The 62,621-nt window shown below is 40.5% G+C and overlaps 4 protein-coding genes across 4 annotated transcripts; 2 read left to right on the forward strand and 2 right to left on the reverse strand.

The window, feature by feature from the left end:
• Positions 1 to 1,686: 1,686 nt before the first annotated feature.
• On the reverse strand, positions 1,687 to 11,487 carry LOC137294154 (sphingolipid delta(4)-desaturase DES1-like). Its single transcript, XM_067825136.1, has 3 exons — positions 11,273 to 11,487; positions 6,704 to 7,446; positions 1,687 to 3,730 (listed from the first exon to the last, which is right to left on the reverse strand). Exons 1-3 carry the CDS (start codon positions 11,352 to 11,354, stop codon positions 3,461 to 3,463), a joined length of 1,095 nt encoding a protein of 364 aa, XP_067681237.1. The 5' UTR covers positions 11,355 to 11,487; the 3' UTR covers positions 1,687 to 3,460.
• An 8,318-nt stretch (positions 11,488 to 19,805) lies between these two features.
• On the forward strand, positions 19,806 to 26,210 carry LOC137293572 (transcriptional repressor protein YY1-like). The gene is made up of 8 exons (XM_067824204.1): positions 19,806 to 20,350; positions 21,680 to 21,830; positions 22,899 to 22,985; positions 23,563 to 23,620; positions 24,039 to 24,197; positions 24,453 to 24,622; positions 25,030 to 25,062; positions 25,463 to 26,210. Exons 1-8 carry the CDS (start codon positions 19,897 to 19,899, stop codon positions 25,509 to 25,511), a joined length of 1,161 nt encoding a protein of 386 aa, XP_067680305.1. The 5' UTR covers positions 19,806 to 19,896; the 3' UTR covers positions 25,512 to 26,210.
• A 1,751-nt stretch (positions 26,211 to 27,961) lies between these two features.
• LOC137294150 (RNA polymerase II-associated factor 1 homolog) lies at positions 27,962 to 43,510 on the reverse strand. The gene is made up of 13 exons (XM_067825130.1): positions 43,340 to 43,510; positions 41,652 to 41,744; positions 41,058 to 41,179; positions 40,860 to 40,926; positions 40,543 to 40,644; positions 39,632 to 39,737; positions 39,308 to 39,376; positions 39,104 to 39,207; positions 38,537 to 38,653; positions 36,137 to 36,262; positions 35,726 to 35,828; positions 34,920 to 35,010; positions 27,962 to 30,371 (listed from the first exon to the last, which is right to left on the reverse strand). Exons 1-13 carry the CDS (start codon positions 43,405 to 43,407, stop codon positions 30,004 to 30,006), a joined length of 1,536 nt encoding a protein of 511 aa, XP_067681231.1. The 5' UTR covers positions 43,408 to 43,510; the 3' UTR covers positions 27,962 to 30,003.
• Positions 43,511 to 43,662: 152 nt separating this feature from the next.
• On the forward strand, positions 43,663 to 56,274 carry LOC137294728 (mediator of RNA polymerase II transcription subunit 29-like). The gene is made up of 4 exons (XM_067825816.1): positions 43,663 to 43,882; positions 44,876 to 44,934; positions 51,182 to 51,266; positions 54,354 to 56,274. The coding sequence occupies exons 1-4, from the start codon at positions 43,724 to 43,726 to the stop codon at positions 54,558 to 54,560; spliced, it is 510 nt and encodes a 169-aa protein (XP_067681917.1). The 5' UTR covers positions 43,663 to 43,723; the 3' UTR covers positions 54,561 to 56,274.
• The last annotated feature ends 6,347 nt before the right edge of the window (positions 56,275 to 62,621 follow it).

A 62,621-nucleotide genomic window follows, 5' to 3' on the forward strand; every position in this document is an offset into this window, starting at 1 on the left:
TCAAATGCTGCATGAAGCTATAAAAATTCAAAACGGTTGTGTGCTGTCCATTTCAGACGTGACTGAATATTCGAATATTTGTATTGTATGTTTCACGAATAAGCAAAATGCTGAAGATCGCTGGATCATCTGGTCCAGACTGGATTATTTACAAACCACTGCCATATACTTGAATAACGCCGTGGTGTTCAACAAGAAGCTAACAGAGACAGGGCTTCAAAGATAATATAATGAGTTCTGCCGATACTTCACAGAACCTAACTGCACAGTGACAGGGACAGTGTGTGTGTGTTTTGAGAAAGACATGCATCCAGAAACACCAAACAGACTAGTCACACATTAGAAAGTTCCAGAACTGGATCACCATGGATGACGATCCTACAAAATCACCTGGCACTATCAACATCTGCAGAACTCGGTGATGAGATGTCTGTTGGTATACAGGCCTATTGGGGATGTCATTAACACATCAACACTGATAAGTCCTCAATGCAGGGTGATGAACAAGAGGCACTGGGAACATCAGCCCTGTACAGCATCTGTGCTGTTTTCCTAACCTGTAGGCAGCGTTTGCCATTAATTTTGTAACTGCCCTCAAAACACTGCATGTGTCAAAAGCACCAGGTGTTTTCTTTAGTGGGTGAGTATATTTTATACAACTCCATGTAAACCAACACCAAACATTCTGGTTGTTATTTTATTATCCACCTGTCTTTACAACGATGAAACATTCTTGGGTATTTTGTTGATAAATACAAGTAACAACCCTTGACAAATTCAAATAGCATTACGAATATCAAAATTAGCCAAAAAAACATACAAATTTGTCAATGTGAAAGGTACATGTATCTGGTTTTGTTGTCAATTGCCAGCATGCAATGAACGATTCAAAGCAAACGATGCAACAGAAACATCAATTGAATGACTGAACACATCAAAGTATGACCTGACACTAAAGCAAATATGACCAAATGTCTTGGCAACACTGAAACTGACGACATATCTTGGGTGAAACAATAAAAGAATAATTTTCTTGTAGAGGACACCAACCATTTGATATTTTGAGTGTGTGTGTAGTTTGAGGAAGAGGGAGGATGGGGGAGTAATACTGCAACAAAATAATTCTGCTTACTTGTGGAATAGAAATCAGGAATTTGGCATTACAAGCTACAGCTTTAACCACATCTCCCCATGGTGGCACTTATGTCAAATGGCTGGTTCCTTAAGCTGTGAACATGGAAGACAATACAAAGTATGCTTGGATGATGACAAGAAAAGTCTTCTCCAATGAGCTGAAATAGGAAGATGTCAAGGTACAATATATACACCACATTGGTAGGAAAGTATAATTCTTTCCTTTAAGGTATACAAGTCCATACAAATCATACAAAACTTCAGCTATAACAAATAACATCACAAGCTACCCAAATGATTCAAAGAACAAATTCAGGTAAAAATCGGAGGGCTCACAAAAGCTGTGGAAAGGCTACATTTGCTTTTCTTGCACACTGAAATTTGAGACAATCGCATCAATGTAAAGAAAAAAAAATGCATTGCACAAAAAATGTCCATGCTAACAATATATGGGACACACATCCATCAACCCTACACTAATGTCACATCTTCTATCATCTCACATCAATACTTTCAGAAGATGCCTTTAGGAAAGGCCTTAGAATATCAGTGTTTTTCTTGTTAGATACTTGACGACATTCCATCTGGAAACACAATTCCTTCATAATGAACAGTTGAGGTATGACATACACAAACACCTAATCCTGACAGTCACGACCAGAAGAAGTTGCTGAGGAAACATTCTAACCAAAGTGCCTCAACGATACCATGTGTAGGAAAATAGCATGAAATATTATAATTTCTCTGTGAACTATCGAGTAGTGTAGTTACATAATATTAATAAATCTAAAGTACTTCAAATCTTTACACCCCAAAATGTGTTGCTTTACTTTCCAGTGATGATCAAGTAAAGACACAATCTGATTTTTCTATAGTACATGCATTACTTCCTTCCTGCTTACATAGAACAAAGTTATCTCAAAATCGGAACCCAACTGTAGTACAACAATGAGAACTACAAACAGTTATTTACTAGTGAGATGGATGGTGATACCGATGTTGGCAGGTCCCATGATGGTTTTGGAACATGGCAGGTTAGTAGCACTACCCTGTCTGACTAGGACACTAGCTATGTGAGATTGTAAAACACCCACCCCTGACTGATGAACATCCCCAAACTTTAAATAATCAAATTCTAAAAACAAGTTTTCAATACATGCACATAATATTCTTTTCTTGTTTAGTTAAGTTAAAAAATCTCAGACAAACAAATCTGATTAAAGGCTTTAGAATTCAGTAAGTAGTGAATTATATATTGCAATACAGTAAACAAGGAAGCGATCCCACCACTAAGTAAAGCATACCATAGCATACAGTATTTCTCTAAAACAAACTCACTAAAGAAGTAAAAGACAACTGTTAAACTCCATCTTCCATAATAAACAGCTTTCAGTCTCTGGAACAGATCATCTCATCTACAAATTACTTCAGCCTTTTTCACTTAGTGCTGTTTCAACACTGAGCTAGTATCTGTCACAGGTTTCATTCTCCATCTCCATATACACAAACAATGAGCCTGTCTCTCTCACACCTGTTTGTACTTTTTCGAACACGAACAGCAAAAGAAACGCAAGTTTTAAAAAAATGAACAGAAGTTTTTGTATTCCAGGGCCAGGAGGCCCAGAGTACAGTGTAAGAAAGGTAAAAGAATTAAGGTTGTATCACTTTTAGCATGCCATAACGTTATGGTACATAATACAAAAATGAATCTCATTAAGTAACCGTTCACGTTTACGCCTTCTATTCATAATTCAATAACTTGAACAAACAAACAAAAAAGTTGCGTTTCTTTGGCTTTTAAGTATGTTTGTTTGTCACAACCATGCAAAGGTTCCAAGCAGGAAATAGTGCAGTTCATGGACTGGACACTAATTGCAATCACTACAGAATAAGCCAGAACAGCTAACTAAGATCTATCTGTTAATAGCAGTCAGTAAAAATTGTTTAAGGAAAATGTGGAGCAAATGTTAAATTGCAAAAACAGAAAAAAATATCAGAAAGATTTCTCATGTTCAAATTCTCACCATGATTCACAATGCATTGCAATGCCTTATTTCAAACCAGACTTGGAAGAAGTTTAAATCCACTAAAAATAGTGAGATAAAAAGAGCTTACTCAGTTTACACTGACGGTAAAAAAAGTTAAAAATATAACTTTTAATCAACTTTGTTCAAACGAGATATTAATGTAGCCATAATAATCATCTGGTGAACCGGAGAAATATACGAAGCATACTTGATGTAAATATCAAACAAAATTACCATGGCAACATGTTATAATTACATACCAACATAGTAACATAGTTATTATTAACTAGAATGAAATATTAAGAACTCTTAAGAACTGTTCTGGAAACACTTCTGTGTTCTAGTCCATTCTGAACATGGCCATTTGTAGGTTTAATGTCTCCATTGTTGTTCGATTCAAAATTTGTTTCAACAGACTTTCCGTTGGTGGATGGTTTGTCTGACTTTGGATTCCTCTTGATTCTGGAGTAGGGACCAATCTCAGGGTCAGTGATGAAGTCATAGATGACCTTCACCCATGAGGTATGGCAGGGCAGATTGTCATAATATTCAGGGGCAATCTTTTTAACCTGAAAGAGAGCAAAAGGTTGTAAGTTTATGCAGAACATGTAAGATCCTCTGACAAAAATGAGTTATTTGGGAAGAAAACGAATAGGATCGAATGTCTAAGATGAATATCATCACGTCTGGTTGAATCATAACTAAGAGCAACATACTGTTCTTATAGCTGGATATAATTTAGTTGATAATGTTGTTTGATAAGAGAAATATTTACCTTCCAGTGTGTGCAGGCTTTCACCATTGGTCAGACAAAGTCTGCTCTACCTTTACTATATGCAACATGGATATCAGATCCTAATGTTTATTACTGAACTTCAAGGTATCATTTAAGATACAGATATCAATAATGATATACTTGAATTAACTATTGTCATAATAAACACTATCATCATCCTGATGATTGATTGATATATTTAAACCTCTAATCACGTCTAAACCAAATCGTCTCTAGTTAAATTTCCAGCACACAATGTAAATACTCCTCTCTGAATTTCTGTGAAGCAAGAAACCACATAGGATAAGAAGGGAAAATATGAGCAGGGCTCACTACTGCCCCAACCTCAGCTGAACAATTAGAACACTCATATTCTGGCAACACTTATCAGAAAAAGACATATTACAAAAGATCTCAGTGTTGTTCCTGATTTCCTATCAAAGTCATACTGGTGGACATTTTGACCTAACTGTGATTGTCTTATGTGATTCTTCAAAGGCATTTAGAAGTTGGTATAGTAATACAGGACAAATTTTATGGATAGCAACTTCTTGGGTTTATTTTCCCGACATTTCGGGGCTTTTCCTAGCCCCCTCATCAGGTTGAGCTGAACTGAACAATAAGTCTAACTGTTCAGCTCAACCTGATGAGGAGGCTAGGATAAGCCACGAAAATAGACCCAAGAAGTTGATATCCATAAAATGTGTTCTGTATGTGATTGTCTTGCCCAATATTTTTTTTAAGTTATTGACCTTCTTTAAGTTACTGGTTGAACAAACATTTCTAAATATAAATTTTGTAATTCTTCGAAAAACTAAGTATCCCTTAAACTTTGCACTGGCCATTCCCATATCACAAAGAAGGTTACCCCCCACCTGAATCTGAAAAAGATTTAACCAAAAGAATTCAGGTTATTGGTTAAAAACAAATGTCTACAGAGGATGGATGACTGGATGCATGGATAGAATTTCTTGACATAACTATATAACCCATTTTACTACCAGGTTACGATAAAGAGAGAAGTTATTACCAGTAGGTGAAAACTTTATGCAAACACAATTCCACAAAACACAAACAATCTGGTATGACCAGCTGCAAATGTTATTTTTGGTTAAAATAGTGATACTACTAAATATTTCCAATTTTATCCATTTCTGATAATGGTCAAGTTTTCTGTGTTCAGAGGTAGATGTCAGGGAAGTACAACACACATTTCAGGCCATGAAAAATAAATTCAATAGAGTTCTTTTTATTCAGAAACATGTTTGCTTTAATATTAACAAGCTGAATGACTTTCATATTCAATGGGCAACGTATCACACAGTTTTGAATAGCCAGGTCAACAGCTTACTCTACTCATCGCACTGCCTTGCCAATGTATACAATATGTATACATTGTATACACAGTAGTCCTCAGTCAGTTTTGACAGCTTTGACTGACAGTCTGTATGCCATGAAACACTTCATAAATAAAATGTATGACCTGATTTCCCTTGACTTTCACTTCTTATATATAAAATGTCAACGCTAGATAATGGTCGGTCTTGACAAATCACTGGCAATAGAGGACAAGGTGAGCATGGTTTTATGCCACTTTTAGCAATATTGCAGCAATATCCTAACACGACACGAGAAAGGGTTTCACGCATTGTACTCATGGGTGGAAAAAGGGAGTAAATGCTTGAACCACTAGACTACTCCACTGTATGAACGGAGAAAACGTATCACTGGGTAAAGGGGAAAGGTACAGATGATGATAACATATGAATCACAGAAGATCACCAACAACAGGTGCTTGCTTTCACCCAAAATATTGGCTCACTAGACCCTGGAGTAGTAAACTTAAGAATTGATCATTGTAGAAAGTAACTAACACTACAACTTTTCCATAAACCAAAACCACAAGGATACGTCCTCTTTCAAAAACAAGGAACCTACCTGCTAAAATTCCTACCCCAAGGAAGTGAGTGAGTTTTGTTATACTCCACACTCAGCAATATTCCAGCTATATTGCAGTGGTCTGTAAATAGTCAAGTCTGGACCAGACGATCCAGTGATTAACAGCATGAGAATCGATCTCCACAATCGAAAACCAAAGACATGTGTCAACCAACTCAGCGAGCCTGACCACCTGATCTTGTTAGTCACCTCTTCAGACATGCACAGTTGCTTTTCGTGGCAAGCATGGATTGCTGAAGATCTATTCTACCCCGGTCCTGCATCAAAGTAATAAGTATCACAATAATCAACCTTGCCACAAAACAAATCCTGTTTGACATCATCAGTATTTGTAAATACTGGCGTCATTCCCGCAAGCAGGATGGCTTCTCATACCCATCTCGTGGCCATGTTTACGACTGGGTCCAGTCAAAGAGCAAACAGGCACGGATATGAAAACAGTCTCGTTCTATTATCAAGGAAAGATAACTCTGAACTTCCAAACATGGCTCTAAGAATATCCTACATCCCGTGGTCACTTTGGCAAATATGATTTAGTGTTGAAAGTTGTTCATCCATTAACTCAAAGTTTGTGTTTAAATTGTGCTTTGCATAGTTTAGCAGAGTTTCTAAGTTCAATGGTTCCCCCATTCTCATGTTCTGAAAAGTGTTTTACTACGTGTGATGTGTTTGGTTTGCCACGATTCTTGGATATATTGGCGTACGAGAGGGGTATGGGTCTTCTTGTAGGTCACAGAATGAGATGAGTGGTTACCAATGACATCATCAGTAGTCAGTGAAATTGAAATCGTAAATAAGTTATATTCACCTCTGGCAGGTTACATCCGGGTATGCTGGGGAAGTCATGGTGTTCATTGTGATAGCCAACGTTAAAGGTGAGATAGTTGAGGCAGCCGTAGTAGGAGTACGTCTCGTATCCCTTGATGAACATGTAGTGTTCCGAGATGAAATGTCCTGCTAGAGGATGCAAGCCGGTGGCCATGAAGGTCCCCGCCACAAAATACACCAGAGATTTCACTCCGAAGAAATACGCAATTGCAGCATTGAAAGAAAACTGTATGACAATATTAATAACTTCTAAAGCTGTCAATGGCTTTGGGTACATGAAGAGAGGGCGGAGTGCATAGAACCAGGGCTGTAACACAACCCATATGAACTTGGTGAGGGTGTTGGTGAAGAACTGTCCCTCCAATTTGCATGGGATGTCAACATCACGCATGTCATCCCCCTGATATCTGTGGTGTTCCAGATGGTATTTCTTGAAGGAGATGGACATTGGCACACCGATAGGAAGATTGGCCCAAAATCCTAGAATTCTGTTCGCAAGAGGTCGGCTATGCCCAAATGCCAAATTGTGGGAAATTTCATGGACAGCAAGTGTCAATGAGTGGTTGATGGTGCCACCAAAGCAGTAGGCCAATAACAGTACAGTTACCCACGATGCATCTTGAATGTAGTACGCTGCTAGAATCTGCACCAGGACCATCAATGACACAATGTACTTCAGGTTTGGATTAGGGCCCATCAACTTCTTCACCTGGGGATACTTGGCTGAAAACAGAAACAGACGAAAATTTTAACTCATAATAATTCTTAGTTTCAATGAGTGCTGGTCAGTTTCTTCAACACGTGAAACTGATTAGGTTTTGAGAAATTACAAAGAAACATAGATCTTATTTTCAAAATGACATCTGAATGTTGAGATAGGAATATCAACTTGTCTGTGTTCCTGAATGAGATCAATGTCATCAATTGACTTGATAGGGAACACCAAGATGTGAGGACTTTGAAACATGAAAAAGATTTTTAATTACAGTTTTTAGCAAAGATTTCAGGAGCCATGAATTAAGAACTATGGAAACAGATGAGATTATGCAACACACGGGTTAGGTAACAGTAGACCCAGATAAAAATACAACCATGTTCAATGTTCCAAGACGCAATTTACTCAGAGCATGGTGAATGACCTTGACCTGGATAACAGCAGAGGATCATGCTATAGGCAGGCCTTACACTGCTCTGTCCTAACATGATGTTGTCATTCCACATGCACTTATCATGTCAAATTATTCAAGATAAAGACAACGAAATGTCCCAGTGCCATAAATCTCCATCAAAGTCACTGCTGATCAGATACTGATACCCAGCAACCAACATTCATCTTAGTAGAATTGTTAGTGTTCTGTCCATACCACTAAGCAGACATGCATCTCTAACACAGCTCTCTGGGATTGCTTTTATACATTAGATCTGACATACAACACATCCTGGTTGCTCACAACTACTAAAATGGGTTAACACTGCACTGGTTTGCCCGAAGTATATTTCTTTAGTCCAATTTGACAACACTTGAATGTAGCCTGAGACTATTTTATCACTGCTTGCATGTTGTACACTAACACACACAAACAGAGGTAGCAAAAACATGGAAACATACAACCCATTCAATCAATAACAAAGAAACCATCCAGTAACCATAGCAACCATTTCAATCAATACATGTCCATCATAAGGTTGTGTTATGTACCTGTTTCTCTGGAAATCAATCGCTCATAAATACACTTCTTGATTGAAAAGGGACAGATATGTCACTGACGGCTGCATCACAAATACAAATGTCAAAACAGGGAACAGACATTTCACTGACAGCACACATGTCAAGACAGGGAAACAGGGACATATATGTCACTCTCAGCAGTATCACACATGTCAGAACGGGACAGATATGTCACTGACAGCAATATCACACATGCCAAAATAGGGGACATTTATGTCACTGACAGCAATATCACACATGTCAAAAATGGGGACAGATATTTTACCAACAGTAATATCACATGTCAAAATAGGGGACAGATATTTTACGGACAGCAGTATCACACGTTTAAATAGGGGACAGATATTTCACTGACAGCAGTATCACTCAGGTCAAACAGGAAACAGACATTTCACTGACAGTATCTGATATGCAGGGACTGGGAAAGAGAACTTTGACAATGGGCCATTTACATGATTATTAGCCATTTTCTGAATTTAGAATGGGCCCTGCCCTTGTGTCAATAGTAAACTTCAAAAGTTTAATGGGCCATTTTTCATTCTAATGTGCAAAATGGTCCATGGCCCCTGTCTTTCCTAATCTCAGGATATGTCAAAACAGGAGACAGACATTTCACTGACAGCAGTGTCATACATGTCACAACAGGGGACAGACATTTCACTGACAGCAGTGTCACACATGTCACAACAGGGGACAGACATTTCACTGACAGCAGCATCACACATGTCACAACAGGGGACAGACACTTCACTGACAGCAGTGTCATACATGTCACAACAGGGGACAGATATTTCACTGACAGCAGTGTCATACATGTCACAACAGGGGACAGACATTTCACTGACAGCAGTGTCATACATGTCACAACAGGGGACAGACATTTCACTGACAGCAATGTCATACATGTCACAACTGGGGACAAACATGTTTAGAATCCAATCAATACTAGGGAATTTGATTTGTAAGGCCGAAGTGTACATTTTGCAACGTCCAATGTTAAATCAAGGCCATGTATGATCAATAACATGTCTACCTAGCCTCACATCGTGTTATTCTAATCTAACATACTGGTTGCTGTATGAAATATCTGTGTAATGAGTTTCTCAGCTTGCTACTGATTACCATTATTCTGCCCACCTGTTGCAGTTCTGTATAAACCTGAACATGGCAATTCAATATTCTCAACGCTACCTCAACTTACCAACACTGTTTGTGATTTACCAGCTGCAATTGTCATAAAGTTTGTCAGATTTGAAGAGGTTTTGTTTATATATCTCCATCAGTATTGTTTGTTCAGTTTTTAGGGTAATTATCACCATAAAAAAATCTGTGTGTGAAATTTCTGAAATAACGCCAACTGTTACTGTTGACATGATTTCTTCCAAGCCCAGACTTCCATACATAATTGCAAGAATAAAATAGACAATTTTGACATTAACTATGAGTTTCTTCATTACTTCAGTCTAATTTAGCTACACTTTTGTCAGATGTTTAGCAAAATGGAAACAGAGCAGTATTCTATGTAAGACACCATAGTTTAACTCTTTCAACATACACCCAAAATGTTCAAACATACATCAAATTACACCCAAAATGTTCAAACATACATCAAATTACACCCAAAATGTTCAAATGGGTAATTGATGTGGATTTTATGCTGCTCTTAGCATAACTGCAAGTATTCCATTACAGTAGAAAGCATAAATAGGCACTTAGACAAACACTTAGCCTCTGAATACATGTAAGTTTGATAGTAACAAAAAAAACATTTACACTGAAAAGAAGCTCCCTGTCTGAAAGAAATTCAGAAACAGGGAATTTCAGACTTGCTTCATTAGGGCCTTCGAATTGCTGGGAGGGTAGGTTGTGAAAATAATGTGGTTCAGGCACTGTGAGACAGACTTGAGTGTACCATACAAGGGTCAAAACAGAATTCTAATGATCTGCAACAACATCATCACTGGGCTGCAATACTGAAGTAATGCTTTCTCACACAATGTGTACAATGCATAGAGGTCAAAATGTGATGACTGAACATTCATCTATTTTTCAAAAACCTGTTAGCAGTCATAAAGTATTGATTTGACACTCCACACGAGACGAGCATTGACACCTGCAACATTTCAAATGACATTATACATTGCGTGTATGTTGTTGATACAATGAAATATTGCTTTATTATGATCAGTTATTCAGATGGTTTGGTCCCTCAAAATGATTTTAAAAAGAACACTTCAACAGACTTTACATTTTCTGGAAATACGTATCATATCGTCAAAATAGTTTAAAGTATTTAATTATCACATATACCCAAAATAATTCCAAACAATTTGAAGATAAACACTTGAGTAGGCCATCAGAGACACAAATTGAGAATGCGGGCGTGCTGACGAAAACTGGTCATAAGGCAAAGGCTAGATCTGGATAAGTTTAACTTATCAAAAATACAAAATGAGTCAGTAGAACAGAATATGCGGGGTAGTTTGTTCTTTTATCGTACGATATAACAAATACTTGATTTGGTGTTCACTGCGACCTCATGCGCTACTGCAGTGCGACATCCCACCCATAACAGGTTTGACGTGTAACAACTGAGTGTTCGAAGCGTCTTTCAATCACGCTTTGTCCTCATCTTTTAAGGAATGCCTTCAGTTTAAATTGTCTTGAGAGACTAAAACTACATTTACCAAGGGCATACGGTTACATAAGAAATATATATATATTCCTTTCTGGTTAGAATAAATTCACTGACATAGCTGAAGATCACAAGACATGCGCTTATGAAACCAGTCACAAGTGATGGAGGGATCGGCATCTCACCTAAAATTTCCTTCCGGCGAGTTGCATGAGGCTCCTCTGTATATGACCATTCGTAATCTGTCCTCGATACTTGAGCACCCATGATTGTGCTCCGTGTGTGTGCACGACTTGTCTACAACCTTCCCACTAACGCAAGTGTAAGATATATGTTCGCCGAGCTCAGCCCCGTTCTTGTTATACTTCCCAGTAAGCCTGGCTGAGGGGATTTAATCATTACTTCCCTTGATCCGTAACCGTAACCCTGTCCAGTCGATATAGACTTTACCGACTACGCTTATTCAGGTTTATCGTACCATACAATTTGCAAGGGTATGAATATTTATTACTACCACGTGATCAGTTCGGGCGGGATCGGACAACTCCGAAAACGAGGAAATAGCCAATGAAATGCTTCCAGAACTGCGTTTTTGAGATTGTTTCTGTGTTCATAAACACAACCACGTCAAACAAGTTTAGAACATGAGGCTGCAAACTTTCCTGATTCTCAAGTTGTAAATGGGCCTAGTAGACAAAGGACATGTTAAACTTTCAATAATCAGTCAATCAATCAATCCAAGTTCGATTCTTAGCGTGGAATTTAAAATGAATACCTATTACAATATGGCAAGGAAATCTTACGAACATTTGCCACACATACAAAACACATAAAGGACTGAGAAAGATGTGATCACATTTATATTTTACATTTATATTTATATTATAAACGTGCAGGGAGGACGCAAAGAAGCGACATGCAAAGTTGGTCTTTCGGTTTTGTTAAAAGGTATTCCTGTACGAGTTAGTGCATGCGTTCATCATAATGGATAACCTTGAATAATATATATGTGTATGTCAAATTTATGTTCACCTTTGTACCTACCAACAGTCAGAACTGTAATCCACCTGATTTCATAAGTCTTAGAACTGATCTCCAGCAACCAATGCTCGTTGTAAGAAGCATCTACCAGGATCGGTTGGACAGATTCGGCAATGGTTGCGCAAGAAACTCGAATGCCGTTAAATCTACGTTGTTAAAAACAAGTCTACCAAGTAACTTTTAGCGATCTTACAATGCCCTCAGCTTATATATCAGACATGAAACTTCATTGGGCTTCATTTGCTATCCGACTCTAAAAAGGAGATTTGAAGGTTGATTCTATAATCCTTGAACGACCTAGCAATAATGAGATCTGATTTGGATAAACGAACGAGATTAAGGATTACTGGAGAGTAACAGGATTATAAGGATTTACAGGGCCTTGATTTTCGAAGCTCTCATAGCGCTAAGACAGTCTTAAGACAATTTAAAATCGTGTATTTAAATGTAACACACGACTATCTTAGAGCTTCGAAAATCTAGGCCCACGTCATATGACGTCACGCATGTGTACATATGTACAGCAGAATGTACATGTAGTAATGTTAAATTAATATTTGGTAATTTGGAGAAAAGATCTCGGATGCATGTTTCCGCGTGTCCTCGTGGCGGCGGGTGATTTTGTACAAACTGTCCGGAATATCACCGTTAAGATTACTGCCTGCTTCAACTGTACGAAAAACTCAGCCCTTAGTATTTTCATGTTAAAACGTTTGACAAAACACATTATTAATCCCGTCGTAAGAGGTAACGTTAGTAGTGTCTGGTCGTGCGCGCTGACACAATGACGTGTCACGGTGTTCATGTAGTTCGGGTTTCACAGTAACCACTTGCTGCTTTGTCTGGTGCAGATCCTATTATGTACCATTGTTGTTCATGCAGATGGAATAGAGCACCTACTTTAGAATAGTGCACATATGCAGATGACCTGTTACGTCGGGCACACTAGGGTTTATTGTTTGATTATGTATATACTTGATGGGGGTATATGCTATCTAGGTCGGACATAGTCTGGCTCACGGTCCCTGAAACACATTGTCTTGCACTAAGCCCTCCCAGCAATGCTAAAGCCCTAAATGAAACAAGTCTAGATTTCCTCCTAAAAAAACCAGCTCACTATGCCTCCTTTTCAATGTAAATGGGTTTAGTTTTGAACAAACGATATAATATATCAGTGGCGGAGGGGTGGATACGACTCTTTGAGAAAGATGGCGTGCAAGCTCTTGAGGAAGGAGGTGTGTGAACGTGTGTTGGACGTGCGGTTGATGTGTGGTGTGTGTGTGCGTCCGTGCGGGCGCGCGCGCACTTAATTTTTAAGAGAGTTTCAGAGAGTTTCGGCCATTATTAAACTTAAAGGATAAAGGAGCAGGGGCAGAAAACACACACATACACCACACCCCCACCCCACACGCCTATGTACAGATTCAGGGACTACGCGTAGTACAGCTCGGGTTGTCATGTTTTCATGGAGCGCTCAGATCACACGCAATTTTGAGAGCATATGATCATATATATAAAACATAACTAATTCGCACATGTAATAAATATACTAGTATCTCTTGGGATAACATTAGCATTGTTCCAAGACTGCAGTGAAAGCTAAACCTATGTTTGAAAAGTACCTCTACTGTAGTTTCGAGTGTACATAGGCGTGCAATCTGTTATTTATACCTTTTATAGAAATTTTCATTTAAACTATTGATTGTTACCTTAGAGACGTGTCGGTGCCAGGGTCAATACTTTAACACTGACATTAATTTGCTGGATATATGCATCAGCTAATATATACCTTGTTGACATGGCTGACGTTCTGCTTATCCGGTGGAAGAAAGATCACAAGTCATTCCGGCCATGGGAATGTTCATGACACACACACACACACACACACACACACACACACACACACACACACACACACACACACACACACACACACACACACACACACACACACACACACACACACACACACACACACACACACACACACACACACACACACACACACACACACACACACACACACACACACACACACACACACACACACACACACACACACACACACACACACCAAATATTCCATTTTTAGCTTTTCATAAGATATCCGCTTACAAGCGATAAGCATCACGAATCATCAATGAGTTTTAATCACTTTGTTTTGAATACTGTATTTGTGATGTGACATGCATCACAAGCAACGTGCATATTTCGTTAAAAAGTGCACTTTTCAGTTTGGTGCATTACTATTAGTAACACAGCTAGTTTGATCAACACCGCCGATATTTCGGGTTTCTTTTTCTAATGGCGGTAACTAGATATATGTAGGAAGTCTTTTAATCTTCGACCGGGGCGTGGCACTGCCATCCCAAGTAGTTTATTGATGAAATACTATGGCTCGGCTGACCAACTGTGAACAAGCAAAACGAATTAACTCTCTGTCGTTAATTGAGGGAGAGAAACCTAACAAACACGATGCTGCTTCATCTACCGGAGCAGCAAGCCCACCAGCTGTTACAGCTGTAACGAACAGGGGCAATGCACAGTCGTGGATGCATAATATACAGCACAGCTGCAGGCCGCTTGTCAGATGACGGCAGTAAAGAGATCCTACATAGACTGGGGCACCGTCTTTCAGTCAACTCAGGGTGTCAGTTGGAGACATTTATTGACGCATCCAATTTAACAACTTAATTTGTACAAAGTGCAAAAACGAAGTTAAGGTTTTTAACACATTACTTATGTGTTTAGGGTTAAACGTGTTGAGAAATGTGTTTATATTCTAAACACATGAAGCATTCGAGCCTAATAATCTAAACACGTTTAGATTTTAAACACATTTGGTGCTGGTGATGTGCAATACTAGATATAGGACATGTATCAGTAAAAAGTAGACAAATTCTGAGTCTTTGAATACATATGATTTTGATTGTAACAAATACACCTATTTAAACTGAAAAGGGGCCACAGGGAGACCAGAAAGTGAACTTTGAGAAATTTCGACTTGATTCATTTAGAACTTAAGCATTGCAGGGAGGGCTAGGCGATGGAGAGAAAACTATGTGGTTCACAGACTGTGAGACAGACTACGAAAACAGCATCCTTCAAGTATATATATTGTCAGTGACGGGGTAATATAGTTGATAAAGGTTAAATAGTAATGGACACAAATATCAGAAATGTCGTACTATGACTCATTAAACAAGGCGACAAAGACCTACCTACATTCATGAGAAAACTCTGCAAAAAGCAGACTCGGTTATCCAGATGAGACAAACATGTATTTATTTCAGCAGTATTAAAACTATGTTGTTTGTAAACAAATTGAGTCTGGACCCGAAAGTTCAGTGATTGCCACAACATTTGTTTATGAATCACCATGAAATAGCTCGGATACCAGGTGTTCGAGAAAATGTCAGCGTATCATACCGAAACATGACTCCCATTAACCTGTTCAGACAATTACCTACTTTTCAGCCAATCCGAATTTTTTCCTTTGAAAGTGAAAATAGGCACCACAAAGAGCTCTGGTTACACAGAATTCCCGGTCCTTGTTTCCTTAGAGAATGGTATTTACAAATGAATTTTAATTTTAAACTTTAATAACACCGTATTTCTATATTTTATGTCGAGGTTTGGGCAGCATACCGTAACTAAGTAACAACTTACCTTAACCGAAAAAACACATACCGCCCCTGTTTGATGACGCCGTAAAATGATTGAGAATGCATCTAGCTCACTGGTTACACCTCTTATGTGTTTTTTGCGCTTATTCAATGTAGTTCTGTGATTGATATAATGCCGATTCGCTAAAAGCTTCGTTCTGAGATTTCCACGATTTCTAGGTTCCCGTTCGTCATACAGAGCTGACTCTACGACGGAGCACGCTGTGCAACGTGTTTGCAAGGATTAGAAAGAGCGTAGTGTTGCAATATATGTATCAAATCGTACTGATTAAATTTTATGCATCCAGTTAATGATTTAAGCTACATCCAGTTAATGATTTAAGCTAAAACGTCTGTACGTGTTATCGCATTAAGCTACGGAAGCCCGTAAACAGGAACCGAGACTCTTCTGTAATCAAAGTTTTGACTTGCTTGCCTCACCGGTGGCACCCGTCATAAACATTTACCATCTCGCCGGTTTTCTGCGGGAACAATGGTCAGTCTACCTTGAAAGCCCGAAAGGTTGACGTGTGTGTTGTGTGATATCAGTTATTAAATCATTGAAGGAAACTGTCCTTTTTGTGTTTTCTTGCAGTCAAAACATGATCTTATAGAAAAAAACCAAACACATAAAAAAATACATGCTTGACATTATTTCGACACCTGTCCACAAAATTATTTCTGACAACCAGTATAGCAACACCTGACAAATTGTAATCATATCATCTCTGACAAGCGATGTTTATAGAAATTGTCATGACAATCTGTACCCACAGTGATCTCTTGGTAACCTGTCTATTCATCTCTGACAACAAATACATTCATAGCTAACAACGTGCAAGCGGCACACATTCACCTCATGTCGACCTGTTAATATTCATTTATGACAGTTAGCACAATGCTCCTCTTTGACATGAGGTATAATAATATCTATAATAGACAACAACTGCCTTCAAAAATCGACCAGGGAACTGTCGGGTTATTATTGGTGTTTCGCACCACATACGTGTGTTCATACAGCAGGCTGGAGAGGTCATGCTTGCAGACTTGCATTGCGCATGTCATCGTATCCTGTTTGCCTTGGTTTTATTGGTTCATGGTGTCCTGATTGTAGACCGTCGCCACATGGCAGGTACATTGGTCGTGCAGCAAGCAGCAAGCAACTAGTAATACAAACTTAATATCATGTCGGGATCACCGGAACGATCCTGATATTTGACCGCCATCCCTGAACTTTTATGAACATCTTAACCCGTCCGGTCTCCAACTGTTTAAGTAAATATATTGTTGTCAGATCAGAAATGGAAGTACCAGCTTGAAAGATAGATGCTGTAATGTACCATCTGTCACTAGATCACAACGCCTCAAAGACTGACTGAGTTAGATTTAAGCCACAATTAGCAATACTTCAGCAATAACACAGAGGGGTACACCAGAAGTGGCCTTCACACATTGTACCTAAATGGGGAATCAAACCCAGGCCTTCGGCGTGACGAGCGCACGCTTTAACCACTACGCTACGCCACCGCCTCCTCAACGCCTGACATGAAGCATGTGCAGTGCGATTACAAAAGCACTGATTGTTAGTCGTCCATACAGGAACAATCCAAGAATCATCATCGCAGCTGCAATACACAAAGCACTATCGGTTTGTTAATCATGTCACTTTCGGGTTGTTAAACATGTTTTGTTAAACATGTTTTGTTGTTTAACAAGGAAGACATTCGCTCCTTCACAAATTATATATACACATGCATCAGACTGCCCTTGGCAAACCGAGGGAATTTCATAACTTGTAGTCTGACCGTTGCAAACACAAGTGTGAGTCTTGGGACATGTTGTCAATCACGTGCTGATATAACTACAGATTTTGTTTTCCGGCGGTGCGAGCTTATAATGGATACCGCAGTTGCTGGGAATCTCCAATCCTTTTACGATTGCTTCCATTGCTTTTGAAATATTTTTCTGAAATTGTGAATATCCCGCAAGAACATGATTTTTCTTTTGTAGATATATGCGGAAACAGAACTGTTGGCTTCCCGCTTATTAATGATTATGTATGTGTTGTGTAGTCCTTTCATTTGAAACCCAGAGTCATTATATCTGAGATGAGAGGCATTGTATACTCATGTAGGAGATTTGCTCTCATACTGAACACTTATTTCATACGTACGGTACATGGGTATTTCTACACTGTAGACTAACGAATATAGGTCCAGAAACTTATCCTTCGTGCGAGGTTATTGACCTCAACAGAAGGCCGATTGATTCTCGCCTAGATCGATTCGCATTATGCCAGTCACTGGATTGTGTGGTTCAGAGTGAATACTATACGAACATCATAATATAGCAGAAAAATGAATAATTATGGCGTACAAAAACAGTACTGTCAATTATCCTGATTTGAAACATCCCCGGTACCACAGGAATACTGTCTGAATACAAAGGGCATTCAAAACGTAGTCAGCCTAACTATATTCTCGATGTTCTATCTTTGAAAAGCTTCCATTCTATTTTGAAGGAATCATTAGCAAAGCCATGTCCCAAGTTTTCCGTATGAGGGACATGCGATTAATTAGATATTGGTCATCACAACGCGTTTAGGCATAATATTTCTTAAAGAATTCCGCAAATGAAATACAATCTGTCATTTGCTACTTCTTGAATAGCGGTATGCGGGGGTGGGGTGGGGTGCGGATATCAAGGTTTTTACCAATTGGGGATCGTGAAGCTTGAACATAACAAAACCATAGCTTGATGTTGGCAGATAACATGTACAAAAAATTGACATCTACATTTGTAGGTGAGTCTGAATAACTGAACGTCATTTCTAAATAATTCTTAGTTCTGTATGACTCGTTTTTTAATTTGTCACATCCGAAATTAAAGGGAGGTTTGAGCATTTTCGTGCAAAGTACGTGCAACTCGTTTGTCTCGTCGAGAGACGCGTTAGATAGTGGGAGTGTGTATGTGTGCGTGCGTGCGTGCGCGGGAACTTACATACACTTACGTAGGTACGTATTCGTATGTGGCGTTGCCACCACTGATAAAGTAAAAGACACGAAATGAATGAGAGTTTCATGAGACATATAGACCATACACTGATATATGTATGCCGGCATGCAAATACGCCGTATGTATTCACCTTCCTATGTACCTATCTACCGAAGTAGGTTGAACGTAATTATGTTATTTAATCATTTCACTCAAGTGATGTAATGTTTCAGATAAACAAAGAGTTGTGAGTTTGGTTTTCCGCGGCTTATAGTAATTTTCCCACACCAGACAGTCACAGTGACCCATCAGTCTGCTTCTGTCTACAAACTCAGTGATACTGTGGTTGCGTACTTAAGCGAGTGAGTGAGTTAGGTTTTACGCAGCTTGTAGCAATATTCCAGCAATATCACGGCGGGAGACACCAGAAATGGGCTTCACACATTATACCCATGTGGGGAATAGTAGCTGGGTCTTCGCTGTGACGAGCGAACTTTATAACAACAAGGCTATCCGACCGACCGTAAATAAACAAGGACCAATCGACATTAAAACTTCAGTTAGTAAATTCTCTGCAGTTGAAGACAACTGAAGTCTACACAGTGTAGAATTTATGGTAGTGTCATAAGTAACGACCATAATAATTATTTACACATTCTACTATTAATCTTTGCAGTTTCATATAACTTACGAAGGTAACTCTTAGATCCCCCGTGGGTGAACTGGAATGGCTATCCAAAAGATATATTTCAAATACAGCTTCGAATTCATCTGTTGGGGAACATCAGGTTTGAACCATGTTCGTAAAATGTTCTTTTCTGTCGACATTTGTCATAAACGATCCGCGATTTATTTACAAAGAGTTTGGATACAGAAGTTTCATCTGCATCTCGTATATACGTAGTTAAATGTACACACAATTTAGAAAAAGCATGCCTGGCGACTTGTTTTCATACGTTTGTGACTATTCGCATAAAGTTGTCAGAAAAACATATTTCCCGGTCCACTTATCACATCGCCAAAACGCAGTCACGGAAACACCCGACAGGTGCCCGAAATGTTGCTTCGTTGTCAGCCATCACAAGCCTGCCATTGAAGGGGAAACCAAGATGGCGTCCGTGATAGGCTCTGAAGTGGAAATACAACATGAAGTGGAAGTCGAAGCTATTCCAGTGGATATGCAAATAGCAGAAACAATTGAAACAACAGGAGAAGTGTCAGTTCAACCTATGATAGCTCTACAACCACTGCCAGAGTCAGCTCATGAGGAAATAGTGTTACAAACGCGAGAAGAGGTTGTCGGTGAAGCGAACCTCGTGTATGCGGACGGCATTCCTGTTCCAGCTCCTGAAATTGAAATATCTACAGAGGAAACGACAACTTCGCGTAAGGGAAAGGGTGGGAAAAAGAAAGGAGGCAAATCAAGAGGCTTGGTTAGTTCGGGAGTGCTTGGATCAAGCGAATTCAGTCTCGGGGACTCCACATCTGCAAAGAAATGGGAACAAAAGCAAGTGCAGATCAAAACCCTGGAAGGAGAGTTTTCCGTCACTATGTGGGCCACGGGTAGGTGAATTATGCTTTCTGTAATTCGCATGGCTGTTTGGTGTATGGTATCTTCCTTCGGTGTTGATATATGACTAGCACTCTTTCCCTCAGCTGTCATCGGAGAAAGTTCCACAAAAAAGACAGTAATGGGCAAGTGACGTAAGACAACCTTCCTGGAGTGCTGCATTTTGCATCTCATTTCCAAAGAGACCCTAAACTTTTGCTGTAGTCGGTTATTCTCAATTAAATTGTTGGAAATTCATGTTTGTTTTGAAAGTGTCGTCGGCCATCATGTTTTTCATGGGCGCCGCCATATTTCGTTAGAACATGGCGGAATTTAGCAATGGCGACGGTCAGCCATCTTTGTTCAGACCTGCCAAAGGGAGCTCCGACGAAGATTTTCAAAATGTCATATTTAAAGAATATTTTTCGCAGAACATCACATGCAGGCCTTTTTAACATCAAATAAACAATCGACGTATTTGAACATCTGAACGTATTGTGGCCGCTTACAATATTTATTGAGCAAAATGTCGATTTGACCTTGAAACAACCTTGAAGCACTCCAGAATGAATGCGCACTCGCTCTTTGTTTGGCCTTTAGTCGTGTGATACAGGCAATGACTAATGCAAACATTCTGTAAACTTGATCATGTCTCATGTGATAGGGTTTTAACTGTTTCTTGGCAGTTGGAGAAATAAAACGATTAAAATTTCTTCCTTCTCAGGTACATTTGCGTCATTGATCAAAATAATATCCGTCTTTCCAATCTGATTTTGACAAATCGTTAACGAAGTTCACATTTCTTTTCATTACAGGATTTTTGTCATGTTGAATGTATGAATTATAGTGATTGCCTCCGTGTTTACAGATGAAGAACTTCAGTTTATTCTAATTGTAAAATTCATGGTCTGGCGTCAAAAGTTTTATACGAGGGCAGAAGGTTTAAGTGCTATTAATAGATACGAATACGACACAACCAGTTTCGGATGTACATTTGTTGCATCGTACAGAATGGGTAAATCTCATAACACGAGTGCTATGTTAAATGATTGTTAATGTCATATGGAAAGAAACATACATTTGAAGTATTGTAAAAATAACATGAATAAAAAACATTGAAGATTATTTTAGTGCTTGACATCATGTGTTTCCTGTTGCCCATCAGTTTTATGTTAATAGTAGGATAGCCTACATGATAATATATACATCAGTTTTATGTTTACAATATAGATATTTTTACCTATCTGTCATTTTTTAAAGTAATTTGTGCATCCTTGTCATGTCTGGATCAATGTACTTAAATGCCTAAAGTCTGTGAATCCAGTGATTTTATGCTTTTTCAGGTGCAGACGATCAGGGAAAATTAGATGATGATTCAGTCACTGGGGATTCTGATGCAGATTTTACAGAATACATGACAGGAAAGAAACTGCCACCAGGAGGAATACCAGGACTTGACCTCAGTGACCCCAAACAGCTAGCAGAATTTGCCAGGTACTGCCTTTGTCAGCTCCCATGGTTTGTGTCATGATATCAAGCTAACACAATCTTGAAGAAGTGTGTTGTTGCTGGACAGGTGGAAGTTTTTTTCTGCAAATTCCTGTTGATATTTGAAACTTTTTGCTTTTGATGCTTTTTGGTGTTTGTACTGTACCCAGTTTATTTTCTATTAATTAAGGAAAAATGCCTTGACAATGTTTACATAATGACGGGTAGACACATTTTCTTCCTATAGTAGTAGCATTTTCTTTCACAACTAAAACTACCAGTTGTCTTAGGTAGGATGTGCTGTTACAATAACTGTTCTAGCAAAGCTGAATGCACCACTTGTTGATTTTTTCATTGTTATCATGTTTATGAAATCAATTTGCAATTGTACCAAGGCTATGATTTTAATGGAATGCAGCTTCTGTGCAAAGTGTAACATGTTTCTTGATGAGTGTTTTCAGTCCATGTTCACTGATGCTTTCCTTGTTTTAATTGAGTACTTTCTTCTTGTTCCTTGATAAGAACAGTATTTTATCTGTAGCTGACAAGTATTCCTATGTAGTTTATCATGGTAGTGACAGATTGAAGCAACCCTTAAAGTATGATGTGTAAATCAGGGTTATGATTTTCTTCTGCCAGATATTTTTTTTTTGTCCTCAACTTTGTCTCGAGATGCATGTATTTGTCTGCTTGGTGCTGTATCATGAAGTGTAAGATAATTTCACATGGAATGAAGAAAAAGATTCAGTGCACAGTCTGTATGGAAGGGATTAAATGTGTCTATACTCTATTATTAGTGTCTTAAATCCTGAAAATTGAATGACTACAACCCAAGCATACTGCTTCACTGACTGATGGTTTCGCATAGGTTACATTGGAAAGAGATGAGCACAGACCTTGTTGTTAGCTTTGATTTACAAGGGAAACATCTGAAGTATATGTATGTTGTTTGCTGTTCCGACCACGAGACTGCTGCTGTAAGGTTGGTTAGCTGGTCAGTGTAATGCTGGCAAGTTGATGAAGCCTGCAGCCATCTTTCACCTACTTATGCTGTAATGATGTCCACTATTGCAGGAGCAAGAGCACGTTTTCCCCACAGTCCAACTTGCTGCCTGATTACTCTCAAGGCCTTGAGTGTAACTATGAACAGTTAGCCCACAGGTATTTGCTCCTATATCTTCCCTTTATAACAGCTGATAAGTTGATAACTAACACCCTCCTACAGCACTCCCAATTTGGAAACCATAACTCTCACATCAAATGTTGAATATCACCAAATGTTAACAAAATTACTCCCAGTTGCTATATGTACACTGTTGAAATTTGTGGAAAGAAATTTCCCTCTGCACTTTTAAAGTTCCTATTCAAATCTCACCTTCATGGAATAATGTTCAAGTATTATCTGCTCTTATGTTTTGAACGGGTTGCACAGATCATTGTGTAAATCAGAAAAGGTTGGTCAGGTCTGCTGTGTTAGCACAGACTGAATCACAAGTTATAATCTCCCTCACCGCCTGTTAACGCAGTAGCTTTTCTGGCGCTTATAGTATGAGTAGTTTAGTATACACTTAAATACACATGTATGTTGGCATTACTCAGTGGTACAGTAGCAGTATTAAGATTTGGATGCCAAATCTTACACTTCATGATATAGACTTGGGTTATCTATGTCATTGGTGTTGGTATTTTTTGACAGTGTTTTGTGATCAGATCAGTGAGCTAGGATTCCATGTTTCAGAATCAAGCCCAGGAAACCTTCTGACGATGTGCCAAGAACGGTTCCTTGTCCTCATAAGGTAAAGGTGATATTGATGTGTGTGAATCACCATAGGACAGGTGTCTACAAGACATATAGTTGTTGTCTTTTTAGAATCCTCAAAAGTTAAAAGCAAATCTTTTCTTGATTCCAATCTGTTGTAGAGTTTGAATTGATAGAGTAGAATAAAATATTTGGCATTGACCTTTGTTTTTTGCCAATTGGTGTAATGCGCGGCATCACTCTGTAAGCCAATGATTTGCTTGTGATTGATCTACTGTAGCCTCAAATTTCATCAGTTGGCAGCATCCACCTAATGTTTAATATGGTGTTTTTCTCAGTGTATATATCAGTAGTATAAAGTTTTCTGATATATTGTTAATATAATTTCATCATTGACATAAAGAATGATATGTCTAGATGCATACTTTACAATATCATTGTATGTTTTGTGGCAGGGCTGTAATAAAATGTTTCGGGATAACTCTGCCATGAGGAAACACCTACACACGCATGGTCCCCGAGTGCATGTCTGTGCTGAGTGTGGCAAAGCATTTGTTGAGAGCTCAAAACTCAAACGACATCAGCTTGTACACACAGGAGAAAAGCCTTTTCAGGTAAGATTTTACTTACAAATACAACTAAAAATACTCGTGTGATTTAGATGGGAACTTTCACTGTTTTAGATGTCAGTTGATGTTTAATGTCGTTATTAATGAATGGTCTATTGGTGGTTTCCCTGAATTAAAGAACTATTTGGAATTTTTAGTAATTTAAATACCTGGTGCATTCAGGAATACAATCTGCTCGCTGTCTTTTAAATATTTAAGTTGGTCTAAGGGATATATTTAATTACTGTTTACATGTTTCAGTGTACGTTTGAGGGGTGTGGCAAACGGTTCTCTCTTGACTTCAATCTTCGAACTCACGTGAGAATACACACAGGTGACCGACCATATGTGTGCCCATTTGACGGATGTAATAAAAAGTTTGCCCAGTCCACCAACCTCAAGTCTCACATATTGACTCATGCAAAAGCAAAGTAAGTTGTGGTCATATCAATGTGGCTTTGAACTTTACACTTTTACACTTAACTTATTCCCTGTTAGGTTAGGTCTGCATTATGTATCTTGCCTTCCTTGTTGACATCATTAATTGAAAGTATTAAGAACATGCATATACATGCATGGTACTGATCAGTGCCAGTTTTGAATTGCTCATGACAGAAATAACCTTTTCACTTATATTTCACAAATAAAACATATTGAGTATATACTTAATTCTGATTAGTGGTTAGATCTTGATGGTATTTTATTTTAGTAAAGGCAAATTTGTACAGGAAATAAGGTTTAATCTTGGAAACATTGTGCTAATAATTTCTTTCATTCCACAGGAGATGAAGTTTTGTAAATTGTTGTTCATTTAGTTAATCTGTATATTGTATTGTAGGAATCAGCCTGCCTACCAGATGCCGGGGGTCCAGTAAGTAATATTTACACATCTCTTCACCTACTTCTGCTTATTTGGGGATACCCAAACTGTCAGTTTCAAGCTTGAGTATATATAGGATGTCAACACATAGGTGGAACATTGCGGGTTTCTACATTAAATAACACCAGCTACATACACAGTCCTTTCTTTATGTTGCATAACTCAAGTTTACAGTAAGAGATGCTTTTGAATACAAATTTCTACTTGATCTAAATCTGAGTCATTGTCAAGACATCTGTCTAACTTTTGTTAGTCAACTAGCCTAATGTAAGTAAAGTGTAATGAGGACAATCAATCCATTATGCTAGTCCTGAATGACTAGTAGCATTTATGGCTTGATATTCTGAACTCATTCAGTTGTTTGTCAATAAGGTTTTTTTTTCTTTTTCAGAGAAGAAGAGGTTGAAACTATTTATCAAGTGAACTTACTGGATCTATGATATGTGGCATTTAGACCAGTATGCTGGTTCAGTGAGAATACAGATTGTCAAGTGGTGAACAATTATGTGGAGGGTGTTTCCCCAAACACAGGGGAGATAACTCACGTTATGTGTAAATGTGTCTTGTTCTTTACCTTGATGTAAGGAGCATAGTTTGAACACAAGTTCAGAACTTCCATGTTGGAATTTGTCGGTGCACCAGTGTTGAAGTTGAAAAGCAAGCAAGTTGTTACTTTATCCCAGTGGGATCATGGTTTTACCTTACCAGAAAATTGTCTGGAAATGAAGACAATCTACAAATTCAAAACATGTTCCTATGATGGAAATGAAATGGAGAAAAAGACTCAAAGTAATGCTCTGAATTTTCACGGAAATTAGTATGGGGATGGTTTTTCAAACACAAGTACAGATAAAAGGCTACACATGCCACTGCCAATGGTTGCAGTGATTACTTGAGCCCTGTCTTATGTTTCTCAGCCAGTTGGTCAACAGGTAGAGTTTATCACAACTTGGGTTCTGGAAGACTGACGGTGTCATCTTCACCTGAAGTTGGCTCGAACTGCCAACATTTATGTAAATAACAGATTCATGAATATATTGAGTATACTTGTTTTGGCTTAATGCTTGGCATCTGTGTAATTTGTTCATTTTCAAAAAAATGTAACGTAATAGTATGTAAATAAAATGTTACAAAATATAGGCCACGTGTTGTCTTTGATATGATGCAGTTTAAGATCGTTGAAGGAAGGTTGGGATTCCCACTCAGGTTGGTGTACAGTCCACAATGCTTGTCTAATAGGTATCATTGATACTTCTGTACACAGTACTAGATTGTGATATTGTGTAATCATCTTTGATGTTTCCAGTATACAATCCGGTAAATCTCCAATATTCTCTGGATGTCTGTGTCTGATCATTTTATTTCGTTTTTTGACTGGCTTTTTATCCAGTCGTGTGTCTATGTTTGGAAGTTGAGTGTACCAATGACAACTCACTTTAGCTTCTTAAACTGTCTAACAACTAACCGATTAAACTTGGTGTCACAAATGATGCGGATTACTCTGAAAGAGGTAGGAGTTCTTGCATGTTTTTTAAGTTTCATATCTGTCAGTTTGTCTGATTTTCCCCAGAATTGTGAGTCACACTGCTAACAAACGTTCGGCATTTACATTGGCAAGCTCATCTGGTTTCTTTAAGAATCAGAGGAGCCAGCAAAGGGAGGTAATATATGTATGGGGCCATCTGACGTATACCCTGGAGATATCGAGGGATGTGGTATAAACAGTGGGAATCAACTGAATCAACCCACATGTGAGCAAGAGCATCTGGCCCCAGTTTCTCAAAAGAAACTTATGTTTTTACTCAAATTGTGAACTGAGTTTTAAATGCTGGATTTATAACTCAACTGTACTTTTAAACTACAAAAGCCCAAACCCTTGAGTAGTCTAATCTATCCACCAGTCAACTTGTCTACTATTTTTCAGATTAATATTGATTTCATTTCATTTTGGAACTTGCATTTTCTTGTAAAACTCAGACTTAACTTTGTTCCAGGAAATCGGGGCTTGGTGTTATAGAGGCATTCATAGTGATTTTAGGTCTTCAATTTGGTAATCATGGTTCTGAAAAGTCTTCAGCTGGAAAAAGGTAGGCAAAATGAGTGTAAATCAAAGAAACTGCGTTAAGTAATTTTGGGTATCATGTTGCTAGTGGTATTATGGGATTATCTCTGGTCCACATTGTGAGACATATTGTATCAAGAGATGTCCACTGTAATGGTTTGTTTCCACAAAGTGGACATTTTGTTGTACTTATGACAGGTTTGTCTCATCCACATTCTAATGACATGTCTTTGCACTGCATCATGGAGTTGGCTCAGGCTGTTTAAAGGTTGTTCCTTCATGTATATTTAATCACAAGCCTTTAGGTTGTAATGACAAGGTAAGGTGTTTGTACACATGGAAAAGTTACTTGTTCTGGATACATTTACACAAACAAATGAATAATGGTAGGTGTAAATCTGGGAGGCAATATCAAAGTGATGCTAATCTTCATCATTTACTACGTACCACAAAGTAACACATTTTACTCTGTGCAAAGAGATTATCAATCACAATCAAAGATACAATATTTCTGACATAATTATTAGTTATTATTGAGGTCACTTTCATTCAAATATTAAAGAAAGACAGACTCCACGGGTGATACCAGAGTTCACCCATTTTTGAGTTTAGACCAAGCTGGTTTTTTTCAGGTTCACTTCTCTTCTCATTTTCCTTCTGTGAGAATGCCTCTAAAGTGACAAAGCTTAGCAATGACATCAAATGATTTCGTCAGTGGAGTCAAAAGGGGAGTCATGTGACCTTTTGTGTGTCTTTCCCATGTTCACATGACCACTGTATCAGTTGTTTATATGGTGTAGGCAGAAATACATGAGGTGTAAGGCATTATATTCAGATTATGTGTTTTATTTTGAAATAAGTAATTGTTACATTTTCACAATGTTTTGATAAGGTCATGTATGATGATGGAGGTTTGTATAAAACAAAATTAATCATCTAGTGTTGTTTACTGTTGCACTCAGCACTATTCCAGCTGTATGTTGGCTGTAATTAATTGAGTTGTGGCCAGACAATTCAGTGATCAACAGCATGAGTATCAATACACACAACTGGGATACAATGACCGACGCCAATCAGAGCTTCTGAGAGTTGAGAGCTTCTAGTACATATGTGCAATGTTTGAAAAAACAAATTCATTACCATTTCACAGTTGTGGCATGAAGTAAATACATGAATGAAAAATGATACTCAGAACCAATATACACTACACAAAACAAGTTAGAGAGCACACAGAGTTGTAATACCCACTATAGCCCATGACAGAAGTGGCTGTTGTTTATTGCTCTTTGAGTAATGCAGATGGCATCATATGCTATGCACTACTTGGTAATGACAGTCACACAACATCCTACTCAAAGTTTACGGAAAAAATATAATCAGAGTCAGAAAAATGCACGATTTGGAGAATATGATTACCAAAGACACCCATCATAAAAAACTTTAAGACAATGTCAATTCCAAAACCTATTTAACTGGTCGAAATCAAGTCTGTAAACTAAACTTTAATGGACATAGTAAGAAGAATATCTGTCTTACTGATGGTGTCTCTGGCTTATGAGTAACCTTCATAGCTGCACACTTGTTTCCAGGGGGAAACAGGATGTAAATGAGATGTAAATGAGGTGTTTTCAGTGAAACTTAAAAATGATTCCAGGAAAATGACTTAGTACAAAATTCCGAACAATCTGATAATACTGTCAGAGAAAAAATACAGACAATTTCCGCTGACAATAACCTGATAACCCTACATTAGCTTCTGTATGATTGATTCTGTTCTAGAGCTGTCTCGTATGTACAGGCACATGTGATCCTCTGGCTGCTAAATCCAGAACTCAAATACCTGCACCTGTACCCTTACCAATATTTTTTTTTCCCTTGAATCTCATTTGAGACTAGGTATAAATAGGGCTGGGACGATACACCAAGTCACGATATGATACATATCGCAATATATCACCTGCGACACAATATGTATCATGGTACATACACCGAGAATGACACAGTTTTAAGATTTAAAATGATTTATTTCAAGGAATTTGTTCATAACAATAACACTGATGTAATAATCAAGTAAGTAATTTCATCATACTTGCAGCTTTTTCTCTAGATGAATACTTGTTTAAGGTAATATTGTTTTGAAAAAAAGTTCTATATCGTTTTGTAACGATACACTAGTTGACAATACGATAGCTGTATCAAACTTATACGTGTCGAGATGTATCAGTGCATCGTCCCAGCCTTAGTCATAAAACTGTTTTGTTTGCTGTAAAATATACAATATTCCAGCTACGTGACAATGGCGTTCTGATGATCCAGTCTGAACCAGACCTTACTCGACTTTGTGGTCAACAATCCATGTCACTGCAATAAAGACTCACTACTAACTGAGTCAGCAAGCCTGAAAACCCAATCTGTTATAACCAGCAAGTGTTGTAGGGGACCACTTCAAACCCCAAATACACATAGGCTTTAAACATACATTAATAAATTTAGATCTGCATCCCCCATATGCAGGTGAACCTTGTTAATCCAGCAGGACCATACTAAGTGAAATTGTCTAGAAACTGAAATTCCAGATAATGGAATCATGACTATTGAGTAATGTAAATATATACAAATGTTTCCAATTAGGTGGTTCAGGTCTAATGCTGTTTCTGGATTAACAGGTTCTTAATTACAAGGTTTCACTGTAGGGATATCACCCTAAACACAAGTACTTGGTCACTGGTTTAAAGCTGAAAACAATCACCATCCATAGCACTAGTTCTGCAGCTCTTGGCCTGCTTATACAAAGCAGAAACCCGTCTCCTAGGCTGCCATCTGGTATGAGATGGTCACTGGTTGATACTCCTCCCTGGCAATGTCGGTCATCAATCACTGTCTGACCCTGACCCGCTGGATGACCCAAAGATCTCTGCCTCATCCTTCTTCCCTGTCACCTCCCGCTCACTATCACTGCTGCTGCTTCCCCCACTGCCACGCCCACTGCCGCTACTCGAGCTGCTGCTGCTGCGACTACCACTGCCACTACGGCTTCTGCTGCGACTGCTACGGCTTCCGCTCCGACTGCGGCTCCTACTTCTTGATCGACTGTGACTGCGATTTCGACTACCGCTGCGACTTCGACTGCGGGACTTGCTCCTGCTGCGGCTCCTGCTCCTTCTGCTTCCCCCGGACTGGACGCTGCCACGGTCATCATCACTCTTGTTGCCCTCATCATCGCTGCCTCTAGCACTCCCTACAACATATAGCAGTTTCAGAGTGACAACTTGCAAATATTCAATGTTCTTGGTTTGCTTCTTAACACATCAATCAACAATGTTCCGCCTCTGTGACAGCAAGCAGTAAATAATGAGTTCACAAAACAAGGTGGACATAAATAGATTGGTCATTGCCAACAAACTTGGCACAACTGTGGCAAACCTTTCCGCCAATCAATGTTAACTCTGATAATGGTAAGGATTACAATGAAAAACATTAAATCTCCAAAAATCAAACACGGCCCTAGGGAAAGCTCATGACACTATTGAAGCGTTATCAGCTCCTGAAACACTGATCAAGTTTGGAAAAATTACTTAGTACGTACACTTGTTGAAATTTGGAAACCGGTGTAATGCCTTGATCATTCCTTTAAAATGACAGGCTGGAATTATACTCGTTCATCAAATTACCTGCCTGCACTATCTTTGTAAAACCATGCAGATCAAAGTAAAAAATCAATTAATCTTGTGCTTGGAAGGCCAATAATCTTTTGGTACCATCCAATTTGGTACTCATGAAGAGCACAACATATGTTACATTATGTAATTGCAACCCCTCTTCATGTACAAATATCTTCATTACGAGTACAGGGTCATAATCACTCATGTTAGTCTGTTTAAGACATGTGCATGGACTTTCCACCATTATACTCCGCAGAGCGTCATCCACATGTCATGTGATAAAATGAGTGAGTGAACGCCTTCGGGGAACTGTTAGTTGCCGAGCAACGACAAGAGGCCAAAACTGATGAATGCCAGAGATGTCCTCCGTGGCTATGTCTCATAGATAATGGTTGGCAAACACCATGTTTGACTTCCAAAAGCAGCCCTCCATTATAGTTGATAGCGAGCAATTCCCATGTGGCGTTAGTGTAGAGGCCAAGGCTCTGACTTTGAGTGTGCTGGAGGCTCACTGGGGTTCCAATCCTGCTGCTTTATAGGCTGCTTTAAATCCCATCGTAGACCCAGATGAGCTGTCTGCTGATGATTTGAATCAAAGCTCGTGCGGTTGAAGTCTAGAGCATGAATTACTGACATTCGTGCAGCTGTAGCCAAGGCAAGTAAAAACAGCGTCTTCTCAGTTAGCAGTTCAAATGAGGTCCAATCAAGCGGCTTGACACATCACTTGTGTGATGTTGAAGTACGATGTTTAGATCCCATGCTGGAGCTCTAAATCTACCCTGTGGATCTTCCAACTTGAAGGGGCGTAGTAAGGCAAGTAGCTCAGGTACTTTAGTCAACTTGTTTCCTGTTTCCATGGTGACGACTGAGCTGAAAGCTGCCAAGTATGTAGATAATGTAGAGCCTTTCAGACCTCTGGAATGTCGTAGGTGACATAAATATTCTGTTATCAGCAGATATGTTGCCTTCATCGCCGTGAAGCCTTTCTTCTTGACGTATGTCTCAAACCACTACCACTTGTCATCATAAAGTAACTGCTTTCGCTGTTCTTGCCGAGTATCCTGTGTTTTAAAACAGATTTTGATACGTTCCACACGTGAAGTCAGAACGCAGGTGGGCTGCCGTGTGCCTGTTTCGTGTCAGGGTGGACGAGAAGATTTTTCCAACCTGGTAGTTGTAGTGCTGGTTGTCCTAACTCCTCTATGAGTGCTGGAAACCAGTGTCTTGTTGGCCAGTAAGGCATGACCAAAGTCAGTTGTAGCCTCTTGGTCTGTATTATTTTCTCGATGACTTTTGGTAGCAGCAGTGGAGGGGGAAACCTCCCATGGGATGCTGAGAGCATCTTTTGCTCAAGCTAACGGATCCGGTACTGGTGATACAAACATTGTTGTCTGTTTGTTGAACCTTGTTGCAAATAAGTCTATTTGCGGCGATCCGAATGTCTGGCTGATTAGTTGAAATGCCTCCCGATACAGCATCCACTCTGTTCCACTCTTTCATCTCCAGTTGGTTGATATGAAGAGCTTGCTCTTCTTTGGTCCACATCCCTGCTGCTACTTCGTTGTCTATATGGGCTCCCCACCCTTGTACAGATGCTTCTACGTAGAGATAGTTGTTGAATGCCGGCTCTAACATGTAAGTTCCTGCAGTGACATTCGATCGGCAAGTCCACCAAAGTGAAAAAGGCTTCAGACGGTCTGGGAGTGGAATCTGACCTCTGTTGTTGAGATGAAGATTCAAGAATCGTTGTAACGGATGCAGCTGTAGTCTTCCTTGTCTGGTCGTATCTTGTGCTGACGTGAGGAGACCCAGTAGACACTCCCATTGTCGAAATGTCAACAGAGTACAGCTTGCTTTATCATCTTGAATCTTGACCCACGGTCCTCTGGGACGACAATCTGATTCAATGTTGTGATGAAACGAATCCCAAGGAACTTGAGATCTCTCTGAGGTTCCAATTCTGACTTCATGTGGTTTACTAACCACCCCAGTTGTGTTAATAGCCTGATGGTGACGTCTAAATGTAGTCTGAGTTGTCTTTTCTCTTCATGCACTTATATGCCGTAGTTCAAATAAAAGGCGTTGCGTAGCCCCCCTCAGGTGTACATAGTTGATGATGGATTTGGTTACCGTGTAAATAGCCACAGGGCCGAAGATATTCCAAATGGTAGGACCCTCCACTGGTAGTGCTGACTGTTGAAAAGGAAACGCAGATATTTCCTGGACTCTCGGTGTATTGGGATGTGGCAGGTATGCATCTTGCAAGTCGATGCCGGCAAGATAATCTTCTGGACGGATGAGGAGTCTTGGTTGAGGAAGATGTACCATCTTGAGACGCTCTGGTTTCTGAATGAACTTCCTGTTGAATTCCTCCATGTTGTAAATGAGTCGAAATTTCTCTCTGGAATTCTTCTTGGGCAACCAGAAGATTGTAGAGCAGAAGCCGGGCATCAGACTCTGTGGCTGTGTAACTTCTACTACTCGTTTCTTCAACAGCATTGCTATGGCGTCTGTAAACTTGTCTAGTTGATGCGCTGCATAGATGATGGGAGTTGTTGGGTTTAGTGAGCGGCAGAGTAGTTCCCAGTGGGATCTTGTAGCCATCAGAATTTTCATGATGTTCTCGTCTTTGAGGATTCTCCAATTTTCCCAGTAAAGTTGAAGACGTCCACCTACTTGAGATGGTTGTACGGGAACGGTTGGGGGTGGAGACTCCAGTCATTCCGAACCTGATCTTCAATATTTACCTCTTCTCCACCCCTAGACGCACTGCTGGACGTCTGAGGGCGCTTGTTTCCTCCACAGGAGCGACGAAAAGAGGATGACCTCTCTTCACAAGTGTTGAACTTCTTATCTCTTGCTCCTTATACCCTGGAGAACTTGGACTTGTGGGTGTAACGTTGATTTGTCTGCTTAAGTACTGATGTCAGAGTGTCCATAGACTTCTCCTGAGTCTTGAGCGACCGTCCTTGCTACTTCTTCGATCTTCCCATCAAAGAGAGTAAGCCCTGACCATGGAACGTGATGTAGAGGCTTGGTAAAGTTCTAACTCCAAGACACTGTAGACAGGAGACCTTGTCGACGAAGTAGATTCACTCCCACAGTAGTAGAAGCTAAGTGATCGGCCATAAATTGATGATTCCTCTTCTGAGTTACCAGCGCTGACAGGATCATTCTTTCTTCCTCATTGTCAGGATTGCTGAACTTAGCAATGAGAGTCTCGTTGATGGCTCTCGATCAAGTCAATCCAAAGAAGGTCTGCCTATTAGTGGTGTTGAGTAAGTCTCTTGTCGTCTACCTTGTATGAGTTATAGCGGGCTGGACAGATGCTTTATAAGCTTCATCGACGTCCTGTGCTCTGACGAAGGGCTCCTTATGATGTAAAGGGAAGCGACAAACGTTGAACAACAGCAAAAGTTGTTGTTGAAACTTGGCTGCCGACTTAAACACCATAGATAACATCTCAGGAATCATAGATATCGGAGGTATCGATGGGAACGTTAGTGTATCAATGTTGTCATTCTTCATCATGTAAGTATTAGCTTCATAAGAGTCCGCACTCATGCGAGTGCACTCACGCAAGTGTGAATCATCACTCCTGTGAGTGCACTCACTCGGCATGGGTGGATCTCTCTCTCGACTGCGGCGTGAAGACAAGGACGCTGGTGACGATCTTCTCTCACCGGTGCATGCATCCTCTTCATCTTCCAGCGTGAGTGCAGATCTAGGTGAGTGCTCATGCCGAGCTGCAGTCGACTCTCTTCGTCAAAACACTGCTCGATCAAACTCATCATCTGTGTTTGAAGAATGATGATTCTGCGATGACTTGGCAGAAGATGACTTTGTCTTTGATGATTTAGACTTCTTCGACTGTGACAGCCCTGCTTCTGACGAAGATCTCTCCTGTGCTTTAGGGGACCCCAGACATAGCCCCAGAGAAACACCATTACATATATGTAATGCATATACAAAGCCAAATACGACCAGAATTTTGTTTAAAAGACCAAAACAAAAGAAGAACTTATCGCCTTAGCTGAGGGACATGCCAATTTTGACCTATCCGAAGGGTACATAAAGTCTGTGGTCTGTAGTCTACCAGTTGTGTGAATACTTAGGTCTCTCACCTGTCTCCAGTGCATCGGGAGCAACTACCATCTCCTCCTCCTCGTCTTCCTCCTCCTCCTGGGGTGGCTCCAACATCATCAACCGTGCATCCTGCATCCACAACAATATTCTTTATCACAACAAGGGACTTTTTCGCTAGGTTGTTTTTGTTTAACACTGCACTCAGCAATACTGCAGTGGTCTGTAAATAATTGAGTCAAGACAAGACAATCCGATGATGAACATATCTACAGCAATAGTAGTTTGATAGTTAAAACCACTGTTCTTATATTAGCAAAGAAGCAACTACATGATTGTATTAGGATAGTTTGCTGAAACAAAGCCATCCAACAAGGACAGGAACATGTTAGCAGTTACGATGAGATGCAAGGTGAAGAAACATCCTGACTAACCTTTTGTTACACATATCAATTCGATCAATAGTGCACCTTGGACTCATGTCAATCATTGTCTACTACTGATGTAGACTCATCTGCAGATCCAATGAGTCAAACATAGGCTAAAAATGCCTTTTAGAGTGTTTGCTTATTTATTCCCTGTTTTGTTGTTTTATTTGGCCTGAGTAAAATTTCAGCAATGACTTCCCCTTCTGACATAATGATTACCAACCTACACAAATGTATACCACAGCCATGTTACATATATATCACACCTGTATTCCATGCAGATCAAAACTTCACCTTAATTACCTGTAACATGTTCCAGGTATTTCACAAATAACCCATTCTTTGATATCACACCTTGCCAAGCAAAGGATACAGTGTCATATATTACTATCATTGACCCCCTTGGAAAAAACCCTTACCTGTGCAGCCACTTCCTTATCGTTAAGGTCCCTGTGTTTGACAACCAGACGGGACTTGGCCACCTGACCTCCGCCTGTCTTTCTTCTCTTACTGAGACGAACTCTATGTAGAAAATAACAGTCATTAACACCATTGTGATGATACACTTTGGCTTTCATACAAAACCACAAAACTGGAGCACTGAGAACAGGTTGAGGATTTCTACTTCTATTTCTACATGCTTTCCACCTGTCCTCAGAACAATTTAGAAGTGTTTGTCAAGCAGACGGACATAAATTTCTGAGATTGCATAAGACAGCATGTCTTAGAAATAGAATCCTTCTGTCTTTCAATCAGCAAGAAATAAACATTTGCTGATGGCTTATAGCTTAAACCAAGTAATGAGGAATATTTTCAAGTGTGCCACCTACCGTGTTTCCAGTTCATCATAGTACACGCCCGATTCTCTGAACACAAAGAAATATGTTTCCTCATATCCCTTGGACAGTTTGTTCTTCACATTCCAGTTGTACTCTCTGGCCAGCATATACTCGTACCTGCCACACAACATTTATTATGCATGTCTGTGTTTTCAACTGTGCTGTAATGTATACAGGTCATGTGGACAAAGGAAGACAATTCATTAAATCAACAAGAGTCAGAAGATGACATATCCCCCCGGTCCCCACGTTTGAAAGGACAAATCATCTCACAGTTACTCATTGTCTTTTTAGACTAAGTTTGAATTGTTTCCATGCAATTCATGAAAATTATAAATGCCATATATCTGTAACCAGCAAAGTCACAATTTCAAGATCGGTCTCATATATCTGCCAATATCTGTTGAAATATATGAAATGGTTTTCGAGTTGTGCTCTGGGAATGAAGCCCATCCCTCCATTTTCAGACTAAATGCAAAACGTTTCCATCGAAACCAAGACAATAATACATCACAAAAACCTTTAAAAACCAAAAGGCACCACTTTAGGGTCTGCCACACATATCTAGAAAGTTTTACTAACAGATATTAGAAGTTTTTGAGTTCTGCTCGGAAATTGAAACACACCTCTCACTTTCAGACTTAGTCCAAAACGTTTCCATGGAAACAAAAAAAATAATAAATCACAAGATCCTGTAAATAGCAAAAGGCACCACTATAGGTTCTGACTGATATATCTACCAAGCTTTGCAGAAACATATTGAATGGTTTTTGAGTTCTGCTCCAGAAACAAAGCCCATCCCTCCATTTTGAGACCATGTCCGAAACGTTTCCATGGAAACCGAGAAAATAATACATCAAAAGATCCTGTAAATACCAAAAAGCACCACTTCAGCTTCTGACTGATATATCTACTAAGTTTTGCAGAAAAATATTGAACGGTTTTGGAGTTCTGCTCCGGAAACAAAGCCCACCCCACCATAGGACTAACACCAAAATGTTCCATGGAAAAACAAAAAAAAATATAAATGCCAAAAATCTGTAAATAGCAAAAGGCACAACCATAGGCTGAGATTACTATATCTATCAAGTTTGGTCTAAAAATATTGAACGGTTTCTGAGTTATGCTCCGGAAACAAAATGATTATGGACAGACGGATGGACAGACGAGACGTCAACTATATCCCCCCACATTACATGCTGGGGGGGATAAAAAAATCTGTAATTGTGTAAATAGCAAAAGGCACAACCATAGGCCAGTTTCACAGAACAAACTTCAATAAATACATTATTTGTTATTGTGAACAATAAACACTGTTCATATTATACGTGAAAGTTATATGTGATATGTTATTGGAGTCGAATGGTATTAGGCCATTTTCATGAACTTATTAAGTGATAATAGGACATTGTTTTGTATCATTACCAAATTTGAGAAATATCTTGGGTGACATTCAGTATTCAGTCACTGAAGGATGAAATAGGAAACCCTTGTGTGCAGTCTACACTTACATGGTAGTGCCCTCCAAACTGCTGTAAAGTTAGGTCTACATTTATGAGGGATTCGTCCCTACACTTAAGAGAATGCAGTCAAGACATTCATTAGAGTGCAGTCTACACCTGCAGGGGAGAGGTCACTACTCCTACATCAGAGTTAACAAGAAGACAAAGTCATCAATATTCCCTGCAGCAGCAAAATACCCTTCATGAATATGTCTACTAGTTATGATTACAATACAGTATGTCAATGTTTTGTGCATATGGCAGAGTGGAAGGAGACTATTGTAAGGTCTCACAGTTCTGCTCTGGAAAAGAACACTACCACCGAATTCAGTTGAGGTCAAACTTGTTGCCATGGAAACGCAAAATTATTTTAATCAGAAATCCATTTCTGCAAAAAGGCACCACTATACAACCAGACCTATCTATGTGCCATGTTTGGTGAAGACTAGCTAATCAATTACAGTCAAAGTCAAACTTGTCATGGAAGGTACACAAAAATAAAATTCACACATTGGTGTAACCCCCAAAATTTGAATCTAAGGATCATGGTGAACGTGATGAACATGTGTACCAAGTTTGATGAAACTAAAGTTTGGGAGATCTTCGGAGGACAAGATGACATCCTCATAGCCACAGCCTAAGTCATGTTTCCATGAAAACCGCCAAAACTAAAATTAATATCTGGGTCTCAACCTCAAAGGGCACATCCAGGGATCATTCTTGACACATATAACAAATCTGGTTAAGCTATCACGAACAGTTTAGAAGATATGCTTTGGACAATGTATTACGGACACATTGACGGTACAACGGCTGGAACTCGTTTCTATATCCCACGCCAACTTCTTTGTTGTGGGGGATAATAAGATGAAATGTTGTGTACACTTACTCCTCCTCTGGCGTGTAGTCAACACCCTGTTCTCCATCACGTTTCCTCTTCCCAATGGTTTCATCTGTTGGCAAGAAATAGGCCACAAACTGCTCCCCACTCTCATCAACAGCTCCTCTGTAATTGTGAAAGACGTACATAATCATAACAATTCCTGTCAACATGAACCTCCTTGGCTGAGACAACCAAGCAGCAGACGCAACATCCTGAAATATCACAGCACATCTGCATGTGACTTTTCATGGCATCAAATGAATGGGCAGTTTAAATAGTGAGTTTTGGTTTGATGCCGCTTTTAGCAATATTACCAGAAATGGGCTTCACACATTATACCCATTTGAGGAAGTGAACTTGGATCTCCAGTGTGACGAGCAAACACTTTTGCCATTTGGTAATGCAACATCCTGAATAAGCACAGCAAATGAACAACGGTCATCTGCATGTAACATTCTATGGCATCAATGAATGAGTAGTTAAAATAACGTATTGTAGATGAAGCACATCAGTGCATCAAGGAAATCACCAATGTGACGCCACTGAATGCAACTCCTGCAAGAGGTCACTGACCTGATCATGGCCTGTGACATCTCCTCCATCTGTGCAGGCAGGGTCTGTCCCTTCGGTGCCGGGTCCGAGTCGAACAACACCTGGGCAAACGGATGCTTCCACAGCTAAAACAAACAACAGTTCCAAAGTCAACTCATCCTCTCTTCTAAATTATAAATCCATCCATATTTATCAGAATCTACAGGAACGAACAAAATAACAAACCTCGAAGTCTGGGAATATGGACAACACTTCAACAGGAGTGACATTGGGCTTGCTGTAGTGCTTCTTGATCTGAAAACAAACATGACAAATATTTCTGAGTCAAAGCAAATATTACATGCAGCTAGCTATACAAGACAAAGGTATTTGCAACATTTATGGGTATTCTAGCCATAACCTATAGGTATATGGCTATCGTAGCAATGAAGGACATATATATGGCTAACCTAGCTATATGTTTACTGTCTATTTGAACTATATACACAACATGCAAGTGATCGTCCTTGCTCTGCATAGCACGCATATCACCATCTTTGATGTCCATACCGGTATCTTGGCCTTCTTGAAAGTGTCCTCAATGGCCTTGATCTGAGTGTCCCTATCCTTGTACATGTCCTCCTCTTTCATAATCTGTTTGATCTTGAAACCCACTCTGAAACAGAGCAGAAAATTGATGTCAGGTAACCCACCCACAGCAAAATGTGATAAGGGAGATAACCCAAAAAACATACACCAGGGCTTAATGCAGAGTGAATGAGTCTAGTATAATGTCACTCTCAACAGTATTCCAACTATATGGTAGGGGGTCTGTAAATAATCGAGTCTGGACCAGACAATCCAGTAATCAACAGAATGCACAACAATCTATGCAACTGGGAACTGATGACAAGTGTCAACCAAGTCAGCTAGTCTGACCACTCAATCACACATTTCTTTTGACAAACATCTTCATGGGTAAGTATAATGAAGAGAATGAACATGAACACAAACTTAGACAGAGCCAGGTATCAAGCACAAAATTTTCTTAGTGGAATTATCACCAGCCTCCTTTGAGTAACTGCATCAGTTCAAATGAAACTTCATTCGAACTGTAATGTTCAGACTGCAATCGTAACACCATACCCCAATAGTTTCACGAATGATTCAGAAATAAAAAATCAGAGGACTGTGAGAACTGCTGAGTGAAATCCTGTTATCTAGAAAATCAGTGGATTGCCTCAAAAGAGAAAACTACAGAGGGAAAACCAATACACCTGGAGAGTATTGCTCCCTGCGATATCCTCTTGATCAACAATCTACATCCCTGTGTCATGCATGTGTAAGTTTAGAGTGAGTAACAAGATCTGGAAAGCAATACACCGGGTTTCATTCAAACACTGAACTGAAACAGAGGTCTTCTCTGTGACAAGCTACCACTTGACCTACAAGGCCCTGTTACTGTACGACCTTGACCTTACTTGGTTTCAGACTGGTCGGACTTCTGCTGGAATCGGTTGTATTCGGTAGAGATGTACTCTGTCTTCCGGAGCCAGGATACTGTAGTGTTGTGATGGCGAGACCTGCATAACAGGCAAAATATTGGCATCAGACAAATATACATCACAACACACACTCTTCACAGTATGTAAGATATTAATTAGATTACAAAATATATTTTGCAGTTAAACTTGCATGTCAAAGTGAGACATTCCTTCTGACAGTTATTCCCCTTCCCCAGGGTTCTATCCGAAAGGAAAACCACTTCCTATGGCATGATAAAAGATATCAGTATCACCTCTTGCTGTCTGCTGGGGTGTTGACCTCCTCCTCCAATAGTTTTTCATCCTCTGGATCAGGGTATGCTACGAAGAGAAAAATCAAATGTGATTATTGGCATCCTTATTTTCTTATGTTCAATGTTATATGTGTTACCTACAGATATCAATGTTATATGTGTTGCCCACAGATATCAATGTTACCATCATTGCCTCACCATTGTGGTCAATCTTGTATGTTTCTGGATTGATGAGGTCAATGGTCACCCCAAGGTCATGTTCCGTCAGTAGGTCATACTTGAAGGATCTCTCCAGGGATGTGGGGTTGTACTGGATGAATCTGTAAAGCAAACCAAAGTAAATTATGTTAAAAAAGAACAAGCTCAGAACAAAATGATGAATATAGCAACCAGTTGGCGGTCTCATGTCCTCTGCTAAAGTTAGGTTCATAATGAACTGTTGATATCTCACAGTGTCACAGAGTAACAATCAGATTATGAAAACTTAAAACTGACAGACAAGGCAGACTCTAACTGAGATTTTACTGTTGACAGAACTGTCATGATATGTATCTATACGTGAGAGAAACATGACATGACACTTCTCATAAGCATACAATCCAACATAATCTACAGCAGCATACAGATACTATTCAGCAAAGTCAGTATAGCAACTAAACTCAGATAAGCAACATGATCGTCATATTAAGATAGGTCCCCATCAACATAAACTGACTGTGAGATGGCAATGGATCTGACACATCATATAGTTATAAACAAAATTATTGCCAGAAGAAACTATAAACACCTTACCTGTTTGACTCAAAAGGGTATGTGATGAACTTGGGATCAAAAGGTATGTCAGGTAGCGTATTGTTGAACTTGACCCGGGATATCAACTCTGACCTGAATGCAATACATATATATGTGGCAATATAGCAACATAAATCAGATTAAAATCATCAGGCTTCACAACATATGATGTCCCCTGGTTCTTAAAACATGTGATTCAGGCAGTTCCTGGAGAGTTTCAATTACAGCATTTTTCTATTGGCATACTGTGGAAACTGTTATCAAGCTTACATTCTTGTGTTTAAAAATGTCCTTGGAAATGTATTTTAAAGAATTATGAGTTTGAAACACAGCAGTCACTTTATTTATTTGGTGCAATCTGTGAGAGCATTCTGCAGGTTGCTGCAAAATCATGTACATTCATTAAAAGTCATGGCAAAGTTCTGCTCGTACCCACCACCACCATCAAAAACCAGATTTTCGAAGCTGTCCAAGTGCTAAGACAGGCGTGAGTGCCATACACTTACATTAACTTACGACTAGATATTTTAAGTTCATATCACACTAACAGGCGCCCCTAAGTAATGGAAGGAATTACAGCAAATTTGAAGGAATTGCATCGCAAATGTAAACAAACGCAGTCGGCTTGAAACACAATTGCAGCGATATCGGTAGTTTAGCGGTAATAACATAAACACAACGACCCTGTTGGAAACAATGTCGGTAATACTTGAAACAAGATCGGCCATCTTCGGAGATTTCTCAGCTCAGTTCTGTGATTTGTTGGTCACGTCCTGAAACTCACATATCAAAACATGGTGTCACTGGAAGGAGCACCCGTCTCGGTGAGTTTTGTTTTTAGTTCCTACTGTTTTCATTTTCATAATTATCCATCTTTAACAACCCCTGTTAAATGCGCTTAGGCATGAGGTGTTGTCGGAGCTTAAAATTTTTTGTTTAGGAAAAGATTGTCACTGCAAAAGAGCGTCATAAGTCATGCTCCCGGATGCTTCCAATGTTCAGACGCAAACAACTTCTGTGGGCATGACTTATGATGCTCTTTTGCTGTGATGATCTTTTCCTAAAAAACACCTCATACCTAAACGCATTCAACACGGGTGGTCAAAGATGGATAATTATGAAAATGAAAACTAAATACAAAACTCACCGAGACGGGTGCTCCTTCCAGTGACACCATGTTTTGATGTGTGAGTTTCAGGATGTGACCAACAAATAACGGAACTGAGCCGAGAAATCTCTGAAGATGGCCTATCTTGTTTCAAGTATTACCGACATTGTTTCCGATAGGGGCGTTGTGTTTATGTTATTACCGCTAAACTATCGATATATCGCTGCAATTGTTTAGCGAGTGGGCTGCGTTTGTTTACATTTGTGATGCATTTTCTCCAAATTTGCTGTAATTCCTTCCATTACTTAGGGGACCTGTTAGTGTGAAGTGAACTTAAAAAATCTAGTCGCAAGTTAATGTAAGTGTATGGCACTGATGCCTGTCTTAGCACTTGGACAGCTTCGAAAATCTGGTTTTTGATGGTTGTGGTGGGTACGAGCGGAACTTTTGACAACAATTCCTCTGAAAATAACATGAAAACTCAGCAAAACTGGATTATGCTCAACACATTTTCATGAAGATCGGCCTTACTCTAACAATAGGAAAAGAGCTGTTGGGTTGTGTACAAAACACACTTTACCTCTTATCCCCAGGTCTTTGTCTTTTCTCTCTTTCATCCCGTTGGCCAGTCTGTATAGTTGGCGGCATGGCTACAGCTTAGCTGATCGGTAAGGTAATCACAAAACTGTAGCAGCGACGTCCACCATGCCTATTCCTTCTGGGATACTCAAATAAACCGGAAGTTCGATGCGTGAAGTTCTAAATAATAAAAGTCCACTTAGAACATATATCTTTTTCATATCGAATAAGTGAATCGAAATAATGTTTCCTCTCATAGTTGAACAAATTACATTCCATTTTAAGTCAATACCAAATGACCATATATGAAAATGATATAAAAGATATAGTGGTATGGTGCATCACGCACAATCGCGCATCACGCACAATCGCGCATTCATTCAAAATGGCCGCTCCTGTCGTTACAACCGGAGCATCCCATATGTCACAAGGGCAACCCCAGCAACAGCCACAACCACCACAACCACCACAACAGCCAACAGATGTTGATCCTGTTGCTAAATTTAAATCCTTGCTTTTACCTCGTCTAAAGGAATCATTAGCTGTAAGATTGTTGTGACTGTTCGCTTCCCACCAAAAATACGTTTCTTCATTCATTGTCTTCATTTAAAGGGGCCCTGATCTCTGACTGTTCACTGTGACTGGTTGTTGCCTTTGGTTTGGGCTTTGATACACGTTTTCACCTTGTAGGCAGATCAGATCTCAGGAATGAGGATTATTTTACGACATTTTCACTTCTGTTGATAATAAGTGTATACAAATGACACACATCGGTAACACCAGGATAATAGATACTGTTTTGTCTTTGAATTGGCAATGGTGAAAGAGTTTTGATAAGTCACTTTGTATTCAGACTAGCACAAACTAATGATTTCACCTAAACATTGCTAATAAATCAAATACTGAGTGCATGTTGCAGCAGAAACCTTATACTCTTATATGGTCACTGACAGTGGGACCCACTATTATCACGTTAGTTATTGTTGTTGGACCTACCTTTAGAATACAGCACCACAAACTTTAAAGACATGTCATAAAACTATTTTACGTAATTGCAGGTGATTTTATTATTTATTATGTTGCGAGTTTCCAGTAGTAGATCACCGGTGGATGCGCAATTTTTCGCTAGCACCAGTTTTTAATTTTTTTTCTATTTTGACTAATATGCTCATATTTTTGTGTATTATGAGGTGCTAAGGTGTTATATTTTGTGTATTTATATATTTTTTTAAAATTTTGTAAGAATGACTTATATTGGTCACATTTTGCCGTATTCTCTTTTTCGCAGGTTTGGTCAATTTAAATAATCTAAATATATTTTATATTTCAGTTTGAAACGTCACTATTTGGATCAAATGAATTATAAATGTAAACTAATATACATATATATCTTTTCCCACACTTGTACAGTTTGTGAAGCCCATTTCTAGTGTTCCCCACTGGCATTAGTAGATAGTTGCTAAAAAGTGTTGTGACACCTAAACCACTAGCACAATATGAATTGTTGGTTAATGCCCAGAGGCTGGTTATGTTTCAGACATTATTCAAGGTTGCTGGTCAAGCCTTCAATCAAAATGCACAACAAGATGGTGGATTGTGAGTACCTAAAAAGAGTGAATAACAAATCCTTTTATAGATAGAAACAGGATATTTTGTTTTACCATGCATTTATTGATTCATCAGTTCCAAGCTACACTGGTGGTCCTGTCATTGTAGACCCCTGAATTTGATGTGAAAATTTGCATTGCACCGACTTGACACAGGGAGTGATCTGCTCCTGATGGTTCAAATCCCAGATTCAGGCTCATTATAATCCTTAAAAATATTTGCAAAAATCAGTTAGCAAAACACGATGCAGTTTTGGATCAAACCAATCCATTACCTTTTGTAATTGTGATCTCTTACTTAACATAGTGAGTATTAACTAAATGCTAAACAAACTGAATACAGCAACTTTTTACATGCTTCATAATAATATCAAATGTCAACTGCATAGATATGAAAGGTCACCAAAAGCCGTCATTGTGTAATGAGCTATATACCAGTAACACAAAAATGATTGACTTCAGAGCACATCTTACCGTGAGATTATTATTTAAGCATGGTTACATCAGAATTCATAAAACATCCTCGTAAATCTTATCACCAAAGCTGTTGGTGCCATGTCATAGAAAAGTCATATTTTTGGACATAGTAAACTGATGTTTCATGATAATTTAGTTTTATGCAATTTAGAGTTTAAGGAGCTGTAAAGGCTGTTCATCTAATTTATAACGAAGTAATACTGTATTATGTGATGCAGCACTATATGGCTTAGACACTACCAATTTTTAACATATCTTACCATAGGTCTTATGCTTATTACCTGAAGCTCAGCTTAGAAGAGACAGTCATTGATTTTCCATCCTCTGGTATGGCTACCTCATGTGTCGATAAATGTACAGGAACCGAAGTGATATGATCTCCCCTCCTGTGCAACTGTGGACAATCCATAAGATTCACTTTTCCGTGTCAGACGTGTTTGGTTTTTCACTAAGTTGACTAGGTACTGAAACTTCTTCTCTATTAAAGTTGTTATTTGTCTCTGCTTTGTGTGTATGACACAACAATTATGTGTACTGTACTCTTCAAAAAATGTAGGGGAACCTGAACTTTGAAGACTGGTAGAAAGAAAACACATTGAGGAACATTACAATGACATTCATCTAGCGTTATCACCACACGCAAACACAATGCATTGGAAGCACATGCTCAGCGTGGGAGATCTACTCGTGCATGGGGTGTCATCTGTACTCTGACTGAGAGGTGTCATCACTGTGCTTAGTTATCCGTTCCTGACTTTAAAGCATTTCTTGTTGCATAGAGGAAGCAGTTTACACAGCGCAAGAGGAAGATGTCTTCCCTGGCTTCATCTTTGGGCTCACAATCCACTCTTCCACGGATGTTAGACAATTGTCCCTCTCCATCAACCGTTCAGGCACCTAACCAAGACTCTATTTCTACACAGCGTTGATGGAGAGGGACAATTGTCTAGCATCCGTGGAAGAGTGGATTGGCTCAGTGCTTGTTAGACGACTTCATTGACCTATCACAGCCTGATGTCCTTTCTCATCTGGAAGTGCAAGCTCCTACAGACGCTCCTTTTGCTGACAACAGTGACTACTCAACCTGGCGCCATTACAATTGCGACGACAGCCTACTGTGGTTCCAGCGCCGACTTCTACCTTGTCTACTGTGGTTCCAGCACTGATGCCTATGACTCCTCCTGCTCATGTTGTTGAGCTGCTGCATAAACCAGCGCTGACAGCATTACCTATGCTGACACCAACGCCATTTGCTGACTACCGTATCCCAACGGTGGCTCCTTCCTCTGATATATCTTGTGAAGAGGATTTACAATGGCAAAATGGCAGTTACTGGAGGAGTGTGCCCAGCACCCAGGGGGTGAGCATTCCCATCGCTCTTGGAGGTCTCGCTCCAGTTCTCCAGTTCCAGATGCACCTACTGTTTCATGGGATGACTTGGATCAACGCTATTTCTCCCCAGATTATAGCAAGGAGATGCTATATGAGACAGATGATAGGGGTATTTACCTTCCCTACTCCACGGTCTACGATGGGATTGTCAACAGGTTGCCTGATTGCCTGTTGCTGTACTGATGACCCAACAGCCATAAAGTTTTCGCCAGAGTTGCTTTTGCGTCCTCACTGGATGGTCACCGATGCTGTTGCCTCCCTGGACATACATTTTGCTAAATTATCACTCAACTCAACAATCAAGGCTCTGAAGTCACGTAAGGATGACTATAAGATTCATTGCTTAGATTTCGCTGATAGTGGAGCAGTGCATGATGAATCCCTGAAGCACTTCTCAAGCTGTCCTCAGTGCACCTCTCATGTGCAGGATTAGAAGATGCTAGCGATCGATATGGAATTTAGGCGAATGCCTAAACCCATTTCAGCTTTGGCATCTGCAACTTTGGCAGCAGCCTGGGGTTTAACAGAAGATAATGCATAGAGGATTGACCATTTGTCTACTTTATTCCAGTAGCAGGGAAAAGTTGAATGACTTGCTTGTACACCTCTGAGTGGTGTTGGCCATGACAACCACTGTGTGGTGCTCTGGTTTTCTGGACCCTTGCACATGGCAGGAAGGATCCAAAAGGAAGCTGCTGATAGCCCCTTTTCCATTCGATGATAAGATCTCAGAGAAATATAGAGAACATGTGGAACTTACTAACACTGACTTGTCCCTGTCTACGTTTGAAGCTTTGGGTTCTGCCTTTTTCGTGGCAAGTCATCTTTTAAGGACAGAGGGATGCGCTGGTACATTCCTCGAAGGGAGTCTATTTGTAGCACTTTCAGTAGAGGACACAATCATGGCAGGATAGACTCTGATGGACAGCAGCATCAGCAGGACCGTCCCCGGGAGCTCCCGTTGACACCTAGTAGGGGTAGGGGAAAGCACCCTTATTCATGTCACTGAAGATGTGAGATATGACTTGGGGTGGGATGTCCCTGTTGTGGTGGTTCATCCTACGCCAGTAGGCGAGAGACTGGGGATCTTCTGGCCCACGTGGGCAGTCTTAGAAGATCTGTTTGTAATCAACATCCTCAAGATGCCATGTGGCCGCCTCTGACTACAACACCCTAGTCACACGAGTATACTCCAGACCAGCAGTCACTCCTAGCAGACAACATTTAAGACAAGCAGGTTATAGAGACAGTGCTAGACCCCCCAGCAGTCCCGGGGGTTCTACTCATCCATCTTCCTGGTGCCTTGGAAAGACTCACGCAAACTACGCATGATTCACAACATGGCAGTTTTCAACAAACTGTATCTACCGGAGCTGCCTCACTTCCAGATGGTTACCAGCATTGACCTTCAGGATGCCTATCTGCATGTGCTCGTTTACCATCATGACAGGAAGTGTCTGAGGTTCGTGTTCAACGGATCCCACTACCAGTGGAAGGTGCTACCATTTGGCATTTCACTGTGGCTTTTTACTCAGATTACTTCACCAATCACCTGTTTCTAACATCTCAGCGTCATAGACGACTGTCTCTAGAACCACCCTGACCCTCTGTTGCCACATAAACAGTTGGACTTGACGCTAAAGTCATTTGATGCTCCATCTGTTACAGCAATTCCTTCTGCCCTACATTCAAGAAGACAACCTGCAGGTCAGATTTCTTCTGTCGAGCCGAGTCGAACATTTGTATTCACGTCCCTTTGACAGACTTTGTCCATGATCACAAACTTTTTGCAGACGCAACTCCCCAGGGTTAGTGGGGAACACCTCTGCGGCCAGACCACCTCATGGCTGTGGTCCAGCGCCGAGCTAGGTTGGCATATCAACCACTTGGAACAACGAGCAGTCATTCTAGTGGTGCAACACTGGACACCTCTGAGTGTTGGACAATTCCACGGTAGTGTGGTTGATTTACAACCAAGGGACAACCAGATCCAAGCAGTTGTTAGATTAGATATTCCTGTTAGCCAGTATCCTGGATGACAACGACATGACAGCAAGAGCTTGGCACATTCCAGGATGCAGGAATGTTCTAGCAGACGCTCTTTCAAGACCAGGCAGACCATTGCCGATGGAGTGGATGCTGCATCTGCCTTGGTGGCCAACGTGATTTCCAGACCTGCTCCGCCTTGCCGATGGAAATCCACAACCATTACCAGAGTGGCCTCACCTGCTCCGGCATCCCCACAATCCCCAGCTGCATCCCGATCCATCTCAGTTCCATATGCATGGTTGCACCATCTGCATAAAGCATTGAAGGTCAAAGGTTTCTCCACGCGGGTGGCTGAAGTTATTGCTTATGCTCTTTGAGTTTCCACAAGATCCCTTTATAACGATAGGTGGATGTCTTTTGAGAAGTTCTGTGCACAGAGTCCAAGGGTTAGATCTCTGACTTTCTGTGCTGACGATGAGGAAGAGAGTTGTGGTTCAAATGGCAGATGAGACTTAAACTAGTAAAAGTACTAGAATCTGAATTTTACTGTGAAAGTGTTCTTCTAAGTATAACATGTTACAGCTGACCATTTTCTAAATGGCCTACTGTGTTCAAAGCTTTCATCTGCTGCACACAAAGAAAGTGATCTAGTCTACCTGTGGTCCAAGGACCCGTTGTCAGCTTCTCCTCAGTTCATCGCAGATTTTCTCCTTTCCCTTAGGAAGTCCCGGTGTCTCAAGGGCAACAGTATAGGGACTTATTTGTCAGCTCTTAACTCTGTTTTGGCGACCATGCGCGACAAGAAGATATCCAAGGTGTCAGAGCTTATAGCAATGCCCAAAGCCTTCAAGCTGGAGAATCAGAGGGTCAAGTTTCGTCCTCCTGATATCGGCCTTAACGTGGTCCTTGAGTATCTGCGGGCTCCTCCTTACGAACCTTTGTACACTGCTTCTTTTGAGAATCTTTCCAGAAAGACAGCTTTTTTCATGGTACTGGCCAGAGTTTGCAAGATCCATGCACTGGATGTCATCAGGGTGCGTTTTGAGCAGTCCTGTCATGGTCTTGTTCACTTGGGACTTCTTTGGGATTTCATGGCAAAGAATCCATTGCCAGGACAACCGAACAGAATGTTCTCCACTTCTCCATTGTCTTCTATCTTAAGACCCCACTATGCAGAGGAACTGCTGCTTTGCCCTATGTGGGCTCTAAGGATGAATATTGCCAAGTCAGCACCCAGGAGACAGTCACAGAAGAGACTATTCATCCCATTTTCCACTTCAGCAAAGGTGAGGTTAATAAAAACACCATTGAGCTCGGGCTACGTGCAACCATTTTGGCTGCTTATGATGCTCGGGATCTTCCTCATCCTTCAGCCAATATTCCTCACGATATTAGGGCCTTGGCATTCACCATGGCTCTCCACAGGAACTGCACTGTTCCAGCTACCATGCAGGGGTGCTTTTGGAAGTCTTTGACGTTCTTCGCTAGCCACTACCTGCAGGATCTAGTGGTTGAGGATGTGGAGGCCTTCAATCCTTTGGTCCACTAGTGGTTGCCCAGTAGTTCACCCGACCTTTCGCCCACAAGGTAACTACTTCTCCTTACCTTCTGGTCATAAGGATAACTCACGTCTTGGGCGTGCTTGTTTTTCCTTTTGGTTTCAAGGGGTTACTATCTGTCTCTTGTTCCAAGTGTTACCTGTGACTGCCTTTCAGTTAGTTTTCTCGTATTCCCATTGGCATGTGGTCTGGTTGTTTTTGTGACGGTCCTGAGGAGCTGACAATGCCATCCTACTGTCGAATCCATATGCATATGCATATGGTAAGGTCAATTTAGAATTTATCAAAATTTCAGATATTTAAATACTTACCTTACCATAGGACAACTCCCAACCAGTGCCGGATGCTCCGCCCCTCTCTGGGTTCTTTGGACCTGTTAAGTAAAAGTGAATTGTTTGGATAGTCCTTGCTTGAACGGGAGACGATATCACGTCACTTCCTTTCCTGTATATTTGTCGATACATGAGGTAGCCATTCCAGAGAATGGTGAATCAACAACATTCTGATCTCTTTTAAGCAGAGCTTGAGGTAATATGCATAAGACTTATGGTAAGGTAAGTATTTAATATCTAAAATATTTTGATTTTCATAAATACATGTATAACTTTGAATTTTATTTCACTATTAAGTGTTCATTGGCTTTGCATTGGCTTATAGACAGGACTCAAAATACTTTTGATCAGTCCTGTTTGATTCCCAGGGCAGAGTAGGTCCCAGTACCCTTCGTAGATGTACATGTGTCATTGTACACAGTTATATATTGGTCCTACTATCAACCCCACTGGTCCACTGTGCTATATATTCCCTCATTCTTCACAGCAAACCAGCCGAGGGCCACCAGCAGAAGTTTGAGAAGAGTCTGGAGGAGTTCTACGGTGTCTGTGATCAGGTGGAGGTGTCTCTTGTGAGTAACACAAGCTCTCTGACTTTGGAAGGGAGTTGTTGCCTTTGTTGGTGGATGCCATGGTGGCTGAATGGGTTAGATCTCTGACTTTCTGTGCTGATGATGAGGAAGAGAGTTGTGGTTCAAATGGCAGATGAGACTTAAACTAATAAAAGTACTAGAATCTGAATTTTACTGTGAAAGTGTTCTTCTAAATATAACATGTTACAGCTGACCATATTCTAAATGGCCTACTGTGTTCAAAGCTTTCATCCGCTGCACACAAAGAAAGTGATCTAGTCTACCTGTTGTCATACTTTCTCTCCAGCTTGCACAATATGGAACAATGTAAGCAGTACAACAGTTAACAAATGTGATCTGTTAAACTAGGGCAATATACAAATTATTTATCTCAGCCTGTTATCGCATACTGCTTTATCACTATTTCATCCCAGTGCTTGACAGAAGCAAACACATTTGTCATGTCACCTGTAAATACTTGCACACCTCCTCCAAGTCCACCATTCATTCTTGTTTGTTCAGTCAGACTTCTCAGTAGGCATCTTCTCAAGCTCTTTTATTGGTCTGCTGTTCTGGATGCATTAGACTCTACTTATCTCATGGCATCCTTGCTTAGCTTTCAGCTCAACATGTCTCCTTTTTCCCACACTAAGCTTTGCACAGGCCGGTAGAAGACTTCATCTATCTTCTTTTAGATGTCACCAGCCTATCCAGGATCTGTCATTGTTGTCTGTCAGTATGATGATGATGATAATGATAATGATATTGACGATAATGAACAGATGCGTGCTGCTAGATAGAATAGTCCCATGCCACTATGTGGACCTGCATGACAGTTTTCCTGTGTCGGCTTTATGTGCATCCTGCACTCTTGTCTTCCCTGTAACACATGCCAGTATGAAAATATGTACATGAGGATCCTGATATGACAAGCACCATGGAGCCATGCCTGACTTCTAATGACTCACTCAGTGTGCCTCAACTTCTTGTTCCACTACTATGGTTCCATACTGGGGTTCAACTTCCAACTTTACTGACAGAACTAGACACTAACTACAGTGGCTTCTGTCTGTTATGGACTGGCCTTGGACCAAGTCATTTGTCAATGATTGTAAACACTGCCATGATGAGTTACCTCCCTTTGTTACGGACAATCCAGAACTTGAATAGTTCTTCTTTCTTTCTTTTTTGTTTGTTTGTCCTCAATATATTATTACTTTTCCTTGTCCCGACTCAAGCTTATTTGCATATCTCCTCCCTCTATGTGAAAATACTGGAACACTTGAAATCCCTTGAAGTTGCCTTCTTTGAATTTTATGTACAATCACACTCACCCACCTCCCTGTTTCCTGCCATATCGGTCACATGACTGTAACAATGTGACATTAGGACAAGGACCAGCAATAGACAACTGAACAGCACAAGTTTGTGTGAGGCAGGCACATCTGGGTAGGGGACCGGTCTGGCTCACTTGGCTAGGTGCACATGTAATTGTCTGGAAGTCTCTTACCATTACATCTCCCCTCTCACGTACAAAACATGTCCAACTGGCAGGGAACCATCTACATCATCTAACAAGGTTGACCATACAACAATTAACAATCAGTCCACTCCCAGTCTCATGGGTGGCTTGGACATACGGCCATATCTAGTCACAGTCGGCAATGGAGACATGGAGTCGATGGACAATGGACTCGACAACAATGGAGTTGTAACATCAGCGGTTCGAGCACTCTTCACTGGTCTCGGGATGCGTGACAACAGAAGATCATGATGATTCCATCGAAGTAGACCACCACTGTCTGTCTGAACATTGTAAGATCTTAGGCCAGCATCCTTAACGACTGTACCACGTTGTGACCAATCACACCATTGATGACCACACACTGCAACTCTGTCACCACACTGCATCCTACTCAAGGGCTTAGTAGACCTGTCGTAATAGCGCTTCTGTTTTAATTTCTGATCCTCTTTAAATTTAGCAACTCTATGAGACCTAGAAACTTGCAAAAGTTTCTCAGAAATAGGGAGATTAACGCAAATTTGTCTGCCCATGAGAATCTCTGCAGGGGGGTTGCCCACTATCCAAAGGAGAGCTTCTGTAAGCAAGCAATCCCATATAAGGATCCTGACTTTCCTTACACAAAATGTTTTTCACAATCTGAACTGCTTTTTCCGCCAAACCATTCGATTGTGGATAATTTAGATTAGTATGCTTGAATTGCCAATCATGAGCAAACTGTCTGAACTCAGGACTACAAAATTGTGGACCATTGTCTGTAAATACCTCATCTAGGACGTTATATTCACTGCAGTTTTCATATTGGGCTCATGGAATTACGGAGAGAGTGACAAACAGCATGGGTCATGTGATCGATGTGGCAGGAAATGGGGAGGCTTCCTGTAGGTGAGGGTGATTGTATGTCCACTTCAAATGAAGGGAACTTCAAGGGAATTCAAGTGTTCAGCTATCTTTGCATAGATAGAGAGGAAATAATCATGAGTCATAATAAGTATTAACTATCAGTTTTATTTAGAAAATTATGTAATACATTCATTGGAAGAACTCGGTTTACATGAGTTGCTTCTGTCTCTGTAACCTCCATGTAATGTTTTGAGTCATTGACCATTGTGAACAGAAGTAACAGATGTCTGTTTAACTGCTTTTTTAGTCAACTACGTCCAGATTACAAGGCATTGTTCTCATAGCAAGTTGATTGTCAGGACTAAGAACAATTTTGCGGGACTAGTAGTCTGGTGTAAGGAGAAAACAGGATTACACAGAGTCCAGATTAGACAGATTCCACTGTACAGCTTTAGATGGTAATTGGGTAACCATGTTCTTGACATACAGACACAAGATTGAAGGGTCGATATCTGTGTTTATTCAACAATGATATCATTAATTCTGAGCAGCAGTCAACACTTGTCCAGCAGTATCACTAACTGATTTTTTCACAGCATGAATTTACCACTGCAAGTTATGTATGACTGTGTTACTTGTCATTTGTGGCCATTATGTTGCCATGAATAAATCACTCCTAATGTAGCTGTAATCGTTTAATATGTTATCCTCTTAAATTCCAGCGGTTAGCTCTTGAGAGTCAGTCCCAAGTATCGGACAGCAACAAGTTCACCCCTCAAGCAGTGCTGCAAGCCAAAGGGGACACCCCCCCCACAGAGGGTCAGCTCTATCCTAACTACCTCGCCACAATCAGGTCACAGATCACATGTGCCAAGGAAGTGCATGACATGCTACACGAATGTGTGCGGAAACTCTCAGACAGACCTTGATATGACACCATGTGACAGTGTGACTAGATGACACCATGTGACGAGATGACACCATGTGACAGGATAACACTGACAACTGTAAAGTAATACAGGTGCTTTACCCATGTTCAGTAAGGAACACCTGTCAGTAGACAACTTGCCTTGTTCCAGTCTGTACCCAATAAGCTATAGCAGTCAGTCAGTGCATGTGAATACAGGTTTGACAATGAGTAGTGACTGATGCCAGTTCTATTCCAGAAGCATGGAGTTACCAAAATTACATGAGATGTTCTGCATGAGGAGCAAATGCTGTAGCAGTGTTGACCAATACTTTCCGGGAGTAACAGGACTTCACCTGTGTAGTGGATATAACACAGACTCTTGAGGAATTGCTAATGCATTCATGAAGCTTAACTCAACTGTTACTATTTGTGTGTATGCTAATCAAAATCTGTTCACTGCTTAGAAATTGAAGATAAATTTCCAGAATGCTCCCCACCAATCACTTGTCACATGGCTCAAGAAGCATGGATGGCCCAGAAGTCATAGCCATTGTCGCATGCTGTACACAGTGACATCACATCAGAATCTTGTGTTTGTGGGTTCAAATTCCTACTTATGATCTTGGTTTACCAGCAGCATCTGACACTCCTTGTTTTCCTGACACAAAGCTGACACACCATGACATCACTGGCATGTAACTGAACTAGTGTTGGAAACTGAGGCTGCCCCGGTGACTTGGAGGATGATGTCATTGTATCCTGGTATGTGGATAGTTGTCCATGATGTCATTGTATCCCGGTATGTGGATAGTTGTCCATGATGTCATTGTATCCTGGTATGTGGATAGTTGTCCATGATGTCATTGTATCCTGGTATGTGGATAGTTGTCCATGATGTCATTGTATCCTGGTATGTGGATAGTTGTCCATGATGTCATTGTATCCTGGTATGTGGATAGTTGTCCATGATGTCATTGTATCCTGGTATGTGGATAGTTGTCCATGATGTCATTGTATCCTGGTATGTGGATAGTTGTCCATGATGTCATTGTGTAGACGTCATCATTTACAGGTCGTCTTCATCGAGCCGGAATAATGCTGAGAACAGTGTTAAAGAACATCGGAATCTGATGTGGATTGTTTGTGGGAACTAACCAGATGTCTTTAACAATTTGATCATGTATTTTGTCCAAAACAGAATCTCCATGTGTAAACTATGTATTATAAGGGAAGTGTGTCAGTGAGTTTACCCATGTATTGTAAGGGAAGTGCATCAGTGAGTTTACCAATGTATTCTAAGGGAAGTGTCAGTGAGTTTACCAATGTATTGTAAGGGAAGTGTGTCAATGAGTTTACCCATGTATTGCAAGGGAAGTGCGTCAGTGAGTTTGCCAGTGTATTGTAACTATAAGGGACGTTTGTGAGTTTACCCACATATTGTAAGGGAAGTGCTTACACCCAAGTGAGATAATATTTATGAAATGAAAAAGAGGCAATAAGAAATTGTTATTGTGGGCTTGCATTTCCAAAACAAACAATGATGCTGTTCATTCTGTTTCTCATTTTAGTTTCACTTTCTGTAAAGAATATATTTGTTTTGTACACATTTTCCACTGACATCATACAATTGGCATAACGCAATGTTGAAAAGCAGTCTCTACCAATGTCAAGGTCATATTAAGAATAGTTCTGGAATTCTTTTGATACAAATGAATAAATATTGTTTGAATAAAGATTTGTTTGTGTTGATAGTCTTAACAAGGTATTCATAAATGATGTATCCATTGGAAACATTTGAAGAGTTTAAGACAGAATTTACTATGAATTGCTCTTTACTGACATAATTTGAATGTATGTTCCAAGGAAACATATGGATGCAGTTTGTGACACAGGTGTCTGCAAGTTTGTCTGTGAACTGTTTTAGGACAGTTTCAATTGAAATAAAACCGTCTTAGGACAGTTTCAATCCAAACGGGAGACAGAGAAAAGTTTTAATTAAGTACAGTAACAACAAGCCCATAACACACAGGATTACTGTTATAGATTCATTTCTACAAAGAGTAGGAAGACATAATGACAGATCTTTCCAGTTTGGAAAATGAAACTGAAATGTTCATGTTCACTTGTAAGACAGAAATTAACATTGTAATTTGTGAAATGGTACAAATATACTGACAAAAAAGTAATTTTGCGTGACATAAAATTGCATAAAATTATTTGGAAAGTTATACAAATATTGCTACTGAGAATAAGCACATAATGTAGCAAAGTAGGGAACCAGGTGAGTTCACAACATCTGGCCAGACAGTCTGCTGTTCTTCCAGCTTTGCTTCAGTCATCCAGAGGTATATCCTGTCTGGTGCTGACAGCATATATGGTGCAGGAGACAAGATCAGGATAGTGATGAGGCGAGATTCCTCTTGACAGCTCTGATGACAAGTACAGACGGCGAGGTTTTTTTTTTTTTTGAACGGTATCCTGACGTGTGCGTTGTTTTCAACATGGACAGTTTTGGCGAAAGCCTTATGATATGGGATGGGATCACATCTAATGGTCAGACACAACTAAACTTTTATGACACGTTTGCGGAGAGGGGGTGAGATGAATGCGCGAGTTCTGCAGCTGTCCATTCAAAGAAAGAGAAGTAAGCTCACACTTCATCAAGATCATGACCGTCCACATGCTGCTTGTATTGTGACAGCGGAACACTCTGGTGTACCACTGGCCAGTTGTTTCTTCGGACCTGGGTCCACTTGCACAAAGCAATTTTTTACGCTACAGTGACTGAAACTCCCATTCCCATTCTCCGACATAGGCTAAAGATAGTTCTAGCACTAAAATCGCTTTGTGCAAGTTGACCCACGTCCATATGGCCCGCATTTGTCAAGAACAGCCACTGACGTTAGCTGAATTGGGACGAGAGTTGGTTCAGACATAGAGCAACATAAACCATATAAGAAAACTGAGTACGGTTTCAGCAAGGCGTAAAAGACATTTTGATTTTTATATAGGTCTGTTTATTCACCACTTATTCCCATCAAGTAAACTGCAATCTGTGTAGAATGTGTCAGTTCAGTGGAGGTTGGGGTAAGATATGTACATCCAACCACATGACTAGAAGACTGTTCGAATTGTCGATTTGTACTGGAACAAGCAAATTCACTCACTCACTCACTCTTTGTACACGCTCGAACGCCCACAACCCGCAGACTCTCTCTTACATATCTTTTCAATGAAAATGCGATATCACTGAAATAAATAATGTCGATGTGACTTAACACACCAACTTCTTTAAAAATGGACACCCGAAGGATATGACACAAATCGGGAGAAGTCGTAATCAAGTCGGGAGAAGTTCATATTCAGAGTTATCTCCCTTCGACCACAATTACTTCAACATTCCGTACGGCGCTGATGCAGGAGTTGGTCTGTGACGTTCAGCCTCACTGGGTTCTTGGCTGGGGCTAATAAGTAAATGGCAATGTTGTTTTGACAGATATACAACTGAGATGTGTTGAAATGTAATTCCTGGGTTATTAATACACATTTCACTCCGAAGGTAACACGTGGACCAAGTCGAGACGGAAACAGACGGAACGTCAATACAAGACCTGAACTAACATTGGTTGTCGTACATGTTATTGGAATTAAAGTACATATTGTGAAAAAGAAAACTGCAGTGCGATAAAAGGCCATAGTGATAGTCAAGTTAAATGAACCATTGCACAGTGCGATCCAACAGAATGGCTAGAACTCCTCACTTGCTAGTAGTACATCTCTACCCTGGGTAGAGGTACAGCCAGGATTACGCTCAGCAATACGAGATTACTTGAGTGTCTCAACTGACCAGTGCTATTAGGACAGTTATATACAGGACCGGTGCCTCGCCTCATCCACGTGTACCAGTCCTCACCCATGTCTACCACGCCTCACCCACGTGTACCAGTCCTCACCCATGTGTACCACGCCTCACCCATCTGCACCACGCCTCCTCCATGTGTGCCAGTCCTTACCCATGTGCACCACGTCTCACCAACGTGTACCACGCCTCACTCACGTGTACCACGCCTCACCTATGTGCACCACGCCTCTTCAATATGTACCCCGCCTCACCCATGTTCACTACGCCTCACCCACGTGTACCAGTCCTCACCCATGTGTACCAGTCCTCACCGATGTGTACCACGCCTCACCCATGAGTACCAGTCCTCACCCATATGTACCACGCCTCACCCATGTGCACCACGCCTCAACCATGTGTACCAGCCCCACCCACGTGTACCACGTCTCACCCATGTGCACCACGCCTCACCCATGTGTACCACGCCTCACCCATGTTCACTACGCCTCACCCACGTGTATCACGCCTCACCCATGTGCACCACGTCTCACCCATATGTACCACGCCTCAACCATGTGTACCAGCCCCATCCACGTGTACCACGTCTCACCCATGTGCACCACGCATCACCTATTTGTACCACGCCTCACCCACGTGTACCAGTCCCCACCCATGTGTACAACACCTTACTCATGTGTACCAGTCCCCACCCATGTGTACCACGCCTCACCCACGTGTACCACGCCTCACCCATGTGCACCACGCCTCAACCACGTGTACCACGCCTCACCTGTGTGTACCAGTCCCCAACCATGTGTTGAAGCTGAAACATTAATACAAGAGGTATGAAACATACTTACCTGCATAAATGACGATGGCAACACAAGGAAAATCCTATCGTGTTGTCTGAACAGCAAGCATATACTTGGGTACCTCGCCTGAACCGTGCGTACTATGCTTTACTCATGTGTACCAGTCATCACCCATGTGTACCAGTCCTCACCCACGTGTACCAGTCCTCACCCATGTGTACCAGTCCCCACCCATGTGTACCACGTCTCCTCAATGTGTACCACGCCTCACCCATGTTCACTACGCCTCACCCACGTGTACCAATCCCCATCCATATGTACCACGCCTCACCCATGTGTACCACGCCTCACCCACGTGTACCACGCCTCACCCATGTGTAGAAGCTGAAACACAAGAGGTATGAAACATACTAACCTGCATAAATGACGATGGCAACACAAGGAAAATCCTATCTTAATGTGTTGTCTAAAACAGCAAGGATATAATTTGCAGTGACACCCAGGTCTCACGTTAAGACAACCCCATCTTAATGTGTTGTCTAAAACAGCAAGGATATAATTTGCAGTGACACCCAGGTCTCACGTTAAGACAACCCCATCTTAATGTGTTGTCTAAAACAACAAGGATATACTCTGCAGTGACACCCGGGTCTCACGTTATGACAACCCCGTCTTAATGTGTTGTCAAAAACAGCAAGGATATACTTTGCAGTGACACCCAGGTCTCACGTTAAGACAACCCCATCTTAATGTGTTGTCTAAAACAGCAAGGATATACTCTGCAGTGACACCCGGGTCTCACGTTATGACAACCCCGTCTTAATGTGTTGTCTAAAACAGCAAGAATATACTCTGCAGTGACACCCAGGTCTCACGTTACTACAATCCTATCTTGATGTGTTATCTAAAACAGCAAGGATATACTCTGCAGTGACACCCGGGTCTCACGTTACTACAATCCTATCTTGATGTGTTGTCTAAAACAGCAAGGATATACTCTGCAGTGACACCCGGGTCTCACGTTACTACAATCCTATCTTGATGTGTTATCTAAAACAGTAAGGATATACTCTGCAGTGACACCCGGGTCTCACGTTAAGACAATCCCATATTAATGTGTTGTCTAAAACAGTAAGGATATACTCTGCAGTGACACCCGGGTCTCACGTTATGACAACCCCATCCCGTTAAGACAACCAGGTCTCACGTTAAGACAACCCCCATCTTAATGTGTTGTCTAAAACAGTAAGGATATACTCTGCAGTGACACCCGGGTCTCACGTTAAGACAACCCCGTCTTAATGTGTTGTCTAAAACAGCAAGAATATACTCTGCAGTGACACCCAGGTCTCACGTTAAGACAACCCCATCTTAATGTGTTGTCTAAAACAGTAAGGATATACTCTGCAGTGACACCCGGGTCTCACGTTATGACAACCCCATCTTAATGTGTTGTCTAAAACAGCAAGGATATACTCTGCAGTGACACCCGGGTCTCACGTTAAGACAACCCCATCTTAATGTGTTGTCTAAAACAGTAAGGATATACTCTGCAGTGACACCCGGGTCTCACGTTAAGACAATCCCATATTAATGTGTTGTCTAAAACAGTAAGGATATACTCTGCAGTGACACCCGGGTCTCACGTTAAGACAACCCCATCTTAATGTGTTGTCTAAAACAGTAAGGATATACTTTGCAGTGACACCTGGATGTCACGTTAAGACAACCCCATCTTAATGTGTTGTCTAAAACAGCAAGGATATACTCTGCAGTGACACCCGGTTCTCGCGTTATGACAACCCCATCTTAATGTGTTGTCTAAAAGAACAAGGATATACTCTGCAGTGACACCCGGGTCTCGCGTAAGGAGTCCACCCTCGGTTATGTGGTGCAGTATCCATCACCTGAAGCCCTTTCATACCCTGAGTCCAACGCCATCCTAGGGCGTGAACCCAGCAAAGGAGGCATTTTGTAAATGTGTTTATTTCCGCCCTAACGGCAGTAACGAGATTTCACAAGGCGCAATGGTTTTCTGATCACAGGAGCACCTCAAGCGTTCTTCTGACATGAAGTATAACAGCCCACAGACCTCGCCATCCGTGAATACATCATCTCTTAAAACTTGACTACTTTCCTTCATGATGGTTTGCGAAAGACAAAGCCATCAGAAATAAACCTGAGGTTTCGCTTAAAATAACATTATTATTCGTGCACATTTTTGTCCAACCCTCATTGAATCATAACAGTCTTGCAAGTGATCATCCACCTGAGAAGGTCCCAAGAATGACTAAGAAGAATAAATCTGTTCTCCATCACCTGTGACTGTGTCCATGCACCGATATGCCACGCACGGCTCCCTCGCTGCTTCTTTCATCTCATCTTTAAAGCAAATCACCAATCTCCTACCGTCTTGTGATCAAAACACCTTTCCCTATTAATGTACGAAAATTAAATCTTAGCTAGGCTGAAGCTTGGATAGCCATTTCCTGTTATTGAGTCGCTGGGGTATACAAATTTTCGCCTGAGAGCTAATAACCTTTAACAAGTACGGCAATTTTGTGCCTTTTATTTCTGCCAAGCTACAATTAACCTTTTAAGGTAGAAGAAATGACTTCGATCTCAGGGGTAAGATGCAGAACGAACAAAGAGCTAGATTGCGGGCCGTTACATCACTCGATTGGTCTTTGTTCGACGGTTGTTGAAGCGAAGAGGGAAGGAAACTCACCTATAGGAGTTGGAACACATCGATACCTGGCGGGGAAATCTTTCGTAATGCAAAGCATAGGGCACTCCTACAAGCTGACAGCGTGGCTCTGCCGCTATTACCTCAGTTGTCAGACTTGTCGATAAGCGTTATGTCATGTTTTTGACGTCATTGTCGCTGGCCCTGTAAACATCATCTAATCAAGACCAAAATATTGACTACGGGACAAGAAGTTGAATAATTGCGCTTTTATCGCCAAGAAACAGATCGATAGCCACTTACACATAGTGAGACGTGATTTGGCTTGGCATGTCTACGAGAGTAAGAGCTTAGTTAACCACTGAAGGGGTGCGGTACTTGACTGAAGTTTTTATTTGTAAATATCAATATTCTTTCAATTAACCTTATATAAAAATAAAACATAAGTGTAGAAAAGGTCAAACGTGTTTCTTTTTAGACGCTATATTCAGAAGTATTGTGTAACGACTTTTTTGTGTGGATTGTAGAAACAAACTATGATGAATATTGGATGACTGGTTAACTTCGCTACTTCAGGAAATATGACACGTAATCGACACAATTTTATTGTCTACAACCAGTAAAGGATGGGTGTAAGTCGCCATTACTTTGACAACTCAGGCTTAAGGTCGGTTCTAAATTCGAATTGTCGAATATAGTAAGATATTGCAGTCATGCATATCTCGTTGTTCGAGTTATTAT

This window comes from Haliotis asinina, chromosome 8 (genome assembly GCF_037392515.1).
Source record: "Haliotis asinina isolate JCU_RB_2024 chromosome 8, JCU_Hal_asi_v2, whole genome shotgun sequence".
NCBI classification, from domain to species: domain Eukaryota; kingdom Metazoa; phylum Mollusca; class Gastropoda; order Lepetellida; family Haliotidae; genus Haliotis; species Haliotis asinina.

Coding starts and splice junctions, on each gene's coding strand:
- LOC137294154 (XM_067825136.1), bottom strand. CDS start 11,354: ATGGGTGCTCAAGTATCGAGGACAGATTACGAATGGTCATATACAGAG. Junction 7,447..11,272: donor TCGCCGGAAGGAAATTTTAG/GTGAGATGCCGA, acceptor TTCTGTTTTCAG/CCAAGTATCCCCAGGTGAAG. Junction 3,731..6,703: donor CCGGATGTAACCTGCCAGAG/GTGAATATAACT, acceptor GCTCTCTTTCAG/GTTAAAAAGATTGCCCCTGA.
- LOC137294150 (XM_067825130.1), bottom strand. CDS start 43,407: ATGCCGCCAACTATACAGACTGGCCAACGGGATGAAAGAGAGAAAAGA. Junction 40,927..41,057: donor ATACAAGATTGACCACAATG/GTGAGGCAATGA, acceptor TTCTCTTCGTAG/CATACCCTGATCCAGAGGAT. Junction 35,829..36,136: donor TATGATGAACTGGAAACACG/GTAGGTGGCACA, acceptor TTTTCTACATAG/AGTTCGTCTCAGTAAGAGAA.
- LOC137293572 (XM_067824204.1), top strand. CDS start 19,897: ATGGCGTCCGTGATAGGCTCTGAAGTGGAAATACAACATGAAGTGGAA. Junction 22,986..23,562: donor TATGAACAGTTAGCCCACAG/GTATTTGCTCCT, acceptor TCCATGTTTCAG/AATCAAGCCCAGGAAACCTT. Junction 24,623..25,029: donor TTGACTCATGCAAAAGCAAA/GTAAGTTGTGGT, acceptor ATTGTATTGTAG/GAATCAGCCTGCCTACCAGA.
- LOC137294728 (XM_067825816.1), top strand. CDS start 43,724: ATGGCCGCTCCTGTCGTTACAACCGGAGCATCCCATATGTCACAAGGG. Junction 44,935..51,181: donor GCACAACAAGATGGTGGATT/GTGAGTACCTAA, acceptor CATTCTTCACAG/CAAACCAGCCGAGGGCCACC. Junction 51,267..54,353: donor ATCAGGTGGAGGTGTCTCTT/GTGAGTAACACA, acceptor CTTAAATTCCAG/CGGTTAGCTCTTGAGAGTCA.